This window comes from Gossypium hirsutum, chromosome A12 (assembly GCF_007990345.1).
Source record: "Gossypium hirsutum isolate 1008001.06 chromosome A12, Gossypium_hirsutum_v2.1, whole genome shotgun sequence".
In the NCBI taxonomy this organism is placed as follows: Eukaryota; Viridiplantae; Streptophyta; class Magnoliopsida; order Malvales; family Malvaceae; genus Gossypium; species Gossypium hirsutum.
In genome coordinates, this window is record NC_053435.1 from 28209759 (window position 1) to 28281847 (window position 72089).

General features: G+C 36.5%; 1 protein-coding gene, 1 non-coding gene and 1 pseudogene across 2 annotated transcripts; 1 reads left to right on the forward strand and 2 right to left on the reverse strand.

Annotated features, from left to right (window-relative positions):
* Positions 1-22874: 22874 nt before the first annotated feature.
* On the reverse strand, positions 22875-22971 carry LOC121211953 (uncharacterized; annotated as a pseudogene).
* A 44547-nt stretch (positions 22972-67518) lies between these two features.
* LOC107930638 (uncharacterized) lies at positions 67519-69004 on the forward strand. Its single transcript, XM_016862312.1, has 3 exons — positions 67519-67599; positions 67666-67739; positions 68506-69004. The coding sequence occupies exons 1-3, from the start codon at positions 67519-67521 to the stop codon at positions 69002-69004; spliced, it is 654 nt and encodes a 217-aa protein (XP_016717801.1).
* Positions 69005-71885: 2881 nt separating this feature from the next.
* Positions 71886-71992, reverse strand: LOC121211768 (small nucleolar RNA R71). Its single transcript, XR_005906986.1, has one exon. It is a non-coding gene; the product is annotated as a small nucleolar RNA R71 (small nucleolar RNA).
* Positions 71993-72089: the final 97 nt, after the last annotated feature.

Sequence of the window (72089 nt, forward strand, 5' to 3'; positions counted from 1 at the left end):
GAGCTATATCCGGTTAAATCCCGAAGGTACGTGATTTGATAATGAATGAGCTTGCTGTAAAATTCCAGCGAATACTCGAAAAACATCCCAATATGGGGATATGTTACGTATGTGTTGAATTTAATCGAGCCCTTACAAATAAATGTTCGCTCAGTTGATAAACGAGCTACCGGCCTTCGGCTAAGTTAGTCTATTGTGTATGTACATAAGGGTTGTTAATGTTGTGAAGCAAGTTTGATATCGGTAAATTGCGTATTATGAAATATTCCATTTAGCTAAATGTGTGTTATTCTTTGTTTATGTTGGAATTTCTTGCTCAAAACTTACTAAGCATAAATTGCTCACTTCGTTCCATTGCTCCTCTGTTTTATAGATTTTTTGGTTCTCCAGCTATCGGACTCGGGATCTTGACGTCGAAGTCGCCCACACTATCAAAGGCTCTTTTGGGTACTATTTTGGTTGAATTTTGATATGGCATGTATAGGACTACCCATTGTTGTCTTTCGAGTACTTTATGAAATGTATAAGTGTACAACCATGCGAAAATGGCTTGTAGAAGTGGAGTATGGCATTAGACCATTCGTGTTTATGAATGTATAAATGGTTTCATGATGTAACTATAGTTGGAATGGACGTGTTGAGGAAATGATCAGCCACTGGAATGGCTAAGTATGATCATATGTGGGCTTATGTTTGACAAGGCCCTAGTTGGTCCATGAAACCCCAAATTAGGTAAGGTTTACTTTGAAAACAGAAGCTGATAGCAGCAGTGGTGTGGATTGGAAAAATCACAAGAATTCGTAGGAGTGGAATTAAATAGTGATTAAATTATGTAATCGAACCTTGATGAATCTACTTTCATATGGAAGTAACGAAACAATCGTAGGGACAGTACAGTAAGAGATATTCGGGTTCTTGTGGAACAGGGCCAGAACAGTTTCTGGATTCCCTGTTCCGCCTTTGGAAATTCACTATAAATTGACCAGAGATAATTAGGGGTCATACCATATATGTATGGATTCCTCTCTGAGTCTAGTTTCCATAGAAACAAACGGCATCAGCATTGAAGCTCTGTGCAGAGAGATATCGAAGTCGTAATGGGAAAAGGTCAGTGTAGTCGACCCCTGTAACATGGGAGACTTTGACTAATAAACTGTACTAATTGGCCCGACCAAAAATTCTAGAAAAAAATACATAGGTGGGGACATGAGTCTAGTTTCAGGGAAAAATCACAAAACTGAATTTCGAGTTGTGAAACTCAAGATATGATTTTTGAAGCGACTAGTACTCAGACTGGGCAGTGTCTGGAAATTTTTTTTCAAAGTTTGTTAACATCTCGTGTCCGACTCCGGTGTCGGTCTCGGGTTCGGGGTGTTACAAAAATTTTCTTGACGAAATTTTTTATAGAATATTCCTATTATAATCAGACCATAAAATAATATTAAAATAATTTTTCTTTTAGACTTAGATTTATAGTCCCGAAACCATTGTTTTGATTCCACTGAAAATGACCTATTACATAGAGTGGGTCGATTTAATTAGTACACGAGATGTCCAAAACACAAGATAGAAATTGGTCCCTAATTCCCCATAGGTTCGATTAAATAGAGGAATTAAATTGAAGCATCAAATCCAATTTTTAAACTCACTACTTACTTTTAATTCTGCTTGGAATAGAAATTAAACCAACCTCGGAAGTCAATGTTGATTCAAAGCATTTAAATTGATTCCTAACATAAAAGTGACGATCAAAGTGACACTCAAAGCATTCGACCAAATTAAAAGAATTAATCAAACTAAAACATGCTAGAAAAAGAAACACTTAAGCACTACGATTCTTGGATCTAAGTTTATGATTCGAACGAAATCGAACGCACTCTTAAACTGCGAGATAAGGGGCTATTTCAATAAGATAAAAGTGAGGGAAAATGAAAGCAAGAGTGGGTGACAAAGGTGAACAAAATAGCAGCCACTAGTGGTTAAAGAGGCAGGAACACCACAACAAGGGTAGCAACAGTGACTATTTTTACGATAAAAGGAAGGGTAAATGACAACAAAATTGGAGCCATTACAGTGCTAAAAAATGGAAGCAAGAATGCTAGAAATTGACATAAAAAAAGGGGGAAATTAAGAAAGAACAGAAAAAGAAATAGAAAACAAAACGTGGGGAAAGAAGGGAACAACACTAGGAGTAATTTTAAGGGATAATCTTTATTTAAAAAAAACAACTAATGAATCCCTCTAATAGTATGGGTGGTACAACAAAGGGGAAGCAAACATAATTTCCATTTTTCACACAATAAGGTTCAAACTTGGGACATAAGGGAAATTTAATGCCTTACCACTAAACCAACAAGCTCATACTTGTTAGAAAACATACAAAAATTAAAGATAAGTTAGATGTAACTAGCTAGATATAGGGGTTAAACATAATCAAAATTATAAGGAAATAAATTTAACATAGGACCTCAAGTACAAATCTAGAACACTTAACCACTAAAATAAATTTATTACTTGACACAATTTAGCAATTCAAAACTTAAAAGACTTGGGGTGTTACAACTATCCCCTCCTTAAAAGAAATTTTGTCGAAATTTTCTTAATGACAAAATTTGATACCCCTTCTTTTTTCAAATCGGGCCACCATTTTGCACCTCTAATTCCAACAAAATTCCAAACAATACATCTCCTTAAATTCCCAACAAATACCTCTTTACGATTTAATTATAGAAACATTAATAACAGATTCCTCTACCCTAATTCTTAATTTAACTGATACATTACTTGTAATTAAAATTAATAAATGAAAGTACATTTTAGAAAATGTACCTACATTGACATCAGATGCATCTCAGTCCTTGTGATGCTTAGTTGGGTAAACCAAAACAGGCTACCTATCTTCAATTTTGTTTGCTCTAGAACCTGACTCAATATTCTCTATCCTTGACAACTGTTGTAATGCCTCAGTTGTAGACTTTGATAAGGCACTTAAATAGTGATGTGACATTTTTCAAGTTCCAATAAAAACTTAGATTATATTAATAGTTTTTTCTAGTTTGAATAAAGAGTGTTATCTTTTTCTCTCTTAAAACATTGAAACCTAAGTCTAGAGGAATCGAAAATATCCCTTCAAGTTGGATTGGAAAACCTGGATTTATCAGTAATATTTCTATGCCAAGGTAAGTTTTATGGCTCTAAGTAGATTTGTATGAGTGAACGAAAAAGTAAAGCTTTATACGGGGGTTATTTAGGTTTGAAATGATTGTAAAGTTTCATTGTATGGATTTTAATATTGATATTCTATTTTATAAGGTAATGGTTGTTGTTGTCCCTAATTTAGTGTTGGATCTAGAGTCCATGTTACTATATGAATTTGTCAGGTGAGTCCCTAAGTTGACTCCTGTATGTTGTATGTTGTTCATTCTAGATACTTCTGTAAAACATTGTATGAACTATGATCTGAAACCAGAAAAGGATGGTATGATGAATATACTGATATATGAATGTTTTTGTGAGGGTTACATGTGTAGTGGTATAAATCTGATAAGTATAGAGTATGTGATAAGTAATCTGAAGTTGCAGCGCAACTGTATGGGTATTTCTTGAATGTATGCGATGAAGTGTGCGTTAAGCTTTAAATGGTGCCAAGCACAAAAGGTCTATTAAGTGAGTCTGTGTCTGTTCACTGCGATGGAGTCTAAAGGGGTCTGTCAGGACATTAAACACGACCACTAAAAGGAAAGCCTATGGCCATGGCACTGTATCGTGTAAGACCATAGTTGGTGGGATATGGCATCATATGGAAAGAACCAAATGAATTTTATTACCTAATGGGGTTCTCTGTGCTACCTAGAACAATGAGGTGAAAATCTCACGAAATGTGAGACTAGGCAATCCCTGTAGTAAACACACCAAAAAGATGGAAGCTTTTTTGGCGATATAAGATATGGAAGCCTTTATGGCGATCTAAGATATGGAAGCCTTTATGGTGATCTAAGAGATGAAAGCCTAGTTGGCGACTTAAGAGATGAAAGCCTTTGTGGAAATCTAAGAGATGGAAGCCTTTCTGGCTATCTATGAAAACGAAGCCTTTGTGGCGATTTATGAATGGATGCCTTTGTGGGGCACTCTAAAGAATGGCCTTTCTGGCAAAATTCTGAAGGAAATGCCTTTGTGGCAGATCCTGAAAGAAATATATAATTTCCATGATGTATTTTGAAGGAATAAAATTCTTAAGGAATAAGGAATGAATGATATGAAAGGAGAATTATGGACTTCGAGCCTTCATGGAAAAAAAAATAAAGGATACGCCCTTGAGGTGGATTATGAAGGAGCATCCTCTATGGCGAATCCTATAGAGAAAGTTTTTACAGCACACACAGAATTGACTACTCCTGTGGCGTGTTCTGGAAAGGGTCCCAAGAATAAACCATGAAGGACGCTCTTTGTGGTGGACTCTATACTAAATAATAGACGCATTTCAGTGAGATCAATAAGTACAAAACGTATCTATTGGTATTGCAATAAGGTACTTAATATAATTCAAATTTATGCAGAGATGGAAATTTTAAGAGATATAGTGAGGTAATGAGAATGTATTCTGAAAATGAATGTAAACATGATATGCTCGAATAAAAGTATAGATCACTTGTGTGTGGATCTCTTCCTAAAGTTTGAGGAAGTTAAGGCTTAATGAACAGTAAATGTAGGTAAGGTATCAAAGGCACTGAAGAGAAGGAAATGATATCAAAGTAAGGTATGGTAACAAATGCGAATAAAAAATGAAAATGGAGACAACTTTTGTTAGAGACTCGATGAAGGAAAAGAGAAACAATATGGTTCATGAAAAATTAAACGCGGTGTGCAAGTATGATTCAGGTAAATGAATGTTTATCTCACGAAGTTATATCAAACTTATTTTTGTGTGTTATGTTTCAGGTGAGCTCTTAAGGGTCTGCACCTAGAGGGATGAAACCAAGGCTATGGTAAAGGAGTGGCAATGCGGGCTATTATGCATATAGAGCAAGTTTGTTGGCATGTTCGAGTCTAAGATGTTTTATATAAGTCTTTTACACAAAATAATTATAATAGACCAAGACATCAATTCAATCACAATTGTAAATAAATTCCCTATATATACCAATTGAATTCTCGTATTATTCACACTTATGTATTTCTTAGAGAAATTTATAATTAAACAGTTGTAATCGAATGTAAATTTGTATAATTGAGTGAGTTACATATGTACCTAAGTAGTAACACCCTAGATTTGGATCCGGTTCATCGGATCGTATTTGGGACGTTACAGCTGTTATTCTTATTTCTATTCTAACCACAGCCCATCGGAGGTAATTAAGCAACCCTTTGATTCTAGACCCGATTCTGTACTGGATCACAATCCCGACAAGGACAATCTCTGACACAATGCTAAGTTGACCCACAATCTAAACAGGCACTCGTCTTCCTCCAACATTCGCCTGGATGGCACCTACCACAAATCCTACCTACTAAAATGCTACCAACCCCAATATCCACTGTCGCAATATTTGTCTGTGGCATGACTTTTCTAGTCCGCTTCTTAAGATGTAGAGCTATACTAGAAGAACCTAACTCTCTCTTACTCTAACTTTTATTTAGTTCCCTTTTCTTATGCTCCACGCATTTAATCTCTTCAACTACCTTAGTATTCTTTACCATAGCTTCGAAGACCCGAATCTGCTATGGAATAACCAAAATTTTCAAATCATATCGAAGTCCATTCTCAAAATAAACACTCTTATCATAGTTAGTAAACACCAAACTCTAAGCATATCGAAGTAGCCTCTAAAACTTGGCCTCATACTTGGTCATTAACTCACCCTGATTAAGTCTAATGAACTCCAATTTACGAGACATAATATACCTTGCCGCCACATATTTCTTTTGGAAGGCATGCTAGAAAAAGTCTCAAGTCACACGCTTAGCTTGTGTGCCTTACACCACAGACTACCACCAGTGGTAAACCTCATCTCTAAGCAAAGATATTGCACCCTTCATGTAACACCCCAAACTCAGCCAGAACGTTATGGTCGAATTTGGCGATGTCACATTGAAGTGTTTCTCGTAAAACATGATATCGTTTGAAAAGCCCAATGTTTATTTAGCTTCTTTGTGTGATCTAGAAAATAATTTTAAAACTTGTGTCACTATCAAAAGTATTTACTTTAAAACGTTATTTATTTTAAAATCTCGTTTATAGCGGAAGCTTCTAAAATGGTATTGTGTTTTGTGGTATTTTGGTAAATCCTGCATGTCTTTTGAAAACCCGCATCCTACCACTAGCAGGTATAAATCATAATAAAAATAATAAAAATACTTAAAGAGGCCTTTTACATAAAAATACCCAAATAAAACTACTTATAAATTAAAAGATAAATTCAGAAGCGTAAGCTGTTGTGTGTCCACCTCCGAGTCCCTCGTAGCACCGATCTGCCTAAGGATTACCTGTACTATTAAAACAGTTGGGTGAGTTTATGAAAACTCAGCGTGTAATCCCAAAAATAAACAAACAGTGAAAAACACAGTCTGGGCTTAAGCCCATATCAGTAACAGTTCAATATTAGTTACGGCCTTGGCCCATTCCAGTAGCAGTAGCAGGCTGGGCCTTAGCTAATTTCAATAACAGCATGCAAGCAAAGAGTCCTACCTAATCCATTCGCTACACACCAACTCCGTACCATCCCTACACACCATGTGGGGATTAAATCGACCCACCCAACTGCAGCAGAGCTTCCAATAATATGAATGGCTCAAAGCCATCAGTAGGTCCACAATCGTCTTGTGCAACCCGTGTGACCATATCAGTACAGTACACTTCCACCAAAATATATATCCCATCCCCATGCAATGCATCATGCATCATGTCATAATATCTTAGATGGATGCAACATACATATAACATGGCATGCTCAAATACAGCGATACACATCATAGAGCAAATCAGTCATTTTACCTTGTAGGGGTATTACAGTCATTTACCTTATGGGGGTGTTTCTATCATTTTACCTTATGAGGGTAAAATCGTCATTTTATCACATAAGGACAATATCATCATTTTATCACATAAGGGCAATATCGTCATTTTATCACATAAGGGCAATATTGTCATTTTATCACATAAGGGCAATATCGTCATTTTATCACATAAGGGCAATATTGTCATTTTATCACATAAGGGCAATATCGTCATTTTATCACATAAGGGTTCAGGTACGCTTACCGACCCAACAGAAGGTCACAGTCGTCTCGGGCGACCCATGCAACCTTAACAGTAATATAGTGAAATTGGCCTAAGGCCCATAATGCGGCCCATGTCGGCCCACACACTCGTGTGCCCCATGAAGCCTAATGATGGCCTTGGCCATGTGAACTACACCGCCTGACCTAATATTCCTACACGTCCGTGTGATTTACCTGTGTGGGGCCTACAAGCCCGTGCCCGCACAGCCCATTCAGCCTAGTATGGCCCAAAATGGCCTAGGCTCATGAAATCGCTCATGGCAGCCTCTACGTTCTAACGCCCACAATTTACACATTCGGGATACCTCACGAGCGAGCGCACCCTCGTGTAGAGTCAACAATCCGTTATTTCGACTTTTTTCGTTTTACGATTAGAGGTAGTGTGATTACACACCTGATTACAGAATTAGCGAAAATGACCACGAGTACTTCACCCTACAATCAGTCAAAAGCTTCGGTTAGTCGTTTCCCAAACGACCTATCAAGGGCCCCCACCAAAAACTTGTCTAACAGTTTACCTCTTACCTGATTAAATTAATCGTTTATGACTTGCTTACTGAAGCCGTTTACAAGAGATTGATAAACTGGCCTTAGGGTTCTCTGCAATCCAACCAACGATTATCAATAATCAATCAAATAACAGTTGAACAAGACGAACAGTCGCTTACCAAGAACCCAGAGTCCAGTCTTAGGAGGGAAGAATAATCAGCTTTTACCTACACAAGTCGAGAGTACAGACAGAATGATAGAGGTGCCCCCAATATCATAGTACACTTGCAAAAGCCGAAAACAAAGTGGGGAGAGGTATATGCAGTAACAGTTAAAGTATTAAGATGGAAGAATGACCAGAGGAGAGGAGAAGAATGAGGTATTTGACAAGTGAACAAAAGGGAAGAAAAAAGTTGATTAGCAACAGTCGAGGGGTTTAAGAGACAGAGATAGGAGTATTCGACCAAAAGCATCAAATCAAGAAATGGCGATTGAAGAAAACTGAATGAGGGTGGAAAACAAATGGCATTCCGTTAAGGGCAAGAAGAAGAACATGAGAGGAAACGATTTGCTACCAGAGTAGGGAAGAAAAGAAGAGCAACCCGAAACATACCCAAAATGCAAAATACCTGAGGGGTCAACAATGTTTGGTCTCAACAACAAAAGATAAAAAGAGAAACAACAAAGTTTCTAGCACAAAATCGACACCCTCAGAATAAAATCCCAAAATGTAAAAAGGAAACAGAATTTCCCAAAACCAATAATTTTTGACGTAAAAGCTAACTTAGCTGAAATTTTGTGTACCTCGTAACCAATTTCGGCACAACACCACTTCTCTTCAAATCGCACTTTTTCCTCCCTTAATTCACTCCTCATATCTCTTCTCAACTCCCTCCTACAATCCCTTCATGACCAGTTCAAACTCCACTCCACTTTGCAGTGTTTTAGTCAAACTCTACTACCTCCCACAACCAACAGTAAAAATAATCTCCATTTGCATAAGCAAGGATTCGAACATCAGACCACTAGCACACTCCACACGCCACTATCCACTAGACCAGCAGGCTTTTTATGTCATAATTTACCAAAATAAACTTATAACCCTACTGGCCAAAGATAGGGTTTTATCCTCGAAAACCAAAATTTTATGGAAGCCAAGACTTAAACCCATGGCTTCCCAGACACTTCCAGAGCACACAACCACTAAGCCAAGCACTCAATTGTGTCACTTTCAGGCACAATTAAATATTTATAAGTAGCTTCCCAACTGCTCCCACGCTCAAGACCTAATACTTTTGGGCCTAAATTTAAGGCGTTACAATTCACCCCTCCTTAAAGAAATTTCATCCCCGAAATTTCCCACTATCAGAATGGTCACTTAACACAGATTACACCATTGTGCTCTCACTGTGCACTCTAGTTCCAAAACATTACCACACTAAACTTGAATGTTTCCAGTACAGTCTATAAATAGACTAGGGTATCGCGTTAATCCAATACTCAGTCGCGTGATCATGCGACCCAGCTCAAGCACCTTCATGGCTCCACTGCAGCTTTTTGTACCTCTTCTGCGAGTACCTCAAGTGTTCATAATCGAATTGTGTCTTATCTTTGTTAACAATTTTATGCAGATCAGTTTACAGTTCCAGTTGTTTATTAACAGGTATCTTATGGAATAACAGTATCAGTATTTAAGAGTTTTGTCTATTAGTTTTACTACAATTTCAGTATACCCTACCTAAGAGTTTGTAGTACTACCTACAGTAGTCTTAGTAATCCTACCTATGGCAGTTTTAGTCAAAAATCAAAATACAATTTTTAGAGAGAACTTACAGGATCGGCGCGGAGACTCGGTGTACCACACATTCAGTAAAACATTTCCAAATACTTCAAATCATTCGAAACAGTTCTCTTTGAATTTCCAAGTTGAAAAATAAACCCAAATCCACAACCAAGTTTTGCAACCTAGCTCTGATATCACTAAATGTAACACCTCAAACTCGACTTGGACGTTATGGCCGAATCAGGCGGTGTCACATTGAAGTATTTCTCATAAAACATGACATCATTTGAAAAGCCCAATGTTTATTTAGGATCTTTGTGTGATATAGAAAATAATTTTAAAACTTGCGTCATTATCAAAAGTATTTACTTTAAAACATTATTTATTTTAAAATCTCGTTTATCACGGAAGCTTCTGAAACGGTCTTGTGTTTTCGTGGTATTTTGGTAAATCATGCATGTCTTTTGAAAACCCGCATCCTACCACTGGCAGTTATATATCATAATAAAAATAATAAAATCCCAAATTAAAGAATAAAACTTAAAGAAGCCTTTTACATAAAAATACCCAAATAAAACTACTTATAAATTAAAAGATAAATTTGGAAGCGTAAGTTGTTGTGTGTCCATCTCCGAGTCCCTCGCAGAACCGATCCACCTAAGGATTACTTATACAATTAAAACAGTTAGGTGAGTTTACAAAAACTCAGTGTGTAATCCCAATAATAAGCAAAGAGTGAACAACACAGTCTGGGCCTAAGCCCATATCAGTAAAAGTTCAATATCAGTTAGGGCCTTGGCCCATTTTAGTAGCAGTTGTAGACTGGGCCTTATCCCATTTCAATAACAGTAAGTAAGCAAAGAGTCCTACCCAATCCATCTGCTACACACCAACTCCATACTAGCCCCACACACCATGTGGGTATTAAATCGACCCACCCAACTCTACACACCAAATCGTACTGAATTCGATACTGAAACAGCATTTATGGTAGAGCTGCCAGTAATATGAACGGCTTAAAGCCATCAGTAGGTCCACGGTCATCTTGTGCGACACGTGCAACCTTAGGTCCATAGTCGTCTTGTGCGACCCATGCGACCATATTAGTATAGTACACTTCCTCCAAAATATATATCCCATCCCCATGCAATGCATCATGCATCGTGTCATAATATCTTAGATGGATGCAACATACATATAAAATGGCATGCTCAAATACATTCATACACATTGTAGAGCAAATCATTCATTTTACCTTACAGGGGTATTACAGTCATTTTACCTTATAGGGGTACTTCAGTCATTTTACCCTATAAGGGTAAAATCGTTATTTTATCACATAAGGATAATATTGTCATTTTATCACATAAGGGAAATATCGTCATCTTATCACATAAGGGCAATATCATCATTTTATCACATAAGGGCAATATCGTCATTTTATCACATAAGGGAAATATCGTCATTTTATCACATAAGGGTTTAGGTACACTTACCAACTCAACAGAAGGTCACAATTGTCTCGGGTGACCTGTGCAACCTTAACAGTAAGACAGTGAAATTAGGCCCAAGGCCCACACACCCGTGTGGTCCACGAAGCCCAATTATGGCTTGGTCGTGTAAACTACACCGCCTGGAGTAATATTAGCCACACGTGTGTATGGTTTACCTGTGTGGGGCCCACGAGCCTGTGGAGCCCACACGGCCCATTTCGGCCTAGCGTAGCCTAAAACGGCCTAAGATCATGAAATCACTCATGGCAGCCTCTATGTTCTAATACCCACGATTTACGTGTTCGGGATACCACACGAGCGAGTGCATGTTCGTGTAGAGTCAACAATTTGTTATTTCGTCTTTTATTGTTTTACGATTAGAGGTAGTGTGATTACATACCAACAATTATCAATCATCAATCAAATAACAATTGAACAAGACGAGCAGTCGCTTACCGAGAATGCAGAGTCCAGTCTTAGGAGGGAAGAACAATCGACTCTTACCCACACAAGTCGAGACTACAGATTGAATGATAGAGGTGCCCCCAATATCAAAGAACACTTGCAAAAGCAGAATCAAGAGTGGGGAGAGGTATATGCAGTAATGGTTAAAGTATTAAGATGGAAGAATGACCAAAGGAGAGGAGAAGAATGAGGTATTCGGCAAGTGAACAAAAGGGAAGAAAACAGTCAGTTAGCAATAGTCGGGGGGTCTAAGAAACAGAGATGGGAGTATTCAGCCAAAAGCATCAACGCAAGAAATGGTGATTGAAGAAAATCGAATGAGGGGGGAAAAAGAATGGCATTCAGTTAAGGGTAAAAAGATGAACACGAGAGGAAACGATTTGCTACCAGTATAGGGAAGAAGAGAAGTCGATCAAACCTAGGCTCTATAAGGAAGAGCAACCCAAAACATTCATGAAATGCAAAATACCTGAGTGGTCAACAACGTTCGATCTCAACAACAAAAGAGAAAAAGAGAAACAGCAAAGTTTCTAGCACAAAATTGACACCCCCAGAATAAAATCCCAAACCGCAAAAAGGAAATAGAATTTCCCAAAACAGAAAATTTTTGAGGGAAAAGTTAACTTAGTCGAAATTTTGTGTACCTCCTAACCAATTTTGGCACAATACCACTTCTCTTCAAATCTCACTTTTTCCTTCCCTTAATTCACTTCTCATATCTCTCCTCAACTCCCTCCTCATGACCAATTCAAACTCTGCTCCACTCTGTAGTATTTCAGTCAAACTCTACTACCTCCCATAGCCAACAGTAAAAATAATCTCTATTTGCACAAGCAAGGATTCGAACCTCAGACCACCAGCACACTTCAGACGTCACTATCCACTAGACCAGCAGGCTTTTTATGTCATACTTTACCAAAATAAACTTATAACCCTACTGGCCAAAGATAGGGGTTTTATCCTCAAAAAGCAAAATTTTATGGAAGTCAAGGCTTGAACCCATGGCTTCCCAGACACTTCCAAAGAACACAACCACTAAGCCAAACACTCAATTGTGTCACTTCCTTGCGCAATTAAATATTTATGGGCAGCTTTCCAACTACTCCAACGCTCAAGACGTAATATTTCTAGGCCCAAATTTGGGGAATTACACTTCAACTTTTGCTCTGCCACCAGTGTTTCTCCCCCTCTTTTGTCATAAATTTTTTCTCCTTTCCATATTTCTTTATTTTGTTTGTTCCCTACTTGATGCCATTGAGATATTGTGGATTACCTCTTGATTCTTCTTTTGTAATAGAAATATAACACCCCAAACCCGGCCTAGATGTTATGACCGGATCTGATGCGCCACATCAAAGCGTTCAAAACATTCCGTATTACTTAGTTGGAAAACTTAGTTGGTGTTGTAAAAGACACTTTTAAAAGTAGGTTAAAGTGAATGGAAGCTGTGCACCAGGTAGGAAACCAGGAAGAAGAGGAGGTGAGTCCGTCGGACTGCATAAGTACCAAGCTCCCTTCAGATCCAATCCTAGACATGCACACCGCCATTGCCACACTCTAACATCTCGTATAATTTTGAGAAAACCGTTTGGTTAGGTCCATATTAAGAAAATGATTAAGGTTGAAAATGTTTGCTAAGCGGAAGTCTTACTCGTATTCGTGTTATTTTGAAATCACTTAATGTTTTTGAAAACGCGTCCTAGAGCTAATCTATTTCGTTAGTTATCATAGATCAGTTTTATCATAATAGAATTAAATAATAAAGAAACAACCCAAACCATAAAAATAATTAGTGGCCTTATTACAAAAAAAACCCAAAACCATAAACGAAAAATATGGAAAATCTAGTTCACCGGAAGAAAACGAGTTTACAGAAAACGTGTGGCCACTCTGAATCCCGCCCAGCTCCAAGTCCACCAACTAGGGCTCACCTGCAAGGATGGAGGAAAAAGGGGTGTGTTTGGGAAAACTCAGTGTATACAGAAACCCATCCAAAGCCCAAATCAGCTCGAGCCCGTTGGGCCTAAGCCCCATTCAGATAACAATACACAGTGGACCGAAGCCCTTTTCAAAATACAGTAGCAAGGCCTTAGCCCCTTTTTACATAACAGTGTGGCCCATAGGCCCAGTTCAGTAACATAGGTAACAATAGTAGTAATGCATGCAAACCCATCTGGGGAGACTACTCAACCCACCAACCGCTACACTGCCCCGTACCAGCCCTACACTCCATGTGGGGAATATCTCAACCTACCCAGCCCTACACTCCACAGTTGCAGCAACGCTGCTAAAATATCAGTAAGTTGAGGCAAAGCCTCCAGTACGTGGATGAACCACTTTCAATACTTCCTCCATCAATACCCCAATCCCATGCAACAGATATTAATAAAGCATATCATGTACAATACAGTATTAATCAATCATGCAGCTTAGCCAATTTAAACCCTAGGGGTATATCAGTAATTTTGCTCTTTAGGGGTACTTTTCGTAACTTAGCAACTACACAAGCTACTTCAGTAATTTTCAATAGTTTTATGAAGTTTGGTTCCACCATCTAACTAACAGGCTAATTTGCCCATCTCTTACCCATATTGGTCCGTAAGCCCATTGGGCCCAGTTTTGGCCCATCGAGGCCCTCTTTTTCCGAAATACATTAAGACGTCACACAAACATACTTACCACCTTGCGGTGCTAGATCTAACCATCACTCTACGTCTTGAGAGCATTCGCATACTCACAAGCCCATGAAATGCCGGAATTTTGGCATTTCGGCTTTTGCCGAATTGAACTAAGAAAGGTAGTTCGGTACACACCTGATTCGCGACGACTGCTACTGAGATCCCTTTCGATGTCCTACAATTGATTAGCACAGTTCTTATTTACAAACCGTAATCACTAAACCCAAAACTTTCTCAACCAAAGTCGACCCATGTTCCTAAAAAGCCTTTGAACCCTTACATTTTTGCCAAAATCGATAGCTAGCTCCGAATCCGATTGTTCCAATGATTCACGCTTTTGATCCAACGCTTAAGAAGACTCTAATCACCAAAAGAAAACATCAGTTACAAACCCTTAAAGCCTTATGCTCAAATCGACAGCCTCCCTAATTTTTAGGGACTTTGGCTTTTCCTAACATCGTAAATTAAGAACAGATCTGAGATGATAAGTACTTACCCCTTACTCCTACTTGATTTCCATGCAATCCGGTGTAGATTTATCCTTATAACAATGTTAAAACCCGAATCCAGGGGTTGAAGAAGTTTCGGCTATAAGCCCCTAAACCAATAGTACTTTCGGCTTTTGGGTGGTGAAGGAGATGACGATATGAGGCTACGACCTTGAAGTAGAATTGCCGTCAGGTATCTAGGATTAAGAAAAGATAATCGTAGATTAATAAAAACAAAAGAACATAGAAGGACCTGGCTTTGAAGAAATCGGCACAAGCAGTGATCACAGGATTTCGGCTTTTGCGACTTCGGCAAAGGTGCTGATGAATAGCAGGTTTGATGGACGGCTTTGGAGAAGGAAGTAGAGAAAGAAGAACAGGATAGGTGAAAGTTTCGTCTAGAGAGGAAAAAGAGAGAAAAGAAAAACCCTTGTGGTGCTTGAGCAGAAGAAAACGACACCTCACAAAGCCCTAGGTGCCGAAATATTAACCTCATAACCCTCTGCCGATTTTTCCCCCTTCAATTCCCAAAATTCGGCCAACTCCTAACCTCTCTCCTAATCCCTTAAATCTCTCCCCTTATCACTCCTTAATCCAAGCGTTTAGACTGATTCAAACTCTCCTCTAGCAGGATCCACCTGGACTCCAACACTTACCCCTCCAGCACTTAAAAATAAATGCATCTTATTGTCAACATTGGGAATCGATCCCATGCCTTCCCCAATGCTCCACACGCCACTTTTCTAGGAGCCTTGTGGCATCACCCTTGCCACTTTACCAGAGGCTCATTTGTGATGCAATTTACCCATCACTCCACTTAAGGGCCACTTAGCCAGAACCCCCCACCCTTTTTAAGTCGAAAATTCAAAAATCCAACCGGGTTTTGGCCAACACACGGGCCTTCTATAAGCCCATTTACCTACTCAAAAATATTAATTTCACATCCAAATACAATATTTTAAAATCTTTACAAAATATTGAAAATCGCGAATAAATCCGAAAATCAGGATGTTACACGTAAATCCAAGTAAAGGTAAGTAATGTCGATTTATTGTTTGATTGCAAGGTTTAACTCATTCTTTGAGCAAGATGAGTTGTTTGTGTTTATTCTCATTTTTCGTTGTGTTAAGCATTCTTGTGGTCTTTGATTAGGCAGAGGGTGAGGAATTCAAGATCCTCCGGTGGAGTAGTCACTATTTTTACGTTGTCTTTTTGTAAAGTAAGTGCTCGTATGCTGATTTTAGGGACTATTTTATTTTGGAAAATGGGATGTATTTAAGTTAAAATTTGGGTTAAGTTGTGTTTGTTAATCGATGTAATTTGATACTGTTTGTAGGTTTCGGAGTGTGCTATTGTGTTCTTGATTAGAACTATCATTAGCTACATGAATCTAACCCAAAAACTTAGCTAGAACTTGAAAAGACCTGAAAATAGAGGTTTTTTTTGGAACTGCTCAATGTCACACAGCTATGTGGCTAGGCATGTGTACCACACGGGCATGTGGTCGGCTGTGTGTTAGACCTTGTAGAGCACATTGGCTGGCTAGTTGGGTCTTGTAGGCCACATGGGTGTGTGAAACCTTGTTGATCAATTTGAAGGCCCGATTAGGAGACACTAAAATTGGATCCGTGGTTATTTTGCAGGCATATAATAGCGTTAATTCAGTATGTTATGTACTAGGATGCTTAGAAAGTATGATAAGTAGGATTAATTTTGTATAAGCGATATGATATGACATGATCTGTATGTTTGGGTGTGCATGCCATACCGAACATGTGATAGGAATATATGTTAGTTTGATTATGCATGTGTATCAGGGTGAGTTTGATATTTGACGAAAGAAGTGTATTTTGGCAATATTATTGCAAATTCTAGTAGTTAACCACAACATTTGTCTAGCAACTCGGCTATATCTTTATGAGTGGCATACCACCATGTACCAGTGTGATTGGATAGGTTAACTCATGCAGTCCTTATTAGTCTGATTGATTGGTTAGAGATGGTGTGTAGCAAATGGATGGGAAAGGTTTGTTCTGATATGTTATATGTTTCTGAAATATGAAATTCTATTATTATATTTGTATATGTGTCTGTTATAAGTAAAATTATGCACGTAGGCCAAGTCACACACTGGGCTTCCAACTCACTTGTCTGTGTTGATTAATTTCAAGTGATCCTCAAACTTAGGATTGGCGGCGATTCCAAAGCTCGGTTTAGACATTTTCAATTTTAAGTATGTTTTGGTTTAAATAAGGACTTTACGGAATTTTGAACTGTTAATTTGTTTTTGTGATATTGGAAATACAAAAATTTACACACTTTTTCATACCTTTTTTAACTTAAATTCATGCAAAGTCGGTTAAATTCTTGTTGAAAAATAATTAATTTTTATAAAATAATTAAAGTGAAATTAAAATATGAACATGTTGAAATTTATTTGATTTTATAATTATTTTTGATGAATTTTGGTTATTTTCAACAGATTTGCACAAAGGGCGAAAAATGGCTCGGCAAACACTGCCAGAAGCACATAACCAAGAAGCAATTTGAAGTATCGAGGCGAATTAATTTCCACCCTAGGATGGTCCAATTATGTATATTTATTCATAATATAATTAATTTTAATTTATACCCAATTTAATTTGGGCTAAATAAATTATTATTAATTAATTATGGAAAAAGTGGTCCAGTTGAACCGAACGGATTGAACTGAACTGGCGAAGGATTGGGCAGCCCAAAACCGTCCATATGCTGACCCAAATCAGCTTATTAGCTGATTAATTAAGCTTGCAAAGAAGCCCTTGAATACTTGTCAAAGTTGCATTCAAGCCCCTCCACAATTGGTGGCTTTATGAATTTGCCTCAAGCCATATTTAGCAAAGTTGAAGCCATCAACTTTGCCACATAGATGGCCAGCCAAGGGGTGGCTCTTTGGCTGCTATTTTTAGAAAATTTTAGCTGTCAGATTCAGCTATAAAAACCCCCTTGGCTGATCATTCAACCTCAATTCATTCACATCTCTTCTCTCCTCTCTCACTTTCTCCTCTCATTTTTCCATTTCAAGTCCCTTGCTCTTGTGCCGAAATCTCCCCTTGGGAAAGGGTTATTCTTTAGCCATTTTGTAGAAACATTGAAGTGTTCATAGTAGCCTTGACCAGTAAGGACAACAAATAATGAAGACGGAGCAACCTAGTCAAGCCACAGAAAAACACCAAATTTGATTCTTATTCCCTATCTCTTTAATTTTTGTTGTTATTATGATGAAAATATCTATGAATATTTATGTTGTTGGAATGGTTAATTTAATCGGTTTAGCTTGAATTTAATTTGTGTTGGTTTGACTGCATTTCATGTACTTAAATTATTAAAATTGTGTTTATGTTGTTATAGGCCGCGGTAAAATGCTTGATTAAGTAAAATCATGCTTAAGTTATTCTTGCATTACAATTGTGAGGTAGCTAATGAATTAAATAACAGATTGAAGTTGTAATTAATGGACGCATTACTTAATTAATGCGTGTTTATTCTTCTAAGGTAGCTAAAGATTAAATTAGCAATGTATCTGGCGATACACGTGCCTTGCATAACTTGCAAGATAATTGTGGTTAAACTATTTCAAGGTAGGGATACCTTGTTACCTCACATAGTCTTTTATGTGCTTATTAGATTTAATTAATCAGTTGAATTGACATAGGGATATGCAAGAGATTAGTTCAATTTAATGAGTATGTATGTGCAATAACATGTTTGCTTATGAAAATCTATTTAATCATTTGAATTAACATAGGAATATGTTAAGAGATGAATGGATTTGTGTAGGTGAATATGTTCTTAAGTTAGAAAATTACCAAGTTGCCGTGAATTTATTCGTAACAATATAAGCATGAGTTTAATAATTCTAAGTTAAAGAAATGTAATTAAATCAACACGATGATGTCATCTTGATTAAATCATATTTTGAAATCATGCATTTGAGATTTATTTCTTTAGTTATTTAGTTTAAAATCTTATTTTTCTTAATCACCCTTTTTAAAACAAAATATTTTTCTTCACCAAAGTGTGTTAAATTGCATTCATAAATAATCCTTTTCACAGTCCCTATGGGTACGATAACTGGACATTTACTTGTTGCGATTGTGTACACCTGTACATTTCCGTCGTTCCAAGTTTTGGCACCGTTGCTAGGGACTATTTTAAAAAGTAATTATTTGTGAATTTGTTAGTTTTACATTTTGGTTTATTTTTCCTGTTTAATTTTTAATTTAATTAATTTTTTTGTGATTATTTCAGGTGTTTATGAGTATTGACCGAATTATTGACATACTTCGTGTAGACCCTGAGATTGAATGAACTTTCCAACGGTGAAGAAGACAAACAAATCAAAGAAGGATCAAAGATATGAACTTCAAAAATCTGATCCAAGGAAATGTAGCAAACGCTGCTCAAAATCCTATCCTTATTGCTGATGATATGGATAGACTTTACGACAGTATGTCGTGCCAGTATTTAATGATATTAATCTGGGTATTAGGAGAACCGAAATTGAGGACAATAGTTTGAGCTGAAGTCAGACATGTTCCAGATGCTTCAGACAGTGGACCAATTCAGTGGAATGCCTACTTAAAATGCTGGCCTACACTTCAGACTGTTTATGGAGGTGAGTGATTCTTTGAAATTAGACAGAGTACCCAAAGATGCATTACAATTGAAGCTGTTCCCATATTCATTGAGGGATAGAGCTCGAGCCCGGTTCAACTCATTGCTACCGAACTCAATTTCCACATGGAAAGAGTTAGCAGAAACATTCCTTATGAAGTATTTCTCACCTAGCAAGAATGTAACACCCCTTACCCGTATCCAATGCCGGGACAAGGTCCGAGACATTACTGAACCTAAACATACACATACATGCAATAAACTGGGCCATAAAATTTCTTTTAATTCAAACATTTCAAACACATGTATGTTGTCCCTTAATTGGGTCTACAAAGCCCAAAACATACATGGGGATTAATTTAGGACTACACTGAGAGCTCTAAGAAGATTCGGAAAAACTTAGGGAATTTTCCCAAGAAACAGGGTCAGACGCCCGTGTCTCCTAGCCGTGTCTCCTAGCCGTGTCTCAACCCGTGTGGCTAATACTTAGGCTATTTTCCAAGCCATATTTCTCACCCATTTAATCATTTATCTTCACCAACATTTTAATAAATTTATGAATCAATTTAAGGTATTCAACCAAGCCTTATAATTATCATCGTTTGTTCATTTAGTAGCCATATCAATCATGATAAAATCATAATAATTTAAATCTCAAACTTACTAAATACAAGTCATACCAATGGCTAGTTACAGTTATATCATTCATAAGCCAACATGGACTAATCAATTAATATATATCAGCCATATCTCTGTAATTTAAATATATTTTCATAACAACTTATCTTGATTTCATACTATTTCATATTTGAGCTTAAATAACCAAAGTATTTGAAATATCATCTTTATTCAAATAGTACACATGAGATACATAATTCCATAATTATGAATGAACACATTTATCAAACATATTCCATATTCATATATCAATGTCTCATGTCTCCATATATCAATAACTGTCATTTTCATGAATTTTGAGTTCAATTTCATAATTATTTGTCTTGTGTTCAATTTATTCCATGTCGGAACTTTATTCATTAAATCATTTGAAATATAAATACATATGGACAGTACACTCAAGATGAACAATTATATAATCACAAATGAAATCATTCATCAACCAAATTCTATACTCATGTTATATCAATTTGTACTTCTTTATATCACATAGTTCCATGTAACACTTACCAAACTTTGTCAAATTAGTGAACGTCTTACGGAATTGAGTACTTTGTTTTCTCAATGCCATAGTTCAACTATGGTCTTATACATCTTCACATAATGATGCCATAGCCCAGCTATGGTCTTACACATATTCACATATCGATGCCATAGCCCAGCTATGGTCTTACACATAATCACATATCACATATCGATGCCATAGCCCAACTATGGTCTTACACGGATAACATATCATATATCAATGCCATAGCCCAGCTATGGTCTTACCCGAATCACATATCTCACTGATGTCATATCCTAGATATGGTCTTATACAGTAGCATATATCATACCGATGCCATATCCCAAATATGGTCTTTTACGAAAGCACGTAATCACATCTCTTCGATGCATAGCCTAGCTATGGTCTTATACGGAATTCACATATCACATGTTGCCATGGTCCAACCATGGTCATTTCCGTCAATTCGTTTTAGCCACTGAACGAAAGTACTCAACCCTGCGTTCCACTCAATTTGAACATTTAGTTCAATTTTCATACTTTTTCAATATTTACAATTTAATAATGAACATATGAAATAAAAATTTACATCATTACTAATTCAACGTTTATTGTTTATAATCGGGCATGTAATCAATTTATACACAAATCATTCATATATTTTTCCTCCTCCTCCTCTCCATCCACATCCTTGGTATAAATAACACACTTGTTAGTAACCTTATCCATAATTTTCACTAATTACTTATGTGAATATTCAAGCTATCCACCCGTGTCATAGTAACTAAATTATTTATATCTGGAGCTACGGAACTCCAAATTAAGATCCGCTAATTTTCCTTGAAACTAGACCCACATATCTTTTTACCATAAAATTTTCAGAATTTTTGGTTTAGCCAATAAGTATAGTTTACTATTTAAAATCACCCTTTTTCTGCTGTCTGACAGTTCTTACCCTTTTTCACTAAAAATTTATTATCTCTTCATATAAGATTCAAATGATGTTTTTGTTTATTTCTCATGAAAATAGACTCATTCAAGATTCTATACATATATATATATTTAAGCCTCTAATTATTTTTATTCAATGTTTTATGATTTTTCAAAGCCAGAACAGGGGAACCCAAATTCATTCTGACCTTTTCTCACAAAATTCATTATATCTCATGATTTACAAATTCATTGCTTACACCGTTTTTTCTATGGGAAACTATACTCAATAAGATTTAATTTCATATCTTTTTGCATCTTCTAATTTAATTTCTAAAATTTATGGTGATTTTTCAAAGTTAGTCTACTGCTACTGTCCAAAATTGTTTTAGTGCAAGCTGTTCATTGCCATTTTTCCCCTAAGCTTTTAATAAATCACAATTTCGTCCCTACTCAATTAGCCTCTCAATTGAGCTGATTTTTCTCAATTAAAACTTTATTCTATCACTTTAAACTACTTTAAAACCGTTGAAAATCATAATTTCAACACTAAACTTTAATTCCAAACATTTTCACAATTAGGCCCTAAAATCAATTTCCATCAATTTTACTTGATAAAATTATCATATATCAAAATTTAAAGCTTCAATTCTATGTTTATTCATCATATGATTCTAGCACTCATCCATAACAACTTTAAAAATTAACCATGAAATCAAAAACTAATGAAATAGTAAGTTGGACCCAATTGTCAAAATCCAAAAACATTGAAAGTTTAAGGAGAAAGCAAGAATTAAACTTACATGAACCTAGAGTATGAAAACCAGCTTGAACCCTCTTCCATGGTTGTTTTTCAGCTGATGAAAATGAAGAGAATTGAAGAGAATTCTAGATATTCCCATTTGGTCAAATTTTAATTTAGTTAATTTTGGCAATTTTCTAATTTTGCCCTTATTTCACCCATTTCCTGACTTTTCTCAACTATTCCAGCCCAAAATATCTTCTATGGGCTTATTTGCACTTTAGGTCCTTCCTCATTTGAAAATTGAGCTATTTAATCCTTTTAGCAACTTTTATACCTTTTTCAATTTAATCCTTTTTATTTAATTAAGCACCCAAGCGTTAAAATTTTCTGACGAAATTTTAATACTTTCTGACAAAATTTTAATACTACCTTATTGATACTCCATAAATATTGATAAAAATATTTACGACTCAATTTATAAAATTGAGATCTCGATTCCTGTTTTTCTCAATTTCTTGGCTTAATAAATCTTTATAAAACACTAATTACTAATTTGAAAATCTCTCAAAAATCACATTTGACTCATAATTATTAAATAAATAAATTTATGAGCTTATTTGTCGAATTTAGTGGTCTTGAACCACTATTCCTGACATAATTGAAAGTCGGCTATTTCAAAGAATGCTAAGTTAAGGAACGAGATCACTGCCTTCCAACAAATGGATGATGAGTCCTTGTATGAGGCATGGAAGAGTTATTACGAAAGTGCCCTCATCATGGAATCCCACATTGCATCCAACTTGAGACATTTTATAATGGTCTCAATGCTCACACAAGGATGGTAGTGGACGCTTCTGCTAATGGTGCTCTCCTTTCTAAGTCTTATAACGATGCTTATGAAATCATTGAGAGGATTTCCAGTAACAATTACTAATGGCCAACCAATCGAGCAACATTAGGAAGACGAGTTGCTGGCATACATGAAGTAGACGCTCTTACTTCACTCGCATCTCAAGTATCATCAATATCCTCAATGTTAAAAAAACCTTACCACTAATGGGTCTAACAGTTTTATAGCACAGCCACCAACCCAATTTAAAAATATAGCCTGTGTTTACTATGAGGAAAGACATTTGTTCGAATAATGTCCATCAAACCCAGAATCTGTGTACTACATAGGTAACCAAAACCAAAATCGAGGAAAGTAAGGACTTCAATCTAATTTTATAACCGATCGTGGAGAACTCACCCCAATTTTTCCTGGAGTAACCAGGGGGCTAGAACCAGTAACACTTACGCCCAACCTAGACCAACCCAGCAGCCTAGTTTTCCCCAACAATTTCAGAAACCAACCCACGCTGAACCATCCAATAGGTTAGAAAATCTGTTAGGCATACATGGCCAAGAATGATGCCTTAATCCAAAGCCAAGCAGCTACATTGAAAAACTTGGGAAACCAAATCGACCAGCTTGCAACTGAACTCAAGAACCGACCACTAGGTGCCTTACCTAGTGATACGAAAAATCCAAGGAATTTGGGGAAGGAGCATTGCGGAGCATTGCAAAGCATTGACATTGAGGAGTGGAAAGATAGTAGAGCCCAACACCATCGAAGCTGAAAAGGAGCAAGTTGATGCTAAAGATTTAAAGGAAGTTCAACCGAGTGTCGAAATTCCAGTTTCATAAGAACTAGAATCTACAAAACCTGACAAGGTAATTTCAGAACTAGCTAATTCTGATCAACTAACAACTCCGTTAGATGCAGAATTGCTACAGAAGACGAATCAACCAGTTTCAATAAAGAAACCACCACCATCCTACCCTCAAAGACTTCAAAAGCAAAAGTAGAAGATTCAATTCGAAAGTTCCTAGACGTACTTAAGCAACTTCATATCAACATCCAGTGGTTGAAGCACTTGAGCAAATGTCGAACTACATCAAATTCATGAAGGATATATTGTCCAGAAAATGAAGTCTTGGAGAATTTAAGATGGTAGCTCTGACGAAGGAATACAGTGCATATCTTTTAGACAAATTACCTCCAAAGTTGAAGGATCTTGGATGTTTTACAATAGCTTGCAACATTGGAGCAACGTATTTTGGTAGGCATTATGTGACTTAGGTACGAGTATTAACTTAATGCCTATGTCAATATTTAGGAAGTTGGGGATAGGTGAAGCTAGACCAACTACGGTTACACTTTAATTAGCAGATAAATCTTTAGCACATCTAGAAGGAAAAATCGAGGATGTATTTGTACGTGTAGATAAATTTATCTTCCCTTCTAATTTTTTATCCTAGACTTTGAAGTAGACAAAGAAGTGTCAATTATCTTAGGAAGACCGTTCTTAGGAATCGAAAGGACCTTTATTGATGTACAGAAGGGCGAGCTTACTATGCGTGTTCAGGATGACCAGGTAACATTTAACATTTTTAAGTTTATGTGATTTCCTGACACAATTTATGATTGTTCTGTAGTGTCCAATTTAAAGGATTTAATATTGGGGAAGGAGCTCAACTATGTTGAGGATCCATTGGAACAAATTTTGACATCAGATCCTCCGAATGATGAAGAGCAAGATGAATACTTAGTGTTGTTAGAAGCTAATCAAAAGGAACTTAATCCACAATCCTGTTTTGAATCTTTGGAATCAGAGAAAAGGGATTATGCCCAACCAAAAGCGTCAATCGAGGAGCGACCTAAATTAGAACTCAAGGTACTACCTTCACATCTGAAATATGTTTATTTAGGTAACTATTCTACTTTGCCTGTGATTGTTTCAATAGAATTAAAGCGTCAATCGAGGAGCCACCTAAATTAGAACTCAAGGTACTACCTTTACATCTGAAATATGTTTATTTAGGTAACTCTTTTACTTTGCCTGTGATTGTTTTAGTAGAATTAACTAGTAAGCAAGAAGAGAAACTCATCCTTGTATTGAAATAATTCAAGAAGGCTATTGGATGGACCATAGTCGATATTTGTGGAATTAGTCATCTGTATGCATGCACAAGATTATCCTTGAAGATGGAAAAAAAGGGACGATTGATGGACAACAAAAATTGAACCCCATCATGAAGGGCGTAGTAAAGAAAGAAATCATCAAGTGGTTAGATGCGGGTATAATTTACCCCATCTCAGACAGTTCATGGGTAAGTCCGGTCCAGTGCGTGCCAAAGAAAGGAGGTATCACAGTCATTGAAAATGAGAATAACAAGTTGATACTGACTAGAACAGTTACGGGATGGAGAATTTACATCGACTACTGGAAGCTAAACAAAGCGACTAGGAAAGATCACTTACCTTTGTCATTTTTGGACCAGATGTTGGATAGACTAGCAGGGCGAGACTACTACTGTTTTCTCGATGGATACTCGGGGTATAATCAGATTATAGTAACACCAGAAGATTAACACAAGACAACAGTCACCTACCCGTACGGTACATTTGCATTTAGACGCATGCCATTTGGTTTATGTAATGCACCTGCTACATTACAAAATGTCTATTTTTACGGATATGGTTGAGAAGTATTTGGAAGTTTCTATGCATGATTTTTCAATATTTGGAGATACTTATGACGATTGCTTAGCCAATCTAGCAAAGGTACTAAGGTGATGCGAAGAAAAAAACCTAGTACTCAACTAGGAAAAGTGCCACTTTATGGTACGAGAAGGGATTGTTGTAGGGCATCGGGTAACAGGACATGGAATAGAGGTTGATAAAGCAAAGATAGATGTTATTGAGAAACTCCCACCTGCAACATTTGTAAAGGGTGTTAGGAGCTTTTTGGGCCACACCAATTTCTATTGAAGATTTATCAAGGACTTCTCCAAAATTGCTAAACCCTTATGCAAATTATTGGAGAAGGACTCGACATTCAAGTGTGATGAGGAATCCTTAAAGGGTTTCAAAGATTTGAAGATCCAGTTAGTTATGCCACCCATAATTATCACACTAGACTGGGATTTGCCATTTGAATTGATGTGTAATGCAAGTGACTTTGCGATAGGAGCTGTCATGGGCCAACGAAGGAACAAAGTTTTTCATCCCATCTACTATGCAAGTCGAACTCTGACAGGAGCTCAACTGAATTATATGGTAAGAGAAAAAATAGTTACTTTCTATTGTGTTTGCTTTTGACAAGTTTTGATCTTATCTTATAGGCACCAAAGTGACTGTCTATACGAACCACTCGGTAATTAAATACTTACTTTCTAAAAAATACGCTAAGCCGAGGTTGATTCAATGGGTACTTCTACTTCAAGAGTTCGATCTAGAATTTCAAGATCGAAAGGGAGTGGAAAACCAAGTAACAGATCACTTGTCCAGATTCAAGCCGCAAGAAGGGAACTCTCCTCTTTATACTAATTTGAGAGAAGTGTCCGGATGAACACATACTAAAGGTAAATCATGTCCATAATACCCCTTGGTTTGCTGATATTGCTAACTATTTAGCTTGTGGTTTGATGCCATTGATAAGACATATCATCAAAGGTAAAAGTTTCTTCACGACGTGAAGTGCTATTTCTGGGAAGAACCATACTTGTTTAAAAAGTGCACGATCAAATGCTCAAGAGGTGCGTGGCAGAAGATGAAGTACAAAAGATTCTATACCATTGTTACTCAACTCCAAGTGGGGGACACTTCGAAGGTACTCGTACTGCGGCCAAGGTACTGCAAACCGGATTCTTTTGGCCAACACTGTTCAATGACACATATACTTACATAAAGAGTTGTGATCAATGTCAAAGGGTTGGAAATGTCACCAATAAAAATGAGATGCCTCGAACAAATATCATTGAGAAACATGTGTTCACAAGGTTTGGAAACCCAAGAGCTATTATGAGTGATGAAAGGTCCCATTTTGTGAACAAGTGGTTGAAATGGTTACTAGATAAACATGGAGTGAAACACAAGGTCACTACAGCTTACCATCCGCAGATGAATGGGTGAGCTGAACTGGTGAACAAAAAGATCAAAGCCATACTTGAAAAGGTAGTTTGTCCGAACCGACGAGATTGGTCCAAAAGATTGGATAATGTTTTATGGGCTTACAGAACAGCATACAAGACACCTTTAGGGATGTCACCCTACAGGTTGGTCTTTGGGAAAGCCTGTCATCTACCCCTAGAGTTAGACCACAAAGCTTACTGGGCCTTTCAACAACTTAACTTGGATCTTAAGCTTGCTAGAGAGAAATGGATGGTCCAACTCAATGAGCTAGAGGAATTTTGAATTTTCTCGTACGAAAATGCCAAATTACTCAAGAAGAGACTTAAGAAATGGCATGACAAGCACATTCGAGTTCGAGAATTTGAAGCAGGTCAGCAAGTCTCATTATTTAATTCCAGATTAAGGTTCTTTCCAGGTAAATTAAAATCACGTTGGTCCGGTCCATTTACAATTCATCACGTCCATCCATACTGAGTTGTTGAACTCCAAGGTAAGGGAGGTAATTTTCAAGTTAATGCTTAGTATCTGAAACATTACTGGGGAGATAAGACTGAACGGAATCAAATTTTGTTCATTTTATCAGATGTTTGAATTTTCTTATTTTCCTTTTTAATAAATGATTTAGGGTTTATTTTCAGGATTAGTAGGTTTAAATAAATTTTGTCTAGGAGATTAGAACTTAAGCAGGACCGCTTGTGACCCCTTCAATCTTTCCTGGGAATTGATTTTAACATAATTTTTTGAGAAATTATTCCCTAAATAGAAATTAAATTTTTGGTTTTTTTTAAATAAAAGGTTCAATTTTGATCCAAGTTTTAAATTGCAACTGAATTTCAAATTTTCATTAAGTCTACGGACTTAATTGAAGTATTTTTAAAATTTGGTTCTCTTTTTGTAAATAATAAAAATAAGATGTCTCTTTTTGTAAATATTTTTAAAAGGCTTCTAGAATAAATGGTTTTAACAAAAAAAGATGATAATTGTTAATATATAATTATATCCATTATAATATATACTAATTATTATCAACTTTATAGAGTTAATATTAGTGTTAATTTAATCATGTTTTATTTGATAAGTTTTTTTTAAGATGATAATCTTTAATAAATAATTATATCTATTATAATTTATATATTAATTTTAATCAATTTAGCATAGAATTAGGATTAGTTTATCTTATTTTTTAATAGCATTAATAATTTAATATGCATATATTTAATTATTAATTGTTGTTAACCTAGATTAGAATTAGAACTTAGAGTTTTTAGCTATTAAATTTCACTAAGAATTCTACTTTAAGTCCAATTTCCTTCATTATAAATACCACCTTCTTCATCATTCATCACACAAAATCCTAAAGCACCAAAAACCTTTAAGTGCCAAAACCTCCTAGCTGAAAAGCAGCCATTTGGCCAGTAGCCCCAGCTCCACCGCACGCCACAGGCCCACCTCTTGTACACCTGCCCTCAACGCGCACTGTATTGCGCATTTCGTGTTGCTACCCATACCAGGCCCTTATCCCGCGCATTGCTACCTGCGTCCAGGTCCCACGCGCGCTCATGCCAAGTCTGCTCGACGAGGATCCGCACGCTACTCACACATCCAACCTAGCCTGCACGCGTTGCTACTTACTCCCAACGCCTGTTGCACACTCACACACCAGAATGACACCACCCTCTCACCCATCCTTAGTCAAATCCTCCAACCTAATTCCATTCAACCTTTTTTGCTTTCTAACTATTTATTTTTTAGGAGTTCTTAAAAAAAAGGTGGTAAGATCGAATTTTCTCCTCAATTTTTAATTTTATTTAATTATTTAATTTTTCAATTTATTGAATCATTAATAATTTTTATTTAATTAAATTTTTGAGAAAATAATTTTTTCCATCTTTTGTTCAGGTTAATCATGCCTCGCAAGAGAACTCGTGTCTGCGCCCGAATTGATGAAACACAAAACAAATTCCATTGTGAAGAAGCCAAAGCAAGATACGAGAGTATCTTCAAAAATCAACAGATGCATCCAGAGAAAGGCTTTACATTGAAATAGAGCAACTACAAAGATTTTATGGCACTTATTCGTCGAGTTGCTGAAACCCTCAATTGGGAATTGTTTTGTGAGAAGAGACCTAGTGTGGATGAGGAACTAGTTCTCGAGTTCTATTCGAATCTAACTTCAAGCGAGTTGATGGAAGTTCCAGTTCGCGGAAACAAGGTACTAATAACTTCAAATGCTATTAATGAGATCTTTGAATTGCCTGATTTTGAAAATAATGATTATTCTTCCTTGATGAGCAATATAAAGCCTGAAAATTTGTAAGAAATTCTTGAGGAACTTACTATTCTAGGTTCTAAGTGGATTGTGTCAAAGCAAGGAATCCACACTTTTCAAAGAGAGTATCGACACCACTCGAAATAGTATGGTTCTATTTCATCTGTTTCAGCCTTATGCCTGGCTCACATGGGACTACAATTTCATTAGACTGAATAGTCTTATTATACTCGATCTTAACTGGAAAGACCATTGATGTGGGAAAAATCATCCTGAGAGGGATGCGGAATTATGCCGTTAGACGTAGTGGCCCAGCCTATTTTCCCTTTACGATAACAATTCTGTACTTGAAAGCTAAAATTCTTGCAAACGTAAAAAAGACAGGTTATAGCCAGGGCACAATCATAGATTGGAACCTTTACCGGATAAATGGAGATTCTGTTCTATAGCAGCGAATTGAAGAAAGTGAGGATTCTGAAGAAGAGGAAGAAGATCCCACAGAGATCGAACTAATGCAATCGGCTGAAGTCCCTGATAAGGTGGAACCACTAGAACTAGAAGTTGAACCTGATGATGAAACCTCAATGCTCAGAGCTCAACCGCCTAGCCTAGATCTTCGAGATGAGTTGTCAAAGTTGATGGACATAATGCAGCATATGCAATGGCAGCAACAAGCTTACTGAAGATACTAAAAAATAAGGGATGACTCGATGAGAAGTGCTCTTAAGAAAATTTACAATGACCCATTTATTTTTGTGCCTGAATTTCCAAATTTTATATTTGAACCATGGAGTCCATTATCGAAGAAGGAGCGAAGCGATTCATGCAAAGACAATAATGGTGGAGCAAAAGGTGAGTCAAATTCGAAAGGGTCTACAAATAAATAAAAGGAGGGATTTTGACCTTATTTTATTTTTGTTCTTAGGTCATTTTAGGATTAGGTTTAATTAGGAATTTTTATTTTCACAGAATAAGAGAGGAAAATCATAAATAAAATTTGAACAAGTCGCAATGTATAAAGTGTGGCAATAGGTATATACATGTCTAGGATTGGATCTAGAGAGAGCTTGGTACTTAAGTAGTCAATTTGACTCACCTCCTCTTTCCTAAAATCCTACCTGGTGTATAGTATCTATTCACTTTACACAATGAGAACGTTGTTCATCTTAATTAGGGGGACCGAAAATTTGAATTTGAATTATTTCCACTCAGAATAAAATTTTTCTTTTAATTATGATTAGGGTATATTTTGTTCAATAATTTGAAATTTTGTTAAGTATGCTAAACTTCAGTATAAATAAACTTCTATTATTTCAATAAATTATTATGTTAGCTTAATAATGATGTGAATGTATTTCTAATAAAGCATGCAAATCATACCATAAATTTTTAGTTCCTTACAAAAGTTATGCGTGCATGAAAGTTTAAGTCTTTAGAATTGACTTAGTAGTTTCTCGAGGGGAAATCCTAGGAAGCATGGAACATTGAAAATGATTTAGGCAACTTTTTTTGGACCGTTTGAGCCTTTCAAGCCAACCATAATGAAATTTTTATCCTTTGAAACCCAACTTTGAGACTATATGGCCTAATTTTATTTGAACCCTTGCAAATTTAGCCATCACTACTCTCTTAACTATCTTAAAATTGTCCCAAACACTAGACTCAGTACTATTCAAAGTATTCTTTAAAAATAAGTTTGGGGGAGTTGAAAAGAAGAAAAGAAGTATCGAATACTCTAAAATTGTAATACATTCAGCAAAATGCTCGATTTATAAAAAAAAAAGAACATGAGTTCTTAAAATAAGATGTACAAAAGAGCATGTGAAAGAAAAAAAAAGTTGATGTATTGAATGTAATTATTTCAAAGGTCTGATACAAGCTGAGTCTAGGGTTTCAAAGCCTAAATTTTTCTATCTTTTACCTACCCTTGAGCCCAGCCATGTTACAACATTGTTAAAGACCTATTGATTCAAAAGTTCCAATGCTACCTACGTTTGTACAACATATGAAGACATAAGTTAAACTTAATGATTGCAGCTTAATCTTGAATAAAGGGAATAAAATCACATTAGTAAGGTTTAACATGACTTTATTAGGAAGCGTTTAGTCTAATTTTTGCTATCATAATAGTTGTTGAGATTAATTTGAACGATATGTATACTTAAGTAGCATAACTATCAAATTTCTTGTCTTTAAGCACAAGTATATTAAATTCATAATTTTTGAAAAAATGTTGTTCTGAAGGAATTTTTCAAAGCTGTTTTTGAGAAATTCTTTTCAAAATATTTGCATTACTCAGGGCGAGCAATGAATTAAGTTTGGAAGTGTGGAAACACAAAAATTTACACACTTTTTCATACCCTTTTTCACTTAAATTCATGTGAATTCGGTTAAATTCTTGTCGAAAAATAATTAATTTTTATAAAATAATTAAAGTGCACTTAAAATATGAACATGTTGAAATTTATTTGATTTTATAATTATTTTTTATGAATGTTGGTTATTTTCGACAGATTTGCGCAAAAGACAAAAAATGGCTTAGCAGACGCTACCAGAAGCACAAAACCAGAAGCAATTTGAAGTATTGAGGTGAATTAGTTTCTAGCTAAGGTGGTCAAATTATGCATATTTATTCATAATATAATAAATTTTAATTTATACCCAATTTAATTTAGGCTAAATAAATTATTATTAATTAATTATGGAAAAAGTGGTCTAGTTGAACTGAACCAATTGAACTGAACTGGCCAAGGATTGGGCAGCCTAAAACCATCCATATGTTGACCCAAATCAGCTTATTAGCTGATTAATTAAGCTTTCAAAGAAGCCCTTGAATACTAGTCAAATTTTCATTCAAGCCCCTCCACAATTGGTGGCTTTATGGATTTGCCCCAAGCCATATTTAGCAAAGTTGAAGCCATCAACTTTGCCACATTGATGGCCAGCCAAGGGGAAGCTCTTTGGCTACTATTTTTAGAAAATTTTAGCTGCCACATTCAGGTATAAACAAACCCCCTTGGCTGATCATTCAAAGCACACCTCAATTCATTCACATCTCTTTTCTCCTCTCTCACTTTTTCCTCTCATTTTTCCATTTCAAGTCCCTTGCTCTTGTGCCAATTTCTCCCCTTGGTAAAGGGTTATTATTCAGCCATTTTGGAGCAATATTTAATTGTTCATAGCAACCTTGATCAGTAAAGACAACAAAGAACAAAGACGGAGCAACCTAGTCAAGCCACGGAAAAACACCGGATTTGATTCTTGTTCCCTATCTCTTTAACTTTTGTTGTTGTTATGATGAACATATCTATGAATATTTATGTTGTTGGAATGGTTAATTTAATCAGTTTAGCTTGAATTTAATTTGTGTTGTTTGATTGTATTTCGTCTACTTAGATTATTAAAATTCTATTTATACTGTTATAGGCCTTGGTAAAATGCTTGATTAAGTAAAATCATGCCTAAGTTATTCTTGCATTACAATTATGAGGTAGCTAATGAATTAAATATTTAAATGGATTTAAATTATAATTAATGGATGCATTACTTAATCAGTACATGTTTATTCTTCTAAGGTAGCTGAAGGTTAAATTAGCAATGTATCTGGTGATACACTTGCCTTTCATAACTTGCAAGATTATTGTGATTAAACTGTTTCAAGGTAGGGATACCTTGTTACCTCACATAGTCTTTTATGTGCTTATTAGATTTAATTAATCAGTTGAATTGACATAGGGATATGCAAGAGATTAGTTCAATTTAATGAGTATGTATGTGCCATAATATGTTTGGTTATTAAAATCTGTTTAATCATTTGAATTAACTTATAGATATGTTAAGAGATAAATGGATTTCTGTAGGTGAATATGTCCATAAGTTAGCAAATTACCGAGTTGCCATGAATTTATTCGTAACAACATAAGCATGAGTTTAATAATTTTAAGTTACAGAAATGTAAATAAATCAACACAATTATGTCATGTTGATTAAATCATATTTTGAAATCATGCCTTTGAGATTTATTTCTTTAGTTATTTAGTTTAAAATCTTATTTTTCTTAAATCACCCTTTTTAATACAAAATATTTTTCTTCACCAAAGTGTTTCAAATTGCATTCATAAATAATCCTTTTCACAGTCCCTGTGGGTACGATAACTTGATATTTACTTATCACTTTATTACTTGTTGCGATTGTGTACACTTGTACATTTTCGGTGTTCTAGATATTTATTTGATAATTGTTTTTACTTTGTAAACATATGTCTTTAATTGGTAATTCTAACAAGACGATATAGCCAATAAAAACTATGATTTTCAAAATAAAGAATTCCAAGTTATTTTTCAATTGCAAAAGGCTTCAAAATCAATAAAAGGCCGTTTTGCAACATCGAGTAGTTGAAGTGAAAGGGTTTATTAAAAAATAATTAATAAGACAAGATTTCTTCAAAACACACTTTCTCACAGATTTCTGGACATATATGTTTTTCGTAAAAAAAATTAAATTTATTTACTCTCGATTGAACCTGAGTTTTCACGAAAAGAAACAAACAATATTTTATGCGATGATGTAACTGTATAATATGACTGTAAGGTCTAGGCCGGGTTTGGGTTGTTACATTTGGTGGTATCAGAGTCAAGTTGTAGAACTCAAGTTGTGCATTTTTGTTTCAAAACATTTTAAAAGTATATTTTTTTGCATTATTTGGAAATTCTTTGTTAAACTTGACCTTTTTGATTTTTGAAAATTGAAACTGAGACTCTGACACCGATCCAAGTAAGAAACTTTGAAACTTTAGCTATACTTTAGATACTTTTTGCTACTTTTGTACAATTGATTGCCTATAGTGATTGTAGAAAATTAAAACATTCTCTAAACTCTGATATGCACTTTTGATAAAACTTTAGATCTTAGGTTTTTAAAACCTAAATGAATTCATAAAACTCTGAAATTGTAGATAAGATAATTAGTGCACGTGGATTTCAAGAATGTGGTACCTGTGGGCGTGGTTGTCGTCATTGAGGGGCTCATGTTGAGCCATTTTTGATGGGCAATATGCCCAATTTAGACACAAGTGAGACTATTGGAACTCCTACCACTGAGATTGAGTCTAGGGCTCAAACTTCTGGGGATGATCCACTGCCCCAAGCAATGTTGAGGGTGTTAGAAAGGGTCGTTGGGACCCATACTAGATCTAGGAGTCGAGGGACAATAATTGAATGACTCTAGTCTAATAGGGCAGAATTATTTAGAGGTGTCACTGTGATCGCCTTGGTTGTGGCAGAGTACTAGTTAGAGGCCAAAGAAAGAATTATGAACAATTTAGGTTGCACCCCAAGCAGAAACTAAAGGGTGTGGTATATTTATTTTGTGAAAAAGCGATCAGTAGTGGCTAACTATTGTGGAGGGTACCCAACCTAAGCGAGTGACTTGGCCCTCTCCTCAGAGCACCTTCTAGAATAAATATGTAGGTACGAGTTATGTTGAGGCATGTTGACGTTAGTTTATGGGTCTAACCCAAGGTGAGATATGTGGCTGAGTAAGAGGTTGAATTTCTGAGGTTGAGTGGCTATGCTTGCAATTTGGTTGAGACCAATTATGATAAGAGTATCAAGTTTGAAGAAGGGTTGAGGTATGATATTAAGGTATTAGTAGCTCCTCAACGAGAGCGAGTCTTCAAAACTTTGATGGAGAAGGCAGAAACTACTAAGGAGATTAAGCTCATGGAGCACAAGAAAAGAGATAAGGAAAAGAACCAAAATAAGAATAAGAGGGATTCAGGTCCTTCTATTTCTTCTCAATGGTCTATGAAATGGCCTTGGGTTGAGATACTTGATCTGCGATAATTCGATGTAGCTGATTAAACTAGTTTTCGCACTTTAGGAGCTTGAGCATTTTTGTTAAGTTTTAATTACATTTTCGTAAGTTTAGTTAATTTCAATAAAGTGTGTAATATAAGTATTTTACTTAGAGGCCAAATAATTTGTAAGGGTGAGCCAATATACTTTGTGAGCATGAAGGAGACCATTAGAAGGCATGCTAACTCGATACTGATCCTTATGTCGCAACACGGAGAATTAGATGTCGCAACATAGGGAGCATAATAAAAGAATTCCAAGACTACCTTCGATGTCACGACACAGCCTGAGGATGTTACGGTATACCCCTAAAGGAACCTTAAATATAAGCATACTTCCCTTTATGTCGCGACACAGGACTTGATGTGTCGCGACATCACCTCTGTACAGGAAATAATTATGAGCTAGGGGCATTTTGGTCTGCACAATCAAACATTAAGAACGAGGACAACAACTGACCTAGAGTTAAGGACAATGACCACCCTAAAGTCTATAAATAGGCTCATTAATACATGCTACAAACACCTTTTCATATTGTTAATTTTCTCTTTCGATTTAGTATTTAGTTTTTCTTTTCTCTTAGGTTTAGGTTTTATTCTAGTTCTTGTTATTTGTTTTTTTGGGGAAATCAGATTTGGGCAATACCATCAAACTTTGTGAGGATTCTGTGCTTAAATTCTAATATAAATTAGGCTCTAAGCTCTATTCTTTTGAACTACTCTTCATGTTTGTTCTTTTCGTCAAGTTTATATTGTTTATTAGATCTATCAGGAACTAATCCTCTTGTGGGGGATTAATGAGTGGAGGTATGATTAATTAACTATTTTGTAAGGTTTTCTTAACAGATCAGCTATTCAGGAAAGAAAGAACCTAACCCCTAGGACTGGCAACCCTAGGGAGTCATTAAGGTGGGAAGTAACCTAAATTTGTTATGGCCAATCTGTGAACACATTAACCATGAATTAGTCCGGACTGTGAGATCGAGAGATAAGTAATTCTTGCTAACTTTTTATTCTAGTAGAAGATCGAAAGATCCTGTTGGGATACTGACTAGTTGATTGAACAAGAAAGCTCAAAGTGATAGTTGATTATGACTACCGAAGCGAGCTAATAACCCATGATCAGACTTTATATATTTTACTCTCTGATTTCTTGCCTTTTATTTATTTCTTTGCTTTCCTTTATTATTTTTATTATTATAGATCACCAAAATCTTTCTTTTTATTTATCATAATATAATCCGTTTAAAGTACTAATTAGATCTATTTATATTTAGATTAGAATTAATTTAGTGCTCGCCTCCTTTGGGTATGATCCGCGGAGTACTCACCTACTCCATTGTAATTATATTACAGCCTGACCTGTATACTTATGAATACTGTCTTTTTTATCTCTTGTGCAGGATTTTTACCCTGGACGTTGGTACGTCCGAAGGCGGTCAAGTTGTTGGCACCGTTTTTAGGGAGACAACATCACTATATTGATTTTAATTTTTTATATTAATAGAATAAATAGGAAATTTACGCATTATAAATATGAAATTTAAACCCTAAGTTAAACATTCCTTTATTTTTTTTAGCTTCAAATTATAGGAAATATGATGCAAACACTAGAGACAATTTTTTATACAGATTGGTAGTTGTTTAGTATTACGTATCCTATTATTTATAATTCACATTTTGAGCTAAATCCTTCTTTGCTAATATGGATTTCTAATAATATGACATTTAATAATCCTAAGACAGAGGATCCTATAGCTTTTCTATGACAATTTTATTATATATGCAGTACTATCACTTATGCTAGAGTTCTGCCAGACTCTATCAAATTATTATTAATTCTGTTTGCATTGGATGGAAAAGTGAAAGCTTGGTTAGATGCACTCCCACCCGATACTTTTACTACATGGATTGATTTTGTGTAGCTATTCCTTCGCCGGGTCCTCCCTATGACTCAGGTACTCAACATTTATGAAAAATTATTTCAATTTAAACAGTATATTACTAAAACGTTAGGACAAGCCCAGGAAAGATTTAAAACAATCATCAGATCAGTGTTAGGAGGAGGCATACATTTTATAGTTCAAATCCAATATTTTTACGACAAATTGAATAGTCAGAACAGGTAAAAAATTTGATATCATGACTAAAGGGAGCATTTGGACGAAAATTAATAAGGAGGTAATGGAAGTATTAGAAAGATTTCATGAAAATGAATTTTCTTTGGGAATATATCAAGAATTAAAAGTATGGGAATTGGAAAATAGCAAAATAAAGAAGCAAAAGTGCAATAAATTAGAGACCATTACAGAAAATTTAGTTGACCATGAATATGAGTTAGAAGAAGAAAAATAGGATGATACTGAACAAGAAAATGATCAGACAACAATTTAGTTAGATTGATAGCGTTAAAGTAAGGGACAACCAAAACAAATTATTTTAAACACAACGAAAATGATACCCTCCGTTATGAAACCTTCTAAGTTAGAAGTAAAACCTCTATCACAACATTTAAAATACGAGTACTAGGGAAACAAAATATATTACCTGTGATTATAACAATCGGGCTAAGTTTAGAATAAGAAGAGGCTTTATTAAGTGTTTTAAAAACAAACAATAAAGCCATAGGATGGACAATCGCTGACATTAAGGGAATCAATCCTACGTTGTGTCAACATAAGGTTAGATTAGAAGATGAAAAAAGTTGTAGTATATGTACAATGACGACTTAATCCAGCTATGAAGGAAGTGGTCAAAAAAGAATTACTTAAATGGTTAGATACATGTATTGTCTATGTTATTTTCGACAGTGAATGGGTTAGTCCTACGCAATGTGTTCCCAAAAAAGGTGGACTGGAAGTGGTTGAAAATGATAAAAATGAATTAGTTCCAACAAAAACAATTATTGGTTAGAGAGTAGTCTCGATTATCAGAATTAACTGATGTAACAAAAAAGATAATTTCCTACTTCCTTTTATTGATCAAATGTTTGATAGGTTAACATGGAAGGATTATTATTGTTTCCTTGACGAATACTCAAGATACCATCATTTCCTAATACATCCAGATGACCAAGAAAAAACTACCTTCACATGTCCTTTTGGTACCTTTACTTTCAGACGAACACCATTTGGGCTCTCTAATGCTCCAACAACCTTTATAAGATGTATGACTACTATTTTCGTTAACATGTTAGAGGAAGTCTTGGACATGTTTATGGATGATTTCTCGTTCTGTGGAGATTCCTTTCAAGGATTTCTGGACAATCTTCAAAAAGTTCTGCAAAGATATAAAGAAACTAACGTAGTATTGAACTGGAAAAAATGTCATTTCATGGTCAAGAGGGAATTGGTTTTAAGGCATCAAATTTTAAGAAAAGGCTTAGAAGTAGACAAAACAAAAATTAAGGTTATTAAGAAACTTCTGAATCCTACAATAGTTTGAGGAGTGAGAAATTTTCTAGGACATACTGGGTTTTACAAGCAATTTAGAAAAGATTTCGCCCATATCTCTAAGCCGTTGAACCATCTATTGTAAAAAGAGACACCGTTTGTATTTGACCAAGAATGCATCAAAGATTTTGAGATAATAAAAGAAAAAAAACTTATTTCTACTCCTATAATTATTACTTCTAACTCGTCAAAGCATTTTATTATAATGTGCGATGCTAGTGACTATGCTGTAAGGGCAGTGCTGAGACAAAAAAGAAATAACCTATTTAGAGCCATTCGTTATGCAAGTAAGACACTCGATTCAACACAATGCAATTATGCTACGAGTGAAAAGGAAATGATTGTTGCTGTGTTTGCTTGTGAAAAATTCTGGCCGTATTTGATGGCAAACAAAGTTTACGTTTACACTGACCATTCAACATTAAAATATGTTGTAAAGAAAAAGGAAATGAAAGCTAGATTAATGAGATGGGTATTACTACTTTAAGAGTTCGATTTATGGACAATGGACAAGAAAGAAACAAAAAATCAAATTGCAGACCATCTCTCTAGAATAGAGAATGACTCGAAACAATTGGATTCTGAAGAAAAAAAAGAGATTTTTGTTTACGAACAATTGTTCAACGTAGACATCCACAAAGTAAAGTTCAGAAATAATGGCACTCGTGGTATACTGATTATGTATACTATATCACTAAGGGCATTTTACCACCAGAATTATCATGGCAACAAAAGAAAAGGATCATGTACGAAGCAAAAATTTATAACTTGGAAGATCCATAGGTCTTCCAACAGTGTGTAGATCAATAGGTAAGAATATGTGTAGTAGAGGAGGAAATAACTGATATTCTACAAGGATGTCATACATCTCATGTGGGGGACATTTTGGCAGAAAAAGAATGGCCCAAAAAGTACTACATTAAAGATTCTATTGGCTAAAAATGAACAAATATGCTTATGAATTTGTTCAAAGATGTAAGAAATGCCGAAGAACTGGAAGCATATAAAAAAGAGACAATATGCCATGAATCGAGATACTTGAAGTAGAAGTATTCGATGTTTGGGGAATTGACTTTATGGGACCGTTTCCAAGTTCTTTCGAGAACCAGTATATTGTACTAGTTAATGATTGTCTCTCTAAATGAGTGGAAACGGTAGCATTACTACCAATGACACTAAAGCAGTGTGAGATTTTTAAGTAATTATGCATCGGTACATGGATATATCAAATATGATCAAATGTGCATGGAATAAAAAAAAAGAACATTCTTTCCACATCTGATTACAAGGTTATGCAAGAAAGTAGGACTGCCTATGGAGCAGTTGGATATATAGATGAATCCTTGAAGAAGCTGCTAGGAGATGATGTCTATAAGCAGTACTTGATTTTATAGATGAAACAAAAGGAGTAGAGAAGAAGACAAGGACTCTAGGAGGAAGATGATTAAAGCATATATATATTTAGTAAAACTATTTTTTTAGGATTAAATTCTATTAGGAAATAAAGTTACCTTTTAGGATTTTGTAATATTTAATAAACTATTAAATAATTCAATTCATATGTTTATGAATTTTTGTACAAACTCCTCATATAGCAGAAACACAAAACAATGTGAATTCTTAGGGAAGAAGAACCTACTAATAGTCGACAAGATTACCACAATAAGTCAAGTAATTTTTTTTTCCTTTTCTCTAGGGTTACACATTGAGGACAGTGTATTATCTAAAGTGTTGGGGGTAACACAGAAATTTTATTTTGAATTTTTATGCTTTTTATTTTTTATTTTTCTTGTCAATTGTGTGCTTAAGCTTATGGAAATACAAGTGATTGGTTAGGAGCATGTACATAGGTTGATTGCATTTACAGTAAATTTGGCATGATGATAGGTGATTTTAAATTTCTTATTATTAGGGTATTAAGTTATATATATTACACTATAAATAGGCATTAAGAAAATGTTGAATTTGTTGAATTTGTGATATAAATAATACAAGGAAATGAGCATGCTAGTATGAATGATAAATTTTGAATTTTTAATTGTTTGGTTGACTAAATTTTTGAATATTGAGATACCTAGGGATCACTTAAGACATTTTTTGGTACACACTGAGCCAAAAAGCAAACCATATTTATTCATCTTTACTACCTATTTTGAGAAAGAAAACCCTTCATGATGAACCTATATACAAAACCTAAGGTAAAAACGATATTTGTGTTGACCCTTTTCTTTGGTCCTGAATTACATGAACATAGACATTTGGCCATACATATTGAAGGATAACTAGATATGTTATGGTTGTTTTGTAAAAACAAGAGATTAGTAGAGTATAGTGATATAGATTAGCTTAAAAGTGAAAAAAGAAAAGAAATCAAAAAGAAAATTTAACGAGTAGAAAAAGTACATGAAAAGTAAAAGCAATTGTGAGCGAGGTATCGAGAAAAAGAAAGCAAAATTGAAAAAATCACAATTATAGAAAAACTCGATCATTATTGCATAAAAACTCATGAACTAGCCACAGTTTCTGTATGATACTGAGATTTCCAATAAAGAGATAAAAGGAAGAAGACAGAAGAAGAAATAAGGCTGTGAGTGGAAAAGAGTCACCAAGGGGGAGAATAGGGGACAATATGATGCGCGAAGCTATTTTCGTGCTTGAAACTATTTGATGCTTACTGTTCTTGAAATCCATATCTGCCTAAGCCTCAAAACATTACAGGTGGAAAAGCCCTATGTGATCTAGGTAGACTTATTAAAAACTTGAACTAATACTGAATAATTGTATTTATAACTGTTTGTATTCTACTAGGATAATCAAATTACTTGTATAATTTATTGATGGATTCCTACATTTGAAGACTCGTAATGGTTGAATTCTTTGTAATATACTGAACTTAAGTGTTTGATATCAAAAGCCGTAACTCAACTAAATATCATGTCAAGATTATTTGTGAATATGAAATTCTTGTTACTTGCTTTTGTAGGGAAATTAGATTCGGGAAATACCATCAAACTCTATGAGGATTCTACTCTTAAATTCTAATACAAATAAGAATTTTTCTAAAACTCTATTCCCTTGATTCCTCTTCATGTTTATTCTTTTTGTCAAGTTTATATTGTTTATTAGCTCCATCAGGAACTAATCCTCCTATGAGGGATTAGTGAGTGGAGGTATGATTAATTAACTATTTTGTAAGGATTTCTTAGTGGATCAGTTGTTCAGGAAAGGAAGAAACTAAACCCTAGTCATGACAACCCTAGGAAGTCATTAAGATGGGAATTAATCCAAATTCGATATGGCCTATCCATGAACACCTTAACCTTGAATCGGTCTGGATGTGAGGTCGAGAGATAAGTAGTTCTTGCCAACACATTATTTTAGTAGAAGATCAGAAGATCCTGTTGGGATATCGACTAGTTGATTGAATAAGAAAACTTGAAGTGACAATTGATTATGACTATCGAAGCGAGATAATCACCCATGATAAGATTTGACATATTTTACTCTTTGATTTCTTGTGTTTTATTTATTTCTTTGCTTTATTTTATTATTGTTATTAGTATAAATCACCAAAATCTTTCTGTTTATTTATCGTAATATAATCCATTTAAAGTACTAATTAGATTTATTTATGTTTAGGTTAGAATTAATTTAGTGTCGCCTTATTTGGTTACTATCCTCAGAGTACTCACCTACTTCGTTGTAACTATATTACAACCTGACCCGTATACTTGTGGGTACCATCTTTTATATCTCTTCTACGAGAATTTTACTTTGGACATTTGTACGCTCGAAGGTGGTCAAGACCATAGCATGTTGAGCCAACTGCGAGGGTTGAACAAGTTTCAGAGTATTGTAAAAGATGCTATCTTGGCGAGTGCTGGGGGATGATTGAAGCTTGTTTCAGATATGGATCTACTAAGCATAGGTTTATTAAGTGTCCTCGTATGATTGAATCGGTGTGAGCTCCAGTTCAAGATTAGACTCAGCCTTAGAGGCTCGTTTAGCAGGCCACTAAGGTCTGTGGTCAGTGTAGAGGAGGTAATAGAAGTGGTCGTGGTCAGGGGACATCGGAAAGAGGTGTGATTCATACTGTAGCAAGATAACCAACTTTAGTTTTACGCTACGAGGCATTGTGAGGATAGAGATTTGACCAACATGATAGCTTGTATGTTTATTATGCATTCAAATCCTTATTTTTCTTTGGTTGACTGTGGTTCCACGCACTCATATATTTTTAGTAGTGTAATAGGTAATTTTGGGATTTTGGTTGAGGACGCTAGTAGTGAAGTTTTTATGACTAGTCCGTTGGGGTAGTCAGTTCAAGTTAATAAAGTATTTAGGAGGCATCCACTTAAGGTTCAGGGATATCTATTTTCAGCTGATTTGATGGAGTTTCCATTCAACGATTTTGACTTGATATTGGGTATGAATTGGTTTGTGAAGCATCGGTTAGATTGGATTGTGATTCTAAGAGGGTGACTCCTAAGGTTGGGGATGGTGATGAAGTGGTGATGGTCTACGAGCGTCAAGTTTACCTCTCTAATGTAATTTCCAATATGGTGGCCAAAAACTTGGTCCAAAAAGGGTGTAATGTGTATTTTGCTTATGTGCATGACATGAGTGTTGTGGGATTAGTTGTGGAAGGGATTCACACTATAAGGGATTTTTCGGACGTCTTTCCTAAAGAATTGCCAGAGTTACCACTGGATAGGGAGGTTGACTTTGGAATTGAGGTTTTGCCTGGGAGAGCTTCGGTGCCTATTGCTCCTTATCGTATGGCACCGAAAAAGCTGTATGAGTTAAAATTGCAACTTCAGGAACTTTTAGATAGGGGTTTTGTTCAACCTAGTGTGTCCTCATTGGGAGCACCAGTCTTCTTTGTCAAAAAGAAGGACGAATTTATGAGAATGTGTAAGAATTACCACAGTTGAAAAAATGAGTGGTAAAAAATTAATACCCACATCCAAGGATTGAATATCTGTTTGATCAGTTTCATAGTGCGTCAGTGTTTTCGAAGATTGATATTCGTTCTGGTTATCATCGATCTAGGGTAAAAGAGGCTGATGTGCATAACAATGCCTTTAGGACTTGTTATGCGCATTACGAGATCCTTGTCATGCCATTTGATTTGACTAATGCTCTAGCTGCGTTAATGGATCTCATGAATCGGGTTTTTCAACTGTATCTATATCAGTTCGTCATAATGTTTATTGACGATATCTTGGTATACTTTAAGATCAAGGATGAGCATGATAAACATCCTAGAGTGGTTCTTTAGATTCTTCATGAGAATGAACTTTATCCTAAGTTAAGTAAGTCTGAATTTTGGTTGAGTGAGGTTATGTTTCTGGGGCATATGATTTTTACTCAGACAATCACTAGAAATTTCTCAGTAGTTGTACAACTAATGATAAGTTATCGCAAGAGAACATCATAGTTGTTCAGTGAAGTTTCAATATAGTATCAAGTTTTAATATGAGTTTTGATGCGAGTTCTGAATCAAGATGAGTTATAAATGATTTATTTGTGGATTGCCATTAAGAAGATGATAGAAAGATTTCACTAGATTGGTTGTAACATGTGAGGAATTTCAAGGATGAAATTTTCATAAGGGAGGAGAGTTGTAACAACCCATTTTTCAGAGGTGTTGGAAATAGTGGTTTCGGGGCCACCAAATCCGATGAGTGAGTTCATAAATATTATTATTTAATATTTACTAGTCTAATGTTATTTAAAAAAAATGTTTTTAATTTGATGTTTTATGTTATTTAAGCGATTTATTAAATTCAAGTGGTAAGACCTTAAAGTCAAGTGGTTTTAGAAAATGAGGTATTGGGATCTCGTTTCTATAAACCGAGCTGTAAATAAATTTATAAATATTTACGAAGTGTCATTAAGGTTGTATTAAAGTTTTGTTGAAAAATTTTAATGTTTCGATAATTAATTAATTAAAAAGGACTAAATTGTAAAAGATGTAAAATTTGACCACTATTTGATTTAAGTGATTAAATGGTTTATTGAATAAAGGAAAAGGGACTTAAATGGTAATTAAACCATTTAAGGAGTTAGTGGACTTATATGGACATGACTTTGGTGTTTTATTTATTTATTAACCAAGGTTAAAATGGTAATTTTATAATTAATTAAATTAAATAAAACATAAGTAAAAAAAATAAAGATTGTCATATTCCTTTCTCTTTCTTTTTTTTTTTCAACTGAAAGCCATGGTTATGGAAGCTAGGTTCGGCCATGTTTCATTTCATGCATGTAACTCCCTAAGCTATCTGTTTCTAATAGTTTGTATGTTTTTTAAATCTTTTCAACTAAGTCCAGCTAACCCATACCTTTGATTTTGAAACTGCTAATGATTTGAATGTTTCCATTGATTAACCTTGTGATTTTAAATGTTAAATGATGAATTTGAGATATTAGTTGTTATTTAAAAGTATTTTAGTAAGTAAATTTTGATGAGTTTTCCGATTAGGGACTAAATTGTTGAAATAGTAAAAGTACAAGGATTTGATATGAAATTGTTGCAACAATGGGCTGTTTTGGATGCCATAATTATTTGGATAGTCTCAATTTTGGGTAAAAATGGTTAATTTGCGTGTGTTAGTGTTAAGGACTAAATTGAATAAAAGTAAAACTTTATAGGCAATTTTGTAAAAATATAAAAATGACTAAATTGCGTGAAATAGATTGTTTTACTATTTTACTGTCTAAATTAATAGATTGAATGAAATTATTAATTTAGATCAAGATTTGGTGGAAAATCGAGGAGAATAAAAAATTACCAAAATGCCCCTTTACTTTGACATTTCTGCAATTTTTCCAGGTAAGTTCGTATGAACTGTGCTATGTATAATGTTGATTAAATTGAATGTTATTATATGATTTTTTTGAAAATGAATCAATATATATATGTTAATTGTACAATTTATCGAGCAAAGAAACAATGAAAATTCAACGACGAATGACGAGTATCGAGCCTCGTTTGAACTTTGCATACAACTGTTTACCTTGCAAAGTTTGTAACACAAGTCTCAGATATTCGGCATGCTCGATTTCATCACTGGAATAGATCAAAATGTCATCTATGAACACAACCACAAATCGATTTAGATACCGTCTGAAGATCTAATTCATCAAATCCATAAAAATAGCAGGTGCATTAGTGAGTCCGAAAGGCATAACCAAAAACTCATAGTTCCGTCTTTCTTTTTCACAAATAAAACTGGTGTATCCTAGGGAGAGAAACTCGGCCGCGCGTAACCTCTATCTGTCAATTCTTGCAACTGAGCTTTCAATTTTTTAATTCAGTTGATGCCATTCTATATGGAACTATCGATATTGGAATCATCTCAATACCAAACTCTACCTCTCAGGTTGGTGGCAAACCCGGTAATTCTTCAAGTAACACATCCAAATACTCACACATAACTGGTACTGATTCAATTTTTGTTTTAGTTGCTTTAAAATCAAGCACATAAGTAAAGTAAGCTTCATAACTCTTTCTTACGTATTTCTGAGCTAACATCGAAGATATCACTGCTGGTAAACCATTCAAATCATTAGACTCAATCCGATTAATCTCATCATTTTGGCATCTCAAATCAATAGTCTTTCATTTTGCAATTTACACCATCATCGTGCAAAGTCAACCAATCCATACTCTGAATCATATCGAACTCGTTGAATGGTAACAACATCAAACCAACTGAAAGACATGAATCTCGAACCATCAACGGAAAATTCTAACACATTATGTCAACCAAAACACATTGGCCTAAGGGGTTTGATATTCTAATCACAAACTCAGCAGACTCTATAGGCAAAGTCTTACTAGATACTAAGGTCTCGCATACATAAGAATGAATCAAACTAGGATCAATCAATGCAATTACACTAGTATCATAGAGAGTGAATATACTAGTAATAACATCTGGGGTTAAAACATCCTAACGAGCGTGAATAGCATAAGCTGTGACAAGTGCACGAGCCTCAGATCGAATTGTTGTGTCTTTAGTTCCTCTCTGACTACTACTCATATTTCCCGCATTTGTAAGAGATCTACTCTTGGCTGAAGTGTTACTCGATCTCGAACTTTGCATAATCTCTTGCTCAACTGACTTGGGACAATCTCGGATAAAGTGATCTAAGGATCCACATTTGAAACAAGCTTAATTATTCAATCTACAAATACTCAAATACCTTTTACCACAACATTTGCACTCAGGTTGATCAGAACTGACATTTTCAACACTAGCAATTGAATTAGTTGGAGCTCTGAAGCTTGAATGTGATCTAGCACGATCTCTACTCGAGTGTCTCATATTAGCCTTTGAACGGCTATAATCATATCAGAATTTCTTTGATGCAGACTGAAATGATTTACCCAATGATCTCTCACGGAAATCTCTGGCTTCAAAATCAGCTTTTCTTTTCATATAACTTGGGAAGTTACAGGAACTTGAGGGGGTGGAGGTTGTTGAGCAGTCGGATTCGTTCGAACAAACTCCATAAACCACTCATTCATTAACTGGAAGAAGGCTTGCTTAGCTTCTCTCTCTATACAACTTGAAATCTATCTAGAATCAGTCACGCTACCCTTTGAGCAGGAGCGGGCGCATTATCTTCTATGTCATCCGTTACGGCTTGATCGGGATCCATTTACTATACGAAAACACATTTTCAAATGTCAAGAGCCATTACACTATTAAAATATAAAATATGGCATGTATAGCTAGACTCACATGCATTACGTTAGTCCTAGAATCGACTAAACCATAGCTCTGATACCAATCAAATGTAACATCCCTAACCCGTATCCGTCAACAGAATGGGGTTACAAGGCATTATCCAAAATGATATAACTTTCATACATTCACACAATCACTCTGATCACATTCGAAATTTTACATTTGTAACTTCAGTTAAACAATTCTTGAATCAATAATACACAATTTACAAAACAATTTAATAGATTCACATATAACCATTTTGTTATCTTATAGCATGAATTACTATTCATATGGTCATTATACTTCTTTTACATTAAAATTTCATGCACATATTACCTTATCAATATGAACCATTTTAAAACACAAATATTAAGTCATATCACCTAATTTACAAGCTAAATAACATGTTTAATCATCATGTATTCAAACAATCTATGAACAATTTCTAAGCATAATTACCAAATCAAAACATACCAAAGTTTAAATGCTAGCATAGTGACAAAATTATAAATACACAACCAATTCATTTGCTCGCCTATTCGACTATCAAAATTAACCATTTTAGTCATGCCAATTCCACCATTAAATTTTAAGTTAAATTTACCATTTAATAATTGAATACAAATGTCAACTTGTCACTTTAAATGTCAAACCACAAACAAACATGTCATATGCATATGTATCTAATTTATCCACCATTAGCCGAATATGCTTGCACATCATTTACCAATTCCAAACAAATTTTACAAGACAAAGTGTGTGTGTATATATATATATCAAATTTTATGTCAATAATGAACCACGCCAAATAACCAAATTCACAATATAGCAAAGTCATCTCATAACTTAACAAAACATGTACCACATTTCACGTAATAATCCATATTCAATCTTCATTGCCGAATACATCCATGACATCATGCATGTCTCACGCATATCTTATATCATTAAAATACTCTTTACCTTTGGTCATGATCAAGCTAAAACCAAGTAGTAAGTATATTACTCAATTATATATATCCAACTATAATTTCCCCTATATGCCATAAGCAAAATATACTTTAATATCAAATCACATAATAACACCATACAAAACATAACAACAAAGTTTGCTATATTTATCTATGTATAAACTATAGCCGAATCATCAAAATCACAACCAAACATAACCATAATTGAATCAAACCTTGAAAACAAACTTAACAAAATAAACAAGCCATTTTCGCATGGCTTGTATATATACACATACCAAAATCAACATATCCAAATATAATCTAGCCTATACATGCCATAGGTTCGAAATTCAACTTATAAAATATCGAAAACAATCGATAGTGTGAAAAACGTTTCTGACAATTCCAAGCTCATAACTTGACTCCAAAATCTATAAAACAGAAGCAAACATACACACACAATAAGCTATCATAGCTTAGTAAGTTATAAGCAAATAACAAATCAATGACAATATCATTCATTACAACAAAATTGAAATATGCTATTATGATCATATACAATTTCAAACTTACAATTACCTTTGTCAAACATATAATTATAACACAAATTCAAATTGGCCGAATGCACATATAAATAATAACATAATTAATTTTTTTCACTACTAAGATCACATATATATATTCACTTGTATCATAAAAAATTTGTATCATAAACCAAATATCCAACTTACATTAATCTCAAATATGAAATTAGCTATCACATACCTGATCACTTTAGCTCGATTACACATTCGATCACAACTTATTATTACCTGTTGAACCATTCAAAATTGAATAGGATACTCGGATAATCATACATATGGTTCAATGCCAACGTCCCAGACATGGTCTTACATATAATCACATATCGATGCCAATGTACTAGATGTGGTCTTACTCACACACATATATCGGAATCACATATCGATGCCAATGTATTAAACATGGTCTTACTCGCACACAAATATCAAAATCACATATCGATGGCAACATATTAAACGTGGTCTTACTTGCACACATATATCGATCCCATGGTCTTACTCGCAAATCATATATCAGAATCCTATGTCATGAAATATATATCCTATCTATTCCTAAGGCTCATACGGGGCTTTTGGATGTCGTAACTCGATCGAATCGAACTCGTAACCATTGCTCTCAAACATATATCACTTCGGTACATTCTCAAAATAATTATAAAAATTCAATTCAGCATTTATAATATACATATATTGAAATTTCCAACATCTATGTGCCTATAAACTTACCTCGGACAACGATAATCAATACAGGACGACTGTTCGACAACTTTGGTTTTCCTTCGATCCAAATCCGATTTCTTTAGTTCTCGATCTAAACATATTCATATAAAAATTATTCAAACATAGTTTCATTCAATTTAGTCCAAAAACACTAAATGGGAAAATTACCATTTTACCCTAACATTTCACACTTTTTACAATTTAGTCCAAATTGCACAAAACACAAATTATCCAAAATTTGATTACATTATGCTTAGGAAAAATATTTCTTATGTTCATACAAGTCCATACATTTCATTTATTTCACATTTTAGTCCCTCAAATTATTATTTTTGCAATTTGGCCCTAATTACTCAAAATCATCAAAAATTCAATACAAAACATATTAATCCAAAAACATATCTTTCATAATTCATCATCTAACATCACAAAGCTTAATTATTCATCAATGGCATAACTCAAAATATTCATCAAAATCAGAAATTAAAGCATGGGCTTTGTACATTACACTGAACGATCTCAAAAACGTAAAAATTATCAAAACCGAGCTAGTTACATACCTTGATTAAGCTTAACAATGGCCAAATATGACTTTCTTTTCTTTTTCTTTTCCTTTAGCTAATTTTGGCTATCAAATATAAACATGTATGGCTTTTATTTATTTTATGTTTTATATTATATAACATTATTAATTATTTTACATATATAACCTTTATTAATTAATATAAAACCATTATAAAATAAGGTCACAATAGTCCATATGATATTCTCATGGATAAATTGCATTATAAATACTTAAAACTATAAGGACACATTCAATTCGGCCCTTACACATTAAACCATCAAATTTTCATTTTACGCGATTAGCACCTTTTTATTAAATCAGACTCCAACGACGAAATTAAAACACGAAATTTGACAGATATAAATTCACACATAATAAACATAGAATATAATTTTAAAATATATTTTTGACTTGGATTCGTGCTCTCGAAACCACCGTTCTGAATAGGGTCTAAATCGGGCTGTTACAAATACAGTAAGTCGGGAATTGATAATGTCATTTAGGCTCATGATAAGCATTGGGAACATAATGGAAAGTAACTAAATTTAAAGGTGTATAATCTTATAGAAAGGTTGATGGTTATACATTATGTCCTACAAAATCCATTCATGTTATGAATTATATGTATATGTGATATTAATAAATTTACTAATTTGTGAATTGATGATCATATAGATTTATGAATTTTGGCATTGACTTTGAGTTATGTCTATTTTAATAAGTTTATTATCGAAATGGAATTTTATGCTTAAAGTTTATACGAGCTTACTAAGCATGCATTGCTTACATAGTTATTTTCCCTTACCTTGCAGATTATCGGAAGCTCGATCGGGTTAGAAGCTAGTCGAAGATCCATCACATTATCCATTGATTTTATCGATATATTTTGATGCTTTGGTAGTGGTTATAATGGCATGTATAGGTGGACATATGTCTAATGTTTAGTTAATGATATCGGCATGTAATGTTGCTTTGAATTTGTGAAACTTATGACATCTGATGCCTTGATGATTGGCGTGCTTTAGGCATTTTGATGTTTAAATGTAACGCCCCAAATCTCAAAAACCCTGTTAAAATTATTTTGTGTGTTTACGACATGAAAGTATGTCTGGCTTAGTGGTTTAGTACTCTATGGGTGTCTGGAAAGTTGTGGGTTCAAGCTTGGGCTTGAGCAAAATTTGTGCTTTTATTTTATTAAACCCCTGTCTTCTATTAGTAGACTTTTAAATAATTGTGGGGAGATATGTCATGAAAGGTTCGTTGGTCTAGTGGTATGTGGCGTGTTTCTCTACCAATGGACTGGAGTTTAAGTCCAATTGCATGCAAGAGAGTTCCTTTTTGCAAATAGCTATGTGGGAGGTGGGATGGCATTGGGACTCTAGTGGTGGGATGGCAGAGGAGTTGTTGAGGGAATTTGAATCGGTCAAGTGAGGGAAAAGAGGAGAGATTTGTAGAGAGATAGGGGGAGTGGATCAAAGAGGGGGGAGAGGTAGTAGTAGCCGTAAGTGGGAGTCTTCTTGGTACCAATTCGGTCATTGGCAAGGGGACTGCCAAGATTGGGTTTAGGGTATTACTCTCCTTTCGTCAGTTTTTCTTGTCTTTCTTTGCATTTTGAAGTTACGGTTAAATTGACCTTTAGCATATTTTCTTCTCTTTTTTCCTTCAAACCCTAACCGAATACCCTTCTTTTCTCTTCTGCGTCTTAGTCGTTCATTTTTTTGACGAAACGTTCCCTTGTTTCACTCATAAGCCTTTGCCGAAATGTTCTTTTTCCTTCTCCCTCTTTTCTGGTCCAATTTTCTTCTGAGTTTCTCTACTTTGCTAGCCGAATACCCTGAGTGTGGGACTTCTCCTTCTCTTCTTTCTTTTCTGGCCATTTCTTGCTAAGGTGCTATCGAAATTCTATGGTTTTTGGGTTAGTGGTTGCGGTTTGTCTCCCCCTAGCAGAATCTCATTTGGTTTTCTTTTCAAAGGTTCGGCTTTTGGTATCTCTTAGGCTGAACGATTGCTTTCTCTCTTTCATACCATGGGGTAATATTCATCAATACCTTTTTATTTCTTTTTTGTGTGATTGTTGCTAGGGGCTCGATTTCGGTAATCAAGGTGCTAGGCCGATTACCCTGCCCTTACAAGTGGTGTCTTCTTTATTGGTAAGTACTTTAAATCCTAGATACAATTATGTGGGATTGTAGAGTTTGATGAATTGGTTAACTGTTTCGTGTGAAGGTTGAAACTTTAGGAAGAATACATGGATTTTAGGAGCGAGAGGGGTTCTACAATAGTTCGTTGGTAAGTAGCGATGATTCGGTTAAATTTTTCTGTAATGCTTTAGTTTTTGGATTAACCATAAATATAATTGATGGTGGGCTTCTTGTGGTTGCTCATAGGTGCTTTGATTACGAAAGTGTTGAGGCTACAGTTACGTTACAGGTGTGTGAACACTATCATTAGTTGTGAAACTGCAAAGGCTAAAAAGCCGAAAAGCCGAAAGGTTGAAAAGTCAGAAAGTGGGTTGTCAACACCACTCAGGCATGTGGGCGCTCGTGTGATAGGCTGTATTACAAAATGAGGCTGTGATGTCGACAAAATGGCCATGAGTGTTTCATGGGCCAAAGTTGTATTGGGCCATTTTGGGCCGAATTGGGCCAAGTGGGCCCAATGGGCTCGTGAGCCCCACATGGAGAAATTGTAAAAAATGTGGTAAATTGTTGGCCAGGTTGTACGAACAGCACGACTGAGGCCATTTTTGGGCTATGTGGGCCATATGAGAGTATAGGCCAACATGGGACCAGAGTATGGGCTGAAAGCCCATTATCACTGATTGACTGTTAAGGTTGCACGGGTCGCCTAACATGACTATGGACCTAGTGTTGGGTCGGTAAGTATACTTAGACCCTATACTGATAAAATGACCATTATACCCCTGTGAGGTAAATTGACTGAAATAACCTGCATTACGTATATTTGTTTCTGAGCATGATTTTTCTGCATACACGTATGTTATTATGTTGCATTACATGGCATGAGATATATGATTATGGAGGAACTGTACTAAAAGGCTATAAGCCTATTACTTGCTGCAAATACTATTTTAGTACCGAATTTGATACTATTTGGTTCGTAGGGTTGGGTGGATCGATTTGATCCCCACATGGTGTGTAGAGCTGGTACAGAGTTGGTGTGTAGCGGATAGATTGAGTAGGACTCTTTACTGGCATACTGTACTGAAATGGGCTAAAGCCCAGACTGTCATTGTCATTGAAATGGGCTAAGGCTCAGACTGCTACTGTTACTGGGAAGGGGCTAAGACTCTTAACTGAAACCGATAGGGCTTAGGCCTAGATTGCGCTTACTCTGATTACTTATTTTTATGGGATTTCACACACTGAGTTTTTTTAAACTCACCCATCTGTTATCTGTACAAGAAATCCCCGAGCTTAGCCGAACGAGGTGACGGGGGACTCAATGGTGGCCACTCAACGTAGTTATTTCTTTTTATACTATAATTAAGGTTTTACTTTGGGTTTTTAATATGTAATAAGGCCACTTAATTTTTATTTAATTTGGGGATTTATTTTCTTGAATTTTTACCTATTAGTAGTAGGTCTCGGGTTTTAAAATTAATAAGTTATAAACTAATGATTTTGTACAAACACCATGTTTACGCAACGCAATATGAGAGTTTCTGAAACAACTATTGTTTAAAGATTCAATGTCAACCTAATATGATTTTCTAAAATAATTTAAGTTTTCTGTATGAAAAGACATCATAAGTTTTAATCAACTCAAAGGAAATTTTAAGAAGAACGGTTTCTCATCAAATTTGTGTTTTGGAAAAACATTCCAATGTGACATCGCAGATTCAGCCATAACTTCTAGGCCAGGTCTGGGGTGTTACATTTAGTTGTATCAGAGCCAAGTTACAAAACTCTTCTGTGGGTTTGGGTTTTCGAAACCATGGAAATGTTTTACTAAATGAGTGGTACACCGAGTCTCTACGATGATCCTCTAAGTCTTCTGACTGTTTACACTGAAATAAGGATATAGAAATGTTATTATTAAAACTACTTAGGTAGTAAAACTGTACTAAAATCTCTTTAGTTTGAGTGAACTTCGAAATAGCGAACCGCAAAAACAGACTCTGAAATAGTATTGCTCATAAAATATCTGTAATAAATAACTAGAACAATAAAATTGACTGGCATAAAACTTTTAATACAGTCAGAAGCGCGATTGGATACTGAGCACTAGAGGTATTCATGGTAGAGGTCGCGACAGAGGCCATGAAAGTGCTCAGGCTGGGTCATCGTCTTTTGGACACCAGCCTAATGAGGTTAGTGAGGTTCCAGGTTCACCTATGGCTGAGACAGGGTCTCAAAATCGAGCGGCTGGGGATGACGCACTTTCCCAAGCAATGTTGAGGATTCTAGAAAGGGTCGCTGGGCCTGGTACTGGTAATGTGGGTCGTGGGTTAGTTACGGAATGACTCAGGTCAATAGGGCAGAGATTTTCAGGGTTATTGCTGGAATTGCTCATAATGTGACTGAATATTGGATCGAGGCCATAGAGAGGCTCATAGATGACCTTGATTGCACCCCTGAGCAAAAATTAAAAGGTGCAGTATCACTGTTGAGAAATGAGGCCTACTAGTGGTGGCTTACTGTCAAAGAGGGCACTCAAGCTGAACAATTGACTTGGGAGTTTTTCAAAACTACTTTCTAGGCCAAGTATGTAGGTGCCAGCTATGTGGGATACTCGTAGGAGGGAATTTTTGAACTTAACTCAGGGAGATAAGATAGTGGCTGAATATGAGGCTGAATTCTTATGATTGAACCTTTATGCACGTGGGATGGTGGCAACAGAATACGAACGGTGTGTTTGGTTTGAGGATGGTGTGACAGCCCAAAGTTGACCCTAGTCGAGAAGTGGTTTCGGGACAGCTAAACCGAGTCACCGAAATGTTTGAATGTGATACTTATTGTCTAGAATATGTAATTATGAATGTGTGAAAATTTCAAGCTTCAATTTGGTTGATTTCATGTGAATTTAGTCAATAGGACTTATGTGAGAAAATTCTAAAATGTGATAGGTCAATGTGTGAGGACCTATTAGCGCATGTGGACAAAGGGGGGACTTGCATGTCAAATTCCCCCCTACTAGTAGTGGTCGGCCATGACAAGCATGGTAGACCAAGTTTGATGGCCAAGACATGTCATAGACATGTTTTGTTGGTGCATCATGGGTGGAAAAAAATAAAATAATAGGCATGGAAATTAAATAATGAAAAGGAGTATGATGAATACACAAAAAAAATGTGTAGTTGATTCTTTTCCCCGCTTTGCCGTGAGCTAAAGAAAAGAGAGGAGAAGATCTTTGTTCATCCTTTTCTCACCTTCATTTAGCCTAAATTAGAAAGAAAAACAAAGAAAAAAATTTCTCATCCTTTGGTTCATCCTTGGCCAAAAAAATTTTATGGAGGAAAGAAGAAGAAAGGTGGAGAGATTCGGCCATGCATGTAGCTAGGCTAAGGTATGTTTGATGATGTTCCATGAGATGCATGCATGTTTTAGTTGTTAGCTTGAGTTCTACCTAGCCCATGGTCTAAATCTTGCTATGAGATGGAAATGGCACTTGACCATGGATGCATCATTCTTGGTTGATGTTTGATGTTGTGGTGATGAGGCATGAGGATGAGTTAAGATTCGGCCTAGGTGGAGGTTGTGTTAATGCCATTGCATGCAAAATATGAAGCTTGTTAATGATGCATGTGATGATGGCTTGATGATTCTTGAACCTCCTTTTTAGCATTTTTGTGTGAGCACATATGTGCATTGGTTGCTAAATGGAGAAGAATCGGCTAGCAAGATGTGTGCTAAGGCCGAATGTAACTTTGCATGTTAATGAGCAATGCATGTGTTAAATTGATGAAAAGGGGGAGGATGCTTTACTAGTGTGTATATGAGTGTATTAAGTGTTGAAATCGACCCCAAAAATAGACATGCATATTCGGCCAAGGGGAAAGAAATTAGCTAATATGTTGTGTTGATGCATGATTTTTGCATGTATGAGACTTTAATGTCTAATGTATAAATATGGGCTAAGTGCCTTGTGTTCATCTTTTTGATGCCTAAATGATGAAATCAATTTATTTGTTTAATTAAGCTCAAGAGCAAAGGGGAAATAAATCCGATAAAGGGAAGGAAAAAGTGGTTGAATAGCTAGCGGTATCGTTCGACAACACCCGAGGTAAGTTCTTGAGTAAGAGAGCTTAAATTACGATGTGATTAAATCATGCTCTATGTGTGGCTATTGAGCCGAATGTGCAAGGACGATATGTGCCTTGTGTTTGAGTTTCGCAAATGAAAATGAAATATGAATGTGCCATGAATTATTGTTAGATGTGCATGATTAATTGAATGCTGTCCGGGCTAAGTCCCGAAGGCTTTGTGCTAAGTGAATATATCCGGACTAAGATCCGAAGGCCTTTGTGCGAGATACTAAATCCGGGTTAAGTCCCAAAGGCATTCGTGCGAGTTATTAAATCCGGGTTATGTCCCGAAGGCATTGTGTGAGTTACTAAAACCGGGCTATGTCCCGAAGGCATTTGAACGAGGAGCTATATCCGGTTAAATCCCGAAGGTACGTGATTTGGTAATGAATGAGCTTGCTGTAAAATTCCAGCGAATACTCGAAAAACATCCCAATATGGGGATATGTTACGTATGTGTTGAATTTAATCGAGCCCTTACAAATAAATGTTCGCTCAGTTGATAAACGAGCTACCGGCCTTCGGCTAAGTTAGTCTATTGTGTATGTACATAAGGGTTGTTAATGTTGTGAAGCAATTTTGATATCGGTAAATTGCATATTATGAAATATTCCATTTAGCTAAATGTGTGTTATTCTTTGTTTATGCTGGAATTCCTTGCTCAAAACTTACTAAGCATAAATTGCTTACTCGTTACACAGCTCCTCTGTTTTATAGATTTTTGGTTCTCCAGCTATCGGACTCGGGATCTTGAAGTCGAAATCGCCCACACTATCAAAGGCTCTTTGGGTACTATTTTGTTGAATTTTGATATGGCATGTATAGGACTACCCATTGTTGTTTTTCGAGTACTTTATGAAATGTATAAGTGTACAGCCATGCGAAAATGGCTTGTAGAAGTGGAGTATGGCATTAGACCATTCGTGTTTATGAATGTATAGATGGTTTCATGATGTAACTATAGTTGGAATGGAAGTGTTGAGCAAATGATCAGCCATTGGAATGGCTAAGTATGATCATATGTGGGCATATGTATGACAAGGCCCTAGTTGGTCCATGAAACCCCGAAAATAGGTAAGGTTTACTTTGAAAACAGAGGCTGACAGCAGCAGTGGTGTGGATTGGAAAAATCACAAGAATTCGTAGGAGTGAAATTAAATAGTGAATAAATTATGTAATCGAACCTTGATGAATCTACTTTCATATGAAAGTAACGAAACAATCATATGAATAGTACAGTAAGAGATATTCAGGTTCTTGTGGGACAGGGCCAGAACAGTTTCTGGATTCCCTGTTCCGACTTTGGAAATTCACTATAAATTAACCAGAGATAATTAGGGGTCATACCATATATGTATGGATTCCTCTCTGAGTCTAGTTTCCATAGAAACAAACGGCATCAATATTGAATCTCTGTACAGAGAGATATCCAAGTTGTAATGGGAAAAGGTCAGTGTAGTCGACCCCTGTAACATGGGAGATTTTGACTAATAAACTGTACTAATTGGCCCGACCAAAAATTTTAGAAAAAATACATAGGTGGGGACATGAGTCTAGTTTCAGGGAAAAATCACAAAACTGATTTTCGAGTTGTGAAACTCAATACATGATTTTTGAAGCGACTAGTACTCAGACTGGGCAGTGTCTGGAAAAATTTTTCAAAGTTTGTTAACATCTCGTGTCCGACTCCGGTGTCGGTCTCGGGTTCGGGGTGTTACATTAAATTGGTATCAGAGCTACGGTTTAGTCGATTCTAGGACTACCGTAATGTGTTGGGTCTAGCTATACATGCCATTTTATGTGATTACTTGATAGTGTGGTGATTTCTGACAATTGTAAATGTGTTTATAGTAATGGATCCCGATCGTGACCGAGAGGTAGCTGATGATCTTGAGAGTGTAGCGCCTGCTCCCGCACAAGGGACAGTGCCGGCAGACTCTCAACCTAATGCTAGTAATCCGAATGATGAAGCTAGACAAGCATTCTATAGCGTGATGAATGATTGGTTCAACTAATACATTCGAACTAATATGGCTGTTCCACAACCTCCATTCCCGACAAATACTACCCCCGCACCTACAATACCACCGGTAACGGACCAAATAAGGTCAAATAAGCCCCCAGTTGACAGAATCCGAAAACATGGGGCTACTGAATTTAAGGCTATGGATAGCGATGATGCCGAGCAAGCTGAATTTTGGCTGGACAACACTATCTGGGTACTCGATGAGCTATCTTGTACACCCGATGAATGCCTAAAGTGTGCTATCTCCTTGCTACGTGATTCTGCCTACTATTGGTGGAGTACTCTGACTTCTGTTGTGCCCCGAGAGCAAGTAACTTGGGAGTTTTTCCAAACTGAGTTTCGGAAAAAGTATATCAGTCAGAGATTTGTTGATCAAAAATGGAAGGAATTTCTTGAGCTTAAGCAAGGCTCCATGTCGGTTACTGATTACGAGCGAAAATTTGTTAGACTTAGCAAATACGCTCGGGAATGTGTTTCGTCCGAAGCTATTATGTGTAAACGCTTCGAGGATGGGCTGAATGAAGATATAAAAATGTTCGTTGGCGTTCTTGAAATACGAGAGTTCGTGGTACTTGTTGAACGAGCTTGTAAAGTCGAAGAGCTTAGAAAAGAAAAGCAAAGAGTTGATGAGGGAACTGGAGAGTTTCGTAAAAGATCCTCGGGAAGGTCTCTTCAACAGACATCGAAGAGATTTTGAGATGATGCGGGCCAGTTTAGAGGCACTTCGGGCCTTTTTAGACGAGATCGTGATCGACCCCCTGTGGGTACACGAGGCACTTCGGTCGCCAGTGTTGGGAATGAACGTCGAGATAGAACGAAATGTCGATATTGCGGTAAATGGAATTCGGGGAGTTGTAGATTCCCTGACCGCTCCTGTTACAAGTGCGGATCAGTTGACCACTTCATTAAAGATTGCCCGAGGTTGTTTGAACAGAATGAAAATCAGAGTGGGAAACCGGGTGCTACCACTGCTCGAGGTAGACCATCTGGAAATACGGGCAATGCTAGTGGTGGTCAGAGAGGATCTAGAGATGATATAACCAGATCCGAAGCTCGTGCGCCTGCTAGAGCTTATGCTATACGTGCCCGTGAGGATGCTTCTTCGCCTGATGTTATTACCGGTACATTCACTCTCTTTGATACTAATGTAATTGCTTTGATTGACCCCGGTTCTACTCATTCTTACATATGTGAAACCTTAGCATCCAGTAAGACTTTACCTATTGAGTCTACTGAGTTCATAATTCGGGTGTCAAATCCCTTGGGTCGTTACGTGCTTGTCGACAAAGTGTGTAAGAAATGTCCCCTGGAAATTCGAGGTTCCTGTTTTCCGGCGGACTTGATGCTTTTGCCGTTTGATGAATTTGATGTTATCCTTGGTTTGGATTGGTTGACCGCGCATGATGCGGTTGTGAATTGCAAGAGCAAGACTATTGATTTGAGGTGCGCAAATAACGAAGTAATCCGAATTGAGTCTGCGGACTTGGAGGGGATGCCAGCTGTAATATCAGCAATGTTGGCACAGAAATATGTAAGAAAAGGGTGCGAAGCATACCTTGCGTATGTACTTGATGACAAAGAATTAGAAAAGAAACCCGAATCTGTGCCGGTGGCTTGTGAATACCCGGATGTTTTTCCGGAAGAATTACCTGGTTTACCACCTGTTCGGGAGGTAGAGTTTGGTATTGAGCTTGTACCTGGGACTACGCCGATTTCGATAGCTCCGTATCGATTGGCACCAACCGAGTTAAAGGAGTTGAAAGCTCAGTTGCAAGAACTGACGGATAGAGGTTTCGCTCGACCAAGTTTCTCACCTTGGGGTGCACCAGCATTGTTCGTGAAAAAGAAGGACGGAACCATGAGGTTGTGCATTGACTATCGTCAGCTGAATAAAGTGACGATAAAGAACAAATATCCGTTGCCGCGCATCGATGATTTGTTCGACCAACTGAAGGGAGCCTCAGTGTTCTCAAAAATAGATTTGAGATCGGGCTATTATCAGTTGCGAATTCGAGATTCAGATATTCCCAAAACTGCCTTCAGAACGAGATATGGTCACTACGAATTCTTAGTGATGCCGTTTGGGCTCACTAATGCCCCTGCAGTATTTATGGATTTGATGAATCTGATCTTCAGACCGTATTTGGATCGGTTCGTAGTTGTGTTCATTGATGACATTTTGGTCTATTCAAGAGATGAGACCGAACATGCTGAGCATCTGAGGCTAGTGCTGCAAATTTTGCGGGAAAAGCAGTTATATGCTAAGTTCAGTAAGTGTGAGTTCTAGTTAAGAGAGGTTAGCTTCTTGGGTCATGTGGTATCCGCGTCGGGTATTCGAGTTGACCCGAACAAAATTTCAGCCATACTTGACTGGAAACCTCCGAGAAATATTACTGAAGTTCGGAGCTTTTTGGGGCTCGCCGGTTATTACCGACGATTTGTGAAAGGTTTCTCGATGATAGCCACACCAATGACGAGGCTACTTCAAAAGGATGTTAAGTTCGAGTGGACGGAGAAATGTCAGAAAAGTTTCGACCAATTGAAAACTCATTTGACTGAAGCTCCAATTTTGGTGCAACCCGAATCAGGTAAAGAGTTTGTCATTTATAGTGACGCATCCCTACTTGGGTTGGGTTGCGTATTGATGCAAGAAGGCCGAGTCGTGGCCTATGCGTCAAGACAATTAAAGTCACACGAGAGGAATTATCCGACCCATGATCTCGAACTAGCTGCCATCGTGTTTGCTTTAAAAATATGGCGACATTATCTGTTTGGTGAGAAGTGCCATGTATTTTCAGATCACAAAAGTCTCAAATATTTGATGACTCAACGAGACTTGAATCTGCGACAAAGACGTTGGCTTGAGTTGTTGAAAGATTACGAGCTTGTCATTGATTACCACCCGGGAAAGGCTAACGTGGTTGCGGACGCCTTAAGCCGGAAGTCATTGTTTGCTTTACGAGCGATGAACGTGCATTTGTCTGTTCTACCAGACAATGTGTTAGTAGCTGAATTAAAAGCTAAACCATTATTGACTCACCAAATTCGTGAAGCTCAGAAAGTCGATGATGAATTGGTTGCAAAACGGGCTAAGTGTTTTCTGAACGAGTTGGTCCGGTTGCGTATAGATTGATTTTGCCCCCGGAGCTTGAAAAGATTCATGACGTCTTTCATGTTTCGATGCTTCGACGCTATCGATCTGATCCATCGCATATAATTAGCCCATCAGAGGTTGAAATTCAAGTCGACATGAGCTATGAAGAAGAACCGATGCGTATCCTAGCTCGTGAAGTGAAGGAGTTGCGAAACAAAAGAGTTCCGCTAGTAAAGGTGTTATGGCTCAAACACGGGATCGAGGAAGCTACTTGGGAGATCGAGAGCTCGATGAAAGAGTGATACCCAAACCTATTTACCGGTAAGATTTTCGGGGACGAAAATTTCTTAAGTGGGGGAGAGTTGTGACAGCCCAAAGTTGACCCTAGTCGGGAAGTGGTTTCGGGACCGCTAAACTGAGTCACCGAAATGTTTGAATGTGATACTTATTGTCTAGAATATGTAATTATGAATGTGTGAAAATTTCAAGCTTCAATTTGGTTGATTTCATGTGAATTTAGTCAATAGGACTTATGTGAGAAAATTCTAAAATGTGATAGGTCAATGTGTGAGGACCTATTAGCGCATGTGGACAAAGGGGGGACTTGCATGTCAAATTCCCCCCTACTAGTAGTGGCCGGCCATGACAAGCATGGTAGACCAAGTTTGATGGCCAAGACATGTCATAGACATGTTTTGTTGGTGCATCATGGGTGGAAAAAAATAAAATAATAGGCATGGAAATTAAATAATGAAAAGGAGTATGATGAATACACAAAAAAAAATGTGTAGTTGATTCTTTTCCCCCCCTTTGCCGTGAGCTAAAGAAAAGAGAGGAGAAGATCTTTGTTCATCCTTTTCTCACCTTCATTTAGCCTAAATTAGAAAGAAAAACAAAGAAAAAAATTTCTCATCCTTTGGTTCATCCTTGGCCAAAAAAATTTTATGGAGGAAAGAAGAAGAAAGGTGGAGAGATTCGGCCATGCATGTAGCTAGGCTAAGGTATGTTTGATGATGTTCCATGAGATGCATGCATGTTTTAGTTGTTAGCTTGAGTTCTACCTAGCCCATGGTCTAAATCTTGCTATGAGATGGAAATGGCACTTGACCATGGATGCATCATTCTTGGTTGATGTTTGATGTTGTGGTGATGAGGCATGAGGATGAGTTAAGATTCGGCCTAGGTGGAGGTTGTGTTAATGCCATTGCATGCAAAATATGAAGCTTGTTAATGATGCATGTGATGATGGCTTGATGATTCTTGAACCTCCTTTTTAGCATTTTTGTGTGAGCACATATGTGCATTGGTTGCTAAATGGAGAAGAATCGGCTAGCAAGATGTGTGCTAAGGCCGAATGTAACTTTGCATGTTAATGAGCAATGCATGTGTTAAATTGATGAAAAGGGGGAGGATGCTTTACTAGTGTGTATATGAGTGTATTAAGTGTTGAAATCGACCCCAAAAATAGACATGCATATTCGGCCAAGGGGAAAGAAATTAGCTAATATGTTGTGTTGATGCATGATTTTTGCATGTATGAGACTTTAATGTCTAATGTATAAATATGGGCTAAGTGCCTTGTGTTCATCTTTTTGATGCCTAAATGATGAAATCAATTTATTTGTTTAATTAAGCTCAAGAGCAAAGGGGAAATAAATCCGATAAAGGGAAGGAAAAAGTGGTTGAATAGCTAGCGGTATCGTTCGACAACACCCGAGGTAAGTTCTTGAGTAAGAGAGCTTAAATTACGATGTGATTAAATCATGCTCTATGTGTGGCTATTGAGCCGAATGTGCAAGGACGATATGTGCCTTGTGTTTGAGTTTCGCAAATGAAAATGAAATATGAATGTGCCATGAATTATTGTTAGATGTGCATGATTAATTGAATGCTGTCCGGGCTAAGTCCCGAAGGCTTTGTGCTAAGTGAATATATCCGGACTAAGATCCGAAGGCCTTTGTGCGAGATACTAAATCCGGGTTAAGTCCCAAAGGCATTCGTGCGAGTTATTAAATCCGGGTTATGTCCCAAAGGCATTGTGTGAGTTACTAAAACCGGGCTATGTCCCGAAGGCATTTGAACGAGGAGCTATATCCGGTTAAATCCCGAAGGTACGTGATTTGGTAATGAATGAGCTTGCTGTAAAATTCCAGCGAATACTCGAAAAACATCCCAATATGGGGATATGTTACGTATGTGTTGAATTTAATCGAGCCCTTACAAATAAATGTTCGCTCAGTTGATAAACGAGCTACCGGCCTTCGGCTAAGTTAGTCTATTGTGTATGTACATAAGGGTTGTTAATGTTGTGAAGCAAGTTTGATATCGGTAAATTGCGTATTATGAAATATTCCGTTTAGCTAAATGTGTGTTATTCTTTGTTTATGCTGGAATTCCTTGCTCAAAACTTACTAAGCATAAATTGCTTACTCGTTACACAGCTCCTCTGTTTTATAGATTTTTGGTTCTCCAGCTATCGGACTCGGGATCTTGAAGTCGAAATCGCCCACACTATCAAAGGCTCTTTTGGGTACTATTTTGGTTGAATTTTGATATGGCATGTATAGGACTACCCATTGTTGTTTTTCGAGTACTTTATGAAATGTATAAGTGTACAGCCATGCGAAAATGGCTTGTAGAAGTGGAGTATGGCATTAGACCATTCGTGTTTATGAATGTATAGATGGTTTCATGATGTAACTATAGTTGGAATGGAAGTGTTGAGCAAATGATCAGCCATTGGAATGGCTAAGTATGATCATATGTGGGCATATGTATGACAAGGCCCTAGTTGGTCCATGAAACCCCGAAAATAGGTAAGGTTTACTTTGAAAACAGAGGCTGACAGCAGCAGTGGTGTGGATTGGAAAAATCACAAGAATTCGTAGGAGTGAAATTAAATAGTGAATAAATTATGTAATCGAATCTTGATGAATCTACTTTCATATGAAAGTAACGAAACAATCATATGAACAGTACAGTAAGAGATATTCAGGTTCTTGTGGGACAGGGCCAGAACAGTTTCTGGATTCCCTGTTCCAACTTTGGAAATTCACTATAAATTGACCAGAGATAATTAGGGGTCATACCATATATTTATGGATTCCTCTCTGAGTCTAGTTTCCATAGAAACAAACTGCATTATTATTGAAGCTCTGTGCAGAGAGATATCGAAGTCGTAATGGGAAAAGGTCAGTGTAGTCGACCCCTGTAACATGGGAGATTTTGACTAATAAACTGTACTAATTGGCCCGACCAAAAATTCTAGAAAAAAATACATAGGTGGGGACATGAGTCTAGTTTCAGGGAAAAATCACAAAACTGATTTTCGAGTTGTGAAACTCAAGACATGATTTTTTAAGCGACAATTACTCAGACTGGGCAGTGTCTGGAAAAATTTTTCAAAGTTTGTTAACATCTCGTGTCCGACTCCGGTGTCGGTCTCGGGTTTGGGGTGTTACAGATGGCCTCAGAGATGGTCTAAGAGTTCTGATAGCTCCTCAGAGGGAGTGAGATTTTGCAGTACTTGTTGACAAGGAAAAAATTGCAGAGGATGTGATGTGTACCGAGCGCCAGAACAGAGAGAAAGGCAGACGTAAAACGGATGCTGAGCCCTTGAACTCTTTTCAAAGATTTAAGAAAAAGCCCAAAACTGATGGGCCGATCAGAGTTAGGACCCCTACTACTACTACAACTGGACCGCAGTTTTTTGCTGAATATGGGAAACGTCATTAGGGTGAATGTCGGAGGAAGTTGGGTACGTGTCTGAGATGCAGAACTTTGGAGCACCATGTTAGGGATTGTCCACAGAGGCACGAGTAGATGCAAGCTACTGGTTTGGGTAATGTATAGTTGGCTAGTCAGCAGCCACCGAGAGGCTGTGGTTAGGACAAGGGTGGAAACGGTATGGGTCAGGGTCGTGGAGCACCGGGCAGAGGTGCGGGTCATACTGAGGCAAGGTAGCCTGCATGGTTTATGCAGCACATCACCGAGAGGATGGAGATGCTCCAAATGTCATAACGGGTACGTTCTTTATCCATAATGTACCTCATACTGCATTGATTGATGTTAGGTCTACTCATTCGTATATAGCATGCTCTATGTCTAAGATATTGGGTATTGTGGCTGAAAGCACTATGAGAGAGATTACTATTCTAAGTCTACTGGGGTAGTCCATTCGGGTATATAAGGTATTTAGATGTGTTCCTTTGGAGATACAAGGAGCTGTTTTTCTAGCCAATCTAATGGAACTGCCTTTCGGAGAATTTGATTTAATATTGGGCATGGACTGGTTAGTTAAAGATTGGGTAAGCTTGGATTGTGCCACGAAGCGAGTTGTACTGAGACCTGAAGCCTGTGAGGAGATAGTGGCAATTGGGGAACGACGAAACTATCTAAGTGATATAATTTCTGCGCTAAGGGCCGAGAGGTTGGCACGCAATGGTTGTGAAGCATACTTGGCCTATGTTAGTGTTTCAGATGTTGGAGACTCTTTGCTAAAGGATATCAGAACTGTTAAGGATTTTTCGGACATCTTCCCTGAAGAGGTTCCAGGACTACCTCCAGAACGTAAGGTACAGTTCGGGATTGAGCTCTTCCCTGGTATAGCTCCGGTGTCCATCGCCCCTTATAAAATGGCACCAAAAGAGCTTGTAGAGTTGAAGACCCGAATTCAAGAACTACCGGCCCGTGGGTTTATCCAACTGAGTGTGTCTCCATGGGGAGCACCAGTCTTGTTTGTGAAAAAGAAGGATGGATCCATGCGTATATGCATCGACTATAGACAATTGAATAAGTTGACTATTAAGAACAAATACCCTTTGCCAAGGATTGATGATTTGTTCGATCAGTTGTGGGGAGCGACAGTTTTCTTTAAAATAGATTTCCTGTCAGGGTATCACCAACTGAAAGTTAAAGAGGCCGATGTGCACAAGACAACATTTAAGACTCGTTATGGTCATTATGAGTTCCTGGTAATGCCATTTGGAATGACAAATGCACTGGCAGCTTTTATGGATCTAATGAACAGAGTATTCCAACTCTACCTGGATCAGCTTGTTGTAGTATTTATCGATGACATACTGGTGTATTCGAGGACGGAATATGAACATGATAAGCATCTTCAAGTAGTTCTACAAATTTTAAGGAGAAACAACTGTACGCCAAGTTCAACAAGTGTGAATTCTGGTAAAAAGAGGTAAGGTTTCTTGGTCATGTGGTGTCTGCTGAGGGGATTAGGGTTGATCCTCAGAAGATTGAGGCTGTCTTTTATTGGAAACAGCCAAAGACTGTATCGAAAATCTGGAGCTTTCTGGGGCTGGCTGGATACTATTGCAGATTTGTAGAGGGATTTTCACTGATTGTCACGCCATTAACTAAACTACTGCGTAAGGGCGTTCCCTTTAACTGGATTGATGATTCAAGAGAGCTTTGAGAAGCTCAGGAAATTTTTAACTATGGCCCCTGTCTTGATTCAGCCAGAGTCTGGGAAGGAATTTACTATTTACAACGAAGCATCACATGTTGGTTTAGGTTGTATGTTGATGCAAGAGGGTAAGGTGGTTGCTTATGAGTCTCGTCAGCTTAAGACACATGAGATGAATTATCCGACTCATGACTTGGAGTTGGCCGCAGCGGTATTTGTATTAAAAATCTGGGGGCATTACTTGTACGGTGAAAAGTGTATCATTTACACTGATCACAAGAGTCTCAAGTATCTCCTTACTTAGAAGGAGTTAAACCTTAGGCAGCGTAGGTGGATTGAGCTGCTTAAGGATTATGATTGTTTGATTGAATACCACCCTGGTAAGGCCAATGTAGTGGTCGATGCACTGAACCATAGGGCTATGACTGATCTAAAAGCAATGTTTGCTCATCTTACCTTATTTGATGATCGTAGTTTATTGGCCGAGCTCCAAGTTAAACCAGTATGGATTGAACAAATGAAGAGTAAATAGTTGGAAGATGAATCATTGGGTCTTTTGCTCCGGCAGATTGAGAATGGTAATACAGTGGATTTTGGGCTGAATTGTGAAGGGTACTCTGTCCCTAAGGATACTGATTTAAGGTAGACTTTACAGTGAGAGGCGCATAGTAGCCCTTATGCTATGCACCCAGGTGGAAATAAGATGTACAGAGATCTCCGTAAGGTATATTGGTGGCCAGGTCTTAAGCGTGAGATTATCGACTTTGTGGGGAAATGTCTACTTGCCAACATGTTAAAGTAGAACATCAATTGCTTTCTAAGTTACTTCATCCGGTTAAAATTCCTATGTGGAAGTGGGAAAGAGTAACTATGGACTTTGTGAGTGGGCTATCCCTAATGCCTTCTAAGAAAGATTCCATGTGGGTCATCATGGATCAATTGACCAAAACTACCCATTCCATATCGGTTCGCATAGATTTTTTATTGCATAAACTGCCTAAGTTGTGTGTATCTAAGATAGTGAGACTACATGGGGTACCAATTTCCATAATATTCGATAGAGATCCTCGCTTCATTTCTTGGTTCTGGAAGAAGTTACATGAAGCTCTAGGAACGCGGTTGGACTTCAGTACTGCGTTTCATATTCAGACAGATAGTCAGTCGGAGAGGGTAATCCAAATATTGGAAGACATGTTAAGAAGTTGTGTAATTGACTTCCGAGGTAGCTGGGAGTAGTACTTGCCACTAGCAAAGTTTGCTTATAAAAATAGTCACTAGTCTAGCATACAGATGGTACCTTACAAAACAGTATATGGTCTTAGGTGTCGTACTCCATCATGTTGGACTGAGTTGGACGACCATCATGCTCTGGGTTTTGAGTTAGTAGCTGATATCAAGATAAGTTCAGAGTAATTCAGGATCAACTGAAGGCGGCGTTAGACAAACAGAAGTCATATGCGGATCTGAAGCATAAAGATATTAAGTATGCTATGGGAGATTTTGTTTTTCTGAAGGTCTCATCATGGAAGAAGGTATTGAGATTTGGGCGTAAAGGTAAGTTGAGCCCAAGGTTTATTAGGCCTGACCGCATTTTGAGACGAGTCAGACCGATTGCATATCAGTTACAGTTACCTCCAGAATTAGAGAGAATTCATGATGTGTTCCACGTCTCTATGCTGAGACGCTACTGCTCTAATCCTATGCATGTTGTGCCGATTGAGGAGATTGAAATTAGACCTAACGTAACTTTTGAGGAAGAACCAATCCAGATTTTGGATCGAGAGGTAAAAGTCTTGAGAAGGAAGTCAATCCCACTAGTAAAAGTTCTTTGGCGGAATCATAGTTCTGAGGTGGCTACGTCGGAACCCGAGGAGGCAATACGGCAACAATATCCTCATCTATTCTGACCATGTAAATTTTGAGGCCGAAATTTTCTTTAAGAAGGGTAGAATTGTAACGCCCCAAATCTCAAAAACCCTATTAAAATTATTTTGTATGTTTGCGACGTGAAAGTATATCTGGCTTAGTGGTTTAGTTCTCTGTGGGTATCTGGGAAGTTATGGGTTCAAGCTTGGGCTTGAGCAAAATTTGTGCTTTTATTTGGTGAAACCCTTGTCTTCTGTCAGTAGACTTTTAAATAATTACGGGGAGATCATGTCATTAAAGGATTGGTTTAGTGGTATGTGGTGTGTTTCTTTGCCAAGGGACTAGTGTTCGAGTCCAGCTACACGCTGATAAACCGTAATTTATACATGTTTTTATCCCATGCTTAGCGCATTTATGGATGGTTTCTCCTTAGATTTGTTGAATTCGATGCTCCTAATTCTTTAGTTTCATGTTTTATACTTAGGTGAGCATAGGAGAGTAAAAAGAGCGAGAAATGGGCTAAAAAGGGAAAAAATGGACCCACATCTAGCCTTAGCCCTTGACTTATATGGCTTTCTTTCAAACTGACTCATCGGGAAGCTTCACCTCAAAGCATGAGACTAGGTTTACACTGAGAGCCTAATAAAGGACAACTTCATTGAGACTGCTAGAAAGAAGAAAGATCAATATAGTACTTACTTTAAGTATAAGCTAAGCACCTCTTACATAATCAACTGCTTGGTAGTCAGATAGAGAAGAACTTGGAAAATTCAGTCGAAGGAGCGGAACTTAGAGCCTTTACTTGATATTAGTAAAGCGCACTTACTCTAACGGCATACCTTTTGCATGATGGGTCAGTGAGAAAATGGGAACAGTGGCTTAAGCCATTAGGTGTAGGCGTTTTCCAAAGGTGGAATCTTCTAGTTCTTCCTATTTGACCCGAAACCAATCAATCTAGCCATGAGCAGGTTGCATCTGTCGACAAAAGGATCACCCTAAGATGATCATCTCATGGCTATTGAGAACGAATCAAATCAGATGGTTCTATTTCTTAATCTTTCTGACTTGCTCCTACGGAAATCAACATGGCTTGGACTTCCTCACACGGGCATGTCACACGGCCTTGTCCCCTTTGCAGGATCGAAGCATGACTTACTCGGGTAGACTACACGCTTGTGCCTATTAAACAACCTTGACTACGGGCTGGAGAAATCGCACACTGGCGTGTCACACGGGCGTGTCCCTATCAAGCCCAAGTATAACCTTATTCGGAAAAGCCCAATTTTGAGGGCTCTTAGGCATTTTAATGTCTATTTAAACACCTGAGGAGGCAATTAGGCAGGTAAAGGCAGAGTAGGAGGCAATGAATTACTTAAGGGGAGACGATTGGTCCATCTCAGAAGCCGAATTCATCATCAAGACTAAAGATCTCCCTTCAATTTCCATTCAGGGGTTTTGGGTTTTCTTTATGTTTTGTATTCATTATTTTTCTGAGATGTTTTCTTTTATAATTATGAACTAAACCCCCTAAATACCTAAGGGGAATGAAACCTAAGATGGATCATGTTTTTATTATTTAAACTGTATGATAAACATTTGACTTGTTCTTTATTATGTCTTCTTAATTCGTGTTTTAATATTCCAGGATATTGATTCGAGTTAATGCTCTTATTCAAAGGAGGAATAGACCCTGTCTGAGAGTAAATTTTTCATAATTAAGCGGAGTTGATTGCATGCCTAGAGATTGGGTGATAAGATTTTGCCGGATTAGGGGGAAACCTAATAAGGGGATCCATAGATCGAGTTAATGCAACACTAGGTGTTAATTAGAAAGAGATTTCAATTAATCAACCTAGGGTTAGACGTATTAGTCTCGAGAGAGATAATAATATAACTTAGGGATTTCTATAGATCAAGTAAATGAATAAATCGTCTGATTCAGAGTCAAATAACAAGTGAAGTCTAGGTGGATTTTTCCTTGGGTAATGTCTTAATCAATCGAATTTTCCCAAAAACATTTCCCTAATTTCTCTCTGTGCACTCTTAGTTTAGTTAATTTATTTAGATAAACAAATCTCTTAATTTTTAGGTTAGATAATAAAAAGAAAGTAATTACTAGTACTCTTGGTTCCTTTGGGTTCGACAATTTGGTCTTGCTAAAGCTACACTACTGTTCGATAGGTACACTTGCCTTCATCGTGATAATAGTTAGTTTCAAGAACGATTTATTATAAATTTTTAAAACCTGTCACGAATATCATGTATCATGTATCAAGTTTTTGGCAATTTAAATTTTTATTTTATTTTCTAATTCTTCATTTATTTTCTTCTGATACGTTTTTCTAGTTTAAGACCAGAAGAAACCCGTCAGGACCATTACTGTTTGATAGTGAGATCGATCACACAGTTCACAAAAACCAAAGAGAAATAAGGCGAAGCTTATGATACACAGAGAAAGAGCAAGAGAACGATACTTCAACCACAACCGAGGAGATGGCTGAAAACCAAGAAAATCCGCTGCCTCATGCGATTGCTGCTGATCAGAATCCTGCTTCGCATACTATGTATGATTATGGTAAACCTTATTTAACAGGAACTGAATCGAGCATAGTTAGGCCTACTGTAGCTGTAAAATCTTTTGAACTAAAACCTAACACAATTCAAATGATACAACAGTTTGTTCAGTTTGATGGTTTGCAGGATGAGGATCCCAACGCTCACTTGGCGAATTTCTTAGAATTTTGTGACACTTTTAAAATCAATGGTGTTTCTGATGGTGGCATCCGCCTTCAATTGTTTCCCTTTTCATTGAGGAATAAGGCTAAATAATGGTTGAACTCTTTACCACGAGGGTCAATCACTACTTGGGAACAAATGACCGAAAAGTTTTTATTAAAATATTTTCCACCAGCTAAAATGGCTAAATTACGTAATGATATCTCTTCTTTTGTGCAGATGGATTTAGAAACACTCTACGACGCATGGGAGAGATACAAGGACCTCTTGAGAAGATGCCCTCACCATGGGTTACCACTCTGGCTACAGGTTCAAATGTTTCATAATGGCCTAAATCCTTTGACTCAACAAATGGTTGACGCAGCCGCTGGTGGGACTATCAATAATAAG

What these genes read in the sequence shown, in the direction of transcription:
- LOC107930638 (XM_016862312.1), top strand. Translation starts at nt 67,519, where the DNA reads ATGACTGATCTAAAAGCAATGTTTGCTCATCTTACCTTATTTGATGAT. An exon ending in CCGAGCTCCAAGTTAAACCA is followed by an intron (nt 67,600 to 67,665) that starts GTATGGATTGAA and finishes TTGCTCCGGCAG; the next exon opens with ATTGAGAATGGTAATACAGT. An exon ending in CCTAAGGATACTGATTTAAG is followed by an intron (nt 67,740 to 68,505) that starts GTAGACTTTACA and finishes AGATAAGTTCAG; the next exon opens with AGTAATTCAGGATCAACTGA.